Raw genomic sequence first — 72,089 nt, 5'->3', positions numbered from 1 at the left:
GTTGTTACAAAATTCCAAGTCTACCAGAAAAAACTCTCGCACACTGTGGTCGTTGCTGTGCACAAAGTTCTCCTGGTTCTGCTCCTTTCACTCAGCATCAGGTCATATAAGTCCTTCCAGGCCTCTCTGAAGTCTTCTTGTTCATCATTTTTTATGGCACAATAGTACTCCATTACATTCATATACCATAATTTATTCAGCCATTCCCCAATTGATGGACATCCCCTTGACTTCCAGTTTTTGGCAAATACAAAGAGTGCTGCTATAAATATTTTTGTACATGTGGGACCCTTTCCCATTTTTATGATCTCTTGGGGATACAGTCCTAGTAGCGATATTGCTGGGTCAAAGGATATGCACATTTTTGTAGCCCTTTGGGCATAGTTCCAAATTGCTCTCCAGAATGGTTGGATGCGCTCGCAGCTCCACCAACAATGAATTAGTGTTCCAACTCTCCCACATCCTCTCCAGCATTTATCATTTTCTTGTTCTGTCATGTTTGCCAATCTTATAGGTGTGATGTGGTACCTCAGAGTTGTTTTGATTTGCATCTCTCTAATCAAAAGTGATTTAGAGCATTTTTTCATATGACTATAGATATCTTTAATTTCTTCTTCCAAAAATTGCCTGTTCATATCCTTTGACCATTTATCAATTGGGGAATGACTTGTATGATTATACATTTGAGTCAGTTCTCTATATATTCTAGAAATGAGGCCTTTATCCCCGAGCTTAGCTGTAAAAATTCTTTCCCAATTTACTACATCCCTTCGGATTTTGGTTGCATTGGGTTTGGTTGTGCAAAAACTTCTCAGTTTAATGTAATCAAAATTATCCATTTTGTATTTCATAATGCTTTCTATCTCTTCTTTAGTAAAAAATTCTTCCCTTCTCCATAAATCTGATAAATACACTATTCCTTGCTTCTCCAGTTTATTCATGGTATCAATCTTTATACCTAAATCATGTACCCATTTGGACTTTATTCTTGTGTATGGTGTCAGGTATGGGTCTATGCCTAATTTCCGCCACACTGTTATCCAGTTTTCCCAGCTATTTTTGTCAAACAGTGAATTCTTATCCCAGAAGCTGGGGTCCTTGGGTTTATCAAACAGAAGGTTGCTATATTCCTTGCCTACTGCATCTTGAGTGCCAAGTCTATTCCACTTGTCTACCTCTCTGTTTCTTAGCCAATACCAAGTGGTTTTGATAATTGCTGCTTTATAGTACAATTTGAGGTCTGGTAGTGCTAGGCCACCTTCCCAAGCATTTCTTTTCATTAGTCCCTTTGATATTCTGGACCTTTTGTTTTTCCAGATGAATTTTGATATTATTTTATCCAGCTCTGGAAAATAATTGTCTGATAGTTTAATTGGTATGGCACTAAATAAGTAAATTAATTTAGGTAGAATTGTCATTTTTATTATATTAGCACGGCCTACCCATGAGCAACTAATGTTTTTCCACTTACTTAAATCTGACTTTATTTGTGCCAAAAGTGTCTTGTAATTGTGTTCATATAATCCCTGGGTTTCTTTTGGCAGGTAAACTCCTAAGTATTTTATACTGTCTGCCCTAGCTTTAAATGGGATTTTTCTCTTTCTATCTCTTGCTGTTGGGCTTTGTTGCTAATATATAGGAATGCAGAAGAGTTGTGTGGGTTTATTTTGTAACCTGCAACTTTGCCATAGTTGTTTATTATTTCAAGTAATTTTTTACTTGAATCTCTGGGATTCTCTAAGTAAATCATCATATCATCTGCAAAGAGTGATAACTTAGTTTCTTCTTTGGCTATTCTTATTCCTTCAATATCTTTATCTTGTCTAATTGCTACAGCTAACATTTCTAGTACCATATTGAATAATAGTGGTGATAATGGACATCCTTGTTTCACCCCTGATCTTATTGGGAATGCATCTAGCTTATCCCCATTGCATATAATGCTTGCTGAAGGTTTTAAATACATACTGCTTATTATTTTATGGAAAGTTCCCTTTATTCCTACATTCTCCAGTGTTTTTAGTAGGAATGGGTGTTGTATTTTGTCAAAAGCTTTTTCTGCATCTATTGAGATAATCATGTGGTTTTTGTTAGCTTTGTTGTTGATGTGATCGATAATGCTAATAGTTTTCCTAATATTGAACCAGCCCTGTAATCCTGGTATGAATCCTACCTGATCATAATGTATTAATCTCGTGATAAGATGCTGTATTCGTTTTGCTAAAATCTTATTTAAAATTTTTGCATCTATATTCATTAGGGAAATTGGTCTATAATTTTCTTTCTCTGTTTTGTCTCTTCCTGGTTTGGGTTTCAAAACCATATTTGTATCATAGAAAGAATTTGGGAGGACTCCTTCTTCCCCAATTTTCAAAAATAGTCTATATAGTACTGAAATTAACTGTTCTTTAAATGTTTGATAGAATTCACTTGTGAATCCATCTGGCCCTGAAGATTTTTTCCTAGGGAGTTCATTGATGGCTTGTTCAATTTCTTTTTCTGAGATGGGGTTGTTTAAGTATTCAACTTCCTCTTCTGTTAATCTGGGCAATTTGTATTTTTTAAAATATTCATCCATCTCGTTTAGATTATCGAATTTGTGGGCATAAAGTTGGGCAAAGTAGTTTCTAATTATTGTTTTAATTTCCTCCTCATTGGAGGTGAGTTCACCCCTTTCATTTTTAATATTACTAATTTGATTTTCTTCTTTCTTTTTTTAATCAGATTGACCAAAGGTTTATCAATTTTATTAGTTTTTTCATAAAACCAACTATTGGTTTTATTTATCAATTCAATAGTTTTCTTAATTTCAATTTTATTAATCTCTCCTTTGGTTTTCAGTATTTCTAATTTGGTATTTACTTGGGGATTTTCAATTTGTTCTTTTTCTAGCTTTTTCAACTGCAAGCCCAAGTCATTGATCTCCTCTTTCTCTATTTTATTAATGTAAGCATTCAAAGATATAAAACTTCCCCTAAGAACTGCTTTTGCAGTATCCCATAAGATTTGGTATGTTGTCTCACTATTGTCATTCTCTTGAATGAAATTGTTGATTGTTTCTATGATTTCTTCTTTAACCCAACCCTTCTTTAGGATTAGATTATTTAGTTTCCAATTGATTTTTGGTTTATCTTTCCATGGCCTTTTATTACATGTAATTTTTAATGCATTATGATCTGAGAAGGATGCATTGATTATCTCTACCTTTCTGCACTGGATTGTGAGATTTTTATGTCCTAGTACATGGTCAATTTTTGTAAATGTTCCATGTACCGCTGAGAAAAAGGTATATTCCTTTCTATTCCCATTCAATTTTCTCCAAAGATCTATCATATCTACCTTATCCAGAGTTTTATTTACCCCCTTAACCTCTTTCTTGTTTATTTTGAGGTTAGATTTATCAAGTTCAGAGAGGGGGAGGTTAAGGTCCCCCACTAGTATAGTTTTGCTGTCAATTTCTTCCTTCAACTCCCCCAACCTCTCTGCTAAGAATCTGGATGCTATCCCACATGGAGCATACATGTTTAGTAATGATATTGCTTCATTGTCTATGGTGCCTTTTAGCAGGATATAGTTTCCATCCTTATCCCTTTTGATTAGATCTATTTCTGCTTTTGCTTTGTCTGAGATTAGTATTGCTACTCCTGCCTTTCTTACATGAGCTGAAGCACAATATATTCTGCTCCATCCTTTGACCTTTATCCTATGTGTATCCCCCTATTTCAAATGTGTTTCTTGTAAGCAGCATATTGTTGGATTATGGCTTTTAATCCATTCTGCTATCCATCTCCATTTTATGGGAGAATTCATTCCATTCATATTCACAGTTATGATTACAATCTGTGTATTTCCCTCCATCCTCTTTCCCACCATTTGTGCTTTTAGCTCTCCAGTCTCCCTTCACCTCCTCAATAGTATTCACTTTTCACCCCCTCCTCCTGCAGCCTTCCCCTCCTTCTTTTAGCCCCCCTCCCTTTTACTCCCCTTTACTCTTATTGCTTCTTCCCTCCCTGTTAGCCTCCCTCCCCTTTCTTCCCCCTTGCCCTCCTACTACCTATAGAGCTAGTTAGGATTATCTACTTAAGATTATTGTTCCCTCCTTCAAACAAATCAGATGAGAGTACCTCTCAAACAATGCTCATCTCCCTCCCCTCCTTCCCTCTACTATAGTTTTGTATTTCTTCCTGTGCTGTAATTTGCCATTTTCTGCTTCCTCCTTTTCACACCTCCTATTACAATCCCTTCTCATACTTAAATCATATTTTTGACATGACATCATTTACTTTATACCCGTTCCCTCTATGTATATCCCTTTTATCATAATAGCTGCACAGTTCTCAAGATTAACAGGTATCATCTTTCCTTATAGGGAGGTAAACAGTTTGCCCTAATTGAGTAACATGTTTTTGGTTTTGTTTTTTCCCCCCTGTTTACCTTTTTATGATTCTCTTGAGACCTGCATTTGAAGATCGAATTGTCTATTGAGTTCTGGTGTTTTGGTCAGGAAGCTCTGGAAATCCCTTATTTCGTTTAATGACTTTCTCCTTGCCTGAAATGTTATGCTGAACTTTGCTGGGTAGTTGATCCTTGGTCGAAGTCCCAACTCCTTTGCCTTATGGAATATTGGGTTCCAATTCTTTCGATCTTTTAATGTAGAAGCTGCAAGGTCCTGTGTGATCCTGACTATATGTCCTTGATATTTGAATTGTTTCTTTCTGGCTGCTTGTAGTATTTTCTCCTTCACTTGATAGCTCTGGAATTTGGCAACTATATTTCTTGGGGTTTTGAGTTTGGGATCCCTTTCGGGAGGGGAACGGTGGATTCTTTCGATGACTATTTTGCCCTCTGAGTCTAGTACTTCTGGGCAGTTTTCCTTGATGATTTCCTGGAAGATATTGTCCAGACTCTTTTCTTCATCATGGGTTTCTGGCAGGCCAATAATTCTTAAATTTTCTCTCCTGGATCTATTTTCCAGGTCAGTTGTTTTTCCAATTAAATATTTTACATTTTCTCCTATCTTTTCATTCTTTAGATTTTGTTTGACTGATTCTTGCTGCCTCATTGAGTCATCAGTTTCTACTTGCCCAATTCTAATCTTCTTCGTATTGTTTTCTTCAGTTAACTTTTGCATCTCCTTTTCCATCTGACCAATTTTTCCCTTTAAGGAGCTCTTTTCTCCATTTAATTTTTGTGCTTCCTTTTCCATTCGACCAATTTTCCCCGTTAGGTTTTGTGTTTCCTTTTCCATTTGATCAATTTTCCCAATTAGGTTTTGGGTTTCCTTTTCCATTTGATTAACTCTTCCTTTTAGGGAATTATTTTCTCCAGTTAACTTTTGAACTTCCTTTTCCATTTGTTCAATTTTCCTTTTCAAAGTGATGTTCTCATCAGTGAATTCTTTTTTTATAATTTTAAAATCATTGGCCAGTTTTTCTTCTATTTCCTTCTTCACCTGTTCCAGGAAATCTAGTTGTGCTTGCAAGAGGTTCGTAGTCCCTTCTGAAGTTTCAGATGGAAGTACAGTCTCAGCTCTGACCTCTTTGGTGTTTGTGTTTTGGTCCTTATCCCTATAGAAAGATTCTATGGTTTTTTCTCCCTTCTGCTTTTTCCTATTCATGATGTTGGCTGAGTGTTGTAGCTTCTGGTTCTTTCAGTCAGAAGGTACAGAACTTTGTGTTGAGCTGATGTGTGAAAAAGCTAAAAGCAGGTTTTTGTTTTTTGTTTCCCAGATCAACCCTGGGGTTAGCTTGTTAAGTGTGTGGGAGGGGTGGTCTGGTCACAGGAGATCTCCTCAGCTGAACTGAGGCAAAGGCAAGCTCTGGGGATGGTGATCCCAGCTTCCCTATTGTCTTCCCTTTTCCCCTGGAGGGCAGAGGCACGCCTAGATGCTAATGCGTGTTCCCGCCCCTCCTGGGGCTCCTCTCCCGGCGCTGAGGATTGCCTGGGTCTCAGTGCGAATTTTCTCTGCCCTGGGTCCTCTGTCCTTCCGGATTGCCTCCGCCACAGTAGGAAGAATCCCCCTTTGCTATTTTCCTAGCCTCAGGTGTTATGAGACTATTTGCCCCGTTCTGCTGTTCCCGCTGATCCAGGATTTTTCTGGGGAAATATTTTATGGTTCTTTCACGGTCATCAGGGGGGAGGAGAGAGCATTTACTGATCACTCCGCCATCCTGGCTCCCGGAAGTTCAAGTAGGTGACTTACCGAAGTTTAGTCTTCAGGCTGATGGTTTCAAGGGCTGTTGCGCTGATATCTGGCGCTCAGCGGCTCTCACCGGCTCGGTTTGGCTGGTCTCCTGCTCCACTGGTTCCGCCCGCCGCTCTCGGGCCTCTCAGGTCCCTTCCGCCCCGCTGCGCTGACCACGCTGCGCTGTGCGCTGGGGGCTCACCCCCGCGGAACAGATCCTTCCTGTGGACCTTCCAGTCTAACCTGGCCTCCAAATCTGTCAAAGTCTGTCACCCACTGGATTCCACACCTCCAAAGTTTGGTCAGATTCTCCTTTCAGAGGTATCCAGAGGAGTTTGTCCAGGAGCTTAGGTGAATCGTTGCTTTCACTCCGCCATCTTGGCTCCGCCCCTAACATGCAGTTTTTATGTCCTTGATATTGGAAGTTATTACTCCCTGCCCTCCATCACCCCCCTTCTCAGGACAACTATAGAAACCATAGAACAGATTTGGCTACTTATTCCTCCCATACGCAAGAAATTTTCCAGTTGAATTTCACGTGTTTGAATGATAAAATGATAAAAAAAAATTATGCTTATGTTTTAAAAACAATGGTGGAGGAAGCAGAAGCCCTTTTAAGAAGTACATTAACATGCCATAAAAAATAAGTAATGATATAGAGAGAATCAGTAACACTAGTTCTTTATTTCTATACTCTGTCCTTTCTAAAAATACCTCTTCACTGTACCACTCAGAAACAGAACTATCAGGATCAAATAATATTACAAAAGTGATTTTAAAAAGGCACAGTTTTACCATTCTTGATATTTGGCTTATTATATTTAGTCTTTGTATAATGAAAAAATCATTTTTCCTTAAAAAAAGTTAAATTTAAACTTTAAAAGAATTTTCATACAATGAATAGATTTGGTAATTTCTTATTCAGCAACCAAACAATTTTTACTAAATAAAAAAGATTTTGCATGCTGGTCAAATGTGTTTATCATAATTACATTTTCACTGAAGTCTTCCAATGATAACAGTATAAATCTTAAAAAGCCAAACATAACTAAAATACTCTTATTAGCTTTAGATGATTCAAGCAGCAACTAAAAGTTTTATTTTACAAAGGTTTTATTTTTAATAAAAAAAGTGATCTAGTTCACATTATTGTTAGCTAAATTGTATATAAAAAACTAAGTCTTTTCGTTACAGTAGTAGAGATTATAAGAAATTAAGATGCTTTTGTAAAAACCAAAATTGACATACACAATGGATTTAAATAAAAATGGACACCCTCAAAGGATCTCTGAAATTCTGCCAACTTCCAGCCCAGTGAAAAGTAAAACCAGCAAGTTATCATACATAAATAATTCAGAATTAGAGTTTATAATGGAAATGTCAACAAGTTACAACTATTACACCAGTGTTGATTGTTTCCACTATACTTTCTACTGGGCACAGCAAATATTCAAACCTGCCAGGCCTAGAGGCCTGAGGGCTACCCGAGTCTTCCCTAACCTCTATCGGAGGTCTTCGGTTGGCCAAACCGGATGCTCGTATGAGAGAAAGGACGTTCCAGAGTCGAACAAGGGCTGAGCTTTATTTCAGGGTCTAGTTACAAGTGCAGGGGAATTCTTCCTTAGGAGGGAGCGAAGAATCTCCCAAGGAGGCAAAGATCTTACAATAAGAGATTGGAAGTAGAAGTATAAGCGGGGAGAGAGGGGGAGGGGAGAGAAGAGAGAGGAAAAGCAGAGCCTTGTATCCTGTCCGCTCCGCGCCCCTCCGCCCAAGAGAGCTTTCAGGCTTTCCTGATCCTACTTAAACTCTCCAGCAGCATAGTTTGCATCTGAATACCGTGCTGTTAGATAACAATAGTGTACCCAGATCCGGGACAATCTCGAGGGCGGGGAGAGCTCTCTCCCATCACGTTTCTCACGGGAAGAGGCGGAAATACACGAGATAGCTCGGTTCACCTCGATTCCCAGTCGTTTCCTGGGGGGGGCCTCGTGAGAACTCTAAGATTTAGAAGTTCCCACCTTTACCCGCCCGAGACTGTCCACCTGGAATTGAGCTTCCATCCCCAGCATCTCCCCCTTTTTGTTTTGCGCTGCACGCACATGGCTCTAGAGCAAACAGTGGCTGGAGGCTGAGTGGATTAGGAAGGCCTTTAGCATATGAGTACCCCACAACAAGACTTCATTTACACAGAAATCTGCAGCTAGCACAACTGACAAAGAGAGGCATCAGACAAAACAAAGATGAAGCTAAATGGCTGAGTTACAACAAGAGAAAGGGCAATCACTAATTCCAAAGCATATTCTAAGAGAAGCAGCTAGTGCTGGCGCCTTACACATCACCACCTCCTCAGTCATGCAAATGGATCTCAACGGCCAAGCCTGAATGGCCAAGCCTGTGGTATTCAGGCGAAAAGCTGGTCATCTCCCGAAAAGTTTGTCACCTCTTCCCCCCCCAATGTCCTGGGTTTGTGATATCAAAGTCCTCCTTCAGCCGCTGGAAAGAGATGCCTAGATGGAGTGGTCAGCAATGTTGGGATGAGTGTTGCTTCCTCTCTGGGCAGCAGGGTTAAGGCTGTCATCAGCAGACTCAGGTGGTGCATGATCCTTCTCCGGGGTCTCCGCCTCCTGTGTCTCCGCCGTCTCCGACATCGGTTTCCACCGACGGATCCTTCTAATGGGAATCCACGCATCCCCTTTTCCTGTGGAGACACAAACATACCCTGGACCCCATATTAGTATCTTATACGGACCTTGCCATTTCCCTGAGGCCATATCCTTTACCATGGCCCATGTGTCCTTATTTCCAGCCTGGGTATTACTTTCCTTGCGGGGTTGTCTTGGAATAGTCACAAAATGTCTCATAGCTGGAGTAGTATGTGAGTTTTTTGAGATATGCAAAAAATTGTGTGTATACACAGCTGTATCAAGCTCTGATTGTGTTAGGCGACCTCTTAATCTCCCCCTTTTTTGTTTAGCGAGAATCGCCTTTAAGGTGAGATTGGCCCTTTCCACTATGGCCTGGCGTTGTGGATTGTAGGGGATTCCTGTAACATGTCGAATCCCTAGATCGCGGAGGAAGTGTGTAAGGGTTTGAGAAGTATAGGCAGGACCGTTATCTGTCTTTATTTCTAAGGGTAAACCTGAAACAGAAAAACAGTGTCAAAGATGTTGAATTACTTTAACACTTGATTCACCTGGCTGTAAAGTCACCATAAGGAATCCAGACCATGTGTCAACTGTCACATGTATGCACTGGCCCTTAAGATGGGTGACATCCATTTGCCAAATTTCATTGGGTGCCAAGCCACGAGGATTGACACCCTGGTCTAGAGATGGGTGGAATGGGATACATTGGTGACAGCTCTTAACAATTTTTCTGGCCTGTTCTTGAGTTATCCCATATAATTTGCAGAGGGCTTCTGTGGCTAGGTGGAACCTATCATGAGCCTTTTGGGCCCTTTCCTGTGGTTCCACAGTGTGCCCTACAAGGTATAGTGAATTGTCTGCTATTTGATTTCCTTCAAAAATTGGTCCTGTGCCATTAGTATGTGAGCGCACATGTAAAACATAAAAAGGGTGTATTCTGTTATTAATGGTGGTCAATAGCCGCTCACACTGTGAAAAAATATTGGACCAATAATCTACAATAGAGTCCTCAATCCGTGAAATTAATAAAGATGCATACTGACTATCAGTAATAATGTTAATGGGTATGTCATTATATATTTGGAGAGCTTGGATTATAGCTTCCAACTCGTTCTGTTGAGTAGAGGTGTAGGGTGTGTTAACTATATATATCTCTTGGGAGGCCGAATTATAAATAGATGCCTTGTGATGTTTTGTGGCATCTGTAAAAATGTTAGGCCCTTCTACTGGGTTTGGTGAGTACCTTTTCACTGGTGCTGGGGCCCACTGTAATAACTCTTTGAATAGGAAAGTCGAATTTGGTTTCACCTGGGCCCACTGGAGTATAGTGGCCCAAGAAACGTGATTCTGAGCTAACTCTTCTACATCCTTAGTGGTGAGTGTAGCATAAAGAATTGGCTGTCTTTGGTACATGTGGGTAGCTCTTTTTACTGCCTCTAGTGCTAACCGTCCTAGAAATTCCCACTTGTTTAGTAAACTGCTTCCTGTTTTACTTAAATATACCCATTCTAGGGGCTTCTCTTTTTGGTGTATGACGGCATAGGGAGGTGTGGTGGAGATAATAGATACCTCCACATCTCTTCCTGGATCCCACCGGAATGTGGTGGACTCTAAAAATTGTTTTTTTATTGCCTCTATGGCCTTGGCTGCTTCAGAAGTCAATGTTCGTGGGGAATTTAAAGCAGAGTCTCCTGTCAATAGTGAATATAAAGGTTGCATGAGAGGTAGAGGTATAGGCACCTTTGATCTTATCCATTAGATAGCTCCTACTAGTTTCTGAGCATCATTGAGTGTTTGGATCTTTATATCCCATTTTGGGGGTTCCGGCCGAATGATGGTGCCCTGTATCTGATATCCCAAATATTTGTAACTGGGTCCTCTCTGTATCTTTTCAGGAGCAATAACTAATCCTAGTCCTAGAAGGTTCCTTTCTACTGCTTGGAAACACTTCTCCAGATCCTTGAGCTGAGGTGCAGCTATAAGGATGTCATCCATATAATGGATGATTTTGCATTGGTATTGCTGTCTGGGGCTTTCTAATGCTTGATTAACATACCACTGGCAGATGGTGGGGCTGCAACTCATACCTTGGGGCAATACCTTCCACTGATACCTCTTTGCAGGTCCTTCGTTATTGGGGTGAGGTATTGTAAAAGCAAACCGAGGACAATCTACTTTGTTTAAAGGAATGGAAAAAAACCAATCCTGAATGTCAATGATTATAAGTGACCAACCATCCGGGATGGCATTAGGAGAAGGGAGACCTGGTTGCAGGGCTCCCATAGGCATGAGAGACTGATTTACCTTCCTTAGATCTGTAAGGAACCTGAATTTCCCGGATTTTTTCTTTATAACAAACACAGGAGCATTCCAGGGTGACTGTGATGGCTCTATATTTCCTTTTTCTAATTGCTCCTTAACCAATAGTTGTAGTGCCTGGAGTTTTTCTGGAGTCAGGGGCCATTGCTCCACCCAAATTGCGGTGTCTGACTTCCAATTCAAGGGTGGGGACTCCAGTGCAACAGCAATGGCCCTTACTAAAAATTTGATAGCTTCATCCCCAGGCGGCTCATGATGTCTCTGCCCCAGATGTTAAAACTAAGTCCTGGAATCACCAACGGCCATATGGTCCCTTGGCGATCCTCTGCCTCCCACTTTACTGGGTGCATTGTCTCTAAGGTATTTTGGCACCCTCCTATTCCCCACACTGGTCTCTGGCTTTCTTTAAGGTTCCAGTGCCGGGGTACTGAGCGACCTCTAAGGCAGGTCCTATCCGCTCCAGTATCAAGGAGGCCAGTCATGGGAATTCCATTGAGCCAGATTGTACACTCAGGTCTATTCTGTCCTATTTCCTTTAGTAACTGGATTTGAACTGAGTGCTTTAAGGGAAGGGCAATAGCTATGGGAAGCTGATTGTCTATATGAGCTGGCTCGGCTACCACATTGGAGCATGGAAGTGCTGTGGTGCCGGTGGGATAAACTCCTGTATATATAACTACGGGTGCATGAGAGGGGTTCTGTAATATCAGGGATTCCTCCTGTATGGGGTCTCTCAGGGGAAACATAGTAAACTGATGAGCTGCAAGCTGGCACTTATCTAAGCTGTAAAGGTGTTGCATTCCTTCCTCTGGCCCCATAATCTCCTGTATTCTCCCTCCAAGGGGCCGTCCCGATTCTCTGCCAAAGGGTACACTTTCGGGGCCCTCGAGGGGCCCCTCACCCCGTTTCCCGACTTCCTACATTGTCTAGCTAGGTGACCTGGCTTTCCACATGAAAAACAAGCGTCCTGGCCCCTCCCTGTACTTATTTCTTTCTGCCCAGGGGTAAGGCAGGCTCTGGCTAAGCTCTTCCAGTCATTAGGAGTCAGAACGAACTGACCACTGAGAGTCTCAAGCATGGCTATGACAAAGGGTGAATTGGGGCCGTGCTTGGTACAAGCCTCTTTGAGAGTCGCTACTCTCTTCCACTCTATAGGTATGTGGCTCCTCCGAACCCCACCGGGGACACTGGGGTCCGCTATTTCTAGCACAGGAAATGTCCCTACGTCTTCTCCATTCTCTATAGCCTTTCGTATTCCCTTTTCCAAACTGGACTGTGGCCCTGGACTGTCTGACCAATGGAGCATGCTATAAGGAGGCGCAGAGGGAAGACACGGCGTATGCTCCCCTGCTTCGCCTTTCCCATCAGCTAGATGGTGCTCCGAATCTATTTTTTCTCTACACTCCTTAACTTTCTGCTCACCAGGGTTCTCCCCTCCCCTCTCTACGCTTCCACTCTCATTCCAATCCTGCCCTGGCCTCTCCGGCCCTTCCAAAAGGCTCTTAATTACACTGAATATCAGGAAATCTAAATCCTCCAGCTCCCCGGGGCATAGTTGCTCATAAGCGGTCATTTGTTCTCCGACCACTCCCCATCTTTCTCTTGATATTCCTGTCTGCTTGAGCCAAGGAGAAACTTTCCAAATCCTTTTACAAAATTCTTGGAGGTCATTTAACTCTATAGTGACCCCCGCCTCCCTGCATTCCCTGTAAAGTATCTCAGCCCAGACCTCCTGTTCCTCTGGCTTTATTACTGGCAATTGATTCCCCATCCCTGCCCTTTTCCCATGGGTGTGGGAAGCTACTCTCACTCTTTCTCTCCTTCCGAATCTAGGATTCGGGACTCGCGTCTTTCACAGCCCCTTCCGGGTGTTCCCAAAGCACCCAGGATATCTGCGCTCCCAGTCCCTGTTTGGGGCACCAACTGCCAGGCCTAGAGGCCTGAGGGCTACCCGAGTCTTCCCTTACCTCTATCGGAGGTCTTCGGTTGGCCAAACCGGATGCTCGTATGAGAGAAAGGACGTTCCAGAGTCGAACAAGGGTTGAGCTTTATTTCAGGGTCTAGTTACAAGTGCAGGGGAATTCTTCCTTAGGAGGGAGCGAAGAATCTCCCAAGGAGGCAAAGATCTTACAATAAGAGATTGGAAGTAGAAGTGTAAGCGGGGAGAGAGGGGGAGGGGAGAGAAGAGAGAGGAAAAGCAGAGCCTTGTATCCTGTCCGCTCCGCGCCCCTCCGCCCAAGAGAGCTTTCAGGCTTTCCTGATCCTACTTAAACTCTCCAGCAGCATAGTTTGCATCTGAATACCGTGCTGTTAGATAACAATAGTGTGCCCAGATCCGGGACAATCTCGAGGGCGGGGAGAGCTCTCTCCCATCACGTTTCTCACGGGAAGAGGCGGAAATACACGAGATAGCTCGGTTCACCTCGATTCCCAGTCGTTTCCTGGGGGGGCCTCGTGAGAACTCTAAGATTTAGAAGTTCCCACCTTTACCCGCCCGAGACTGTCCACCTGGAATTGAGCTTCCATCCCCAGCACAAACCAATATCTGAAAGACTTTATAAAATTAAAGCTTTCAAAGCTATACATAAAGAATACGTAAGTGAAGCGTTTTATTTGTAAACCATTAGGACTGTTAAAAAATAAAGACTGAACTAAACACTTATCCAATAATATTTCAATAAGCTACTTCCTGCTATGTATAAAGCTATGGTTTGTTCATTTCATATTGCTGTAAAAAGTCATTTCATTCCAGTATGTGATCTTCAAATCTTCCAGATCTTGATGCTCATCTCATCAAGAGATCCCTCCATGAAGTTAGTTTGTCATATGTTCAGCAGCACGAATAGAGAGTGTTTCCATATCCAAGCCAGTATTCAATATCTTGAAATCTCAACCTCACCGTGTTCAGGTTGGCTGTGGCGGCGGCCATAGAGGCAACACCACTATTACTCCCTGTCGTGGTGACTGCCGCTCATTTTATAGATGAGGAAACTGTGGCTCACAGATTAAGCGACTTGCCTAGAGTCACTCAGCTAGTAAACTTCAGAAGTCAGATTTGAACTCAGGAAGGTGAGTCTTCCTGACTCCAGGCTCAGTGCTCTACCTATTGTATCACCTCGCTGCCCTTGAGAAATCATTATTAGATGTATAGATAAGTTAGTCATCTGCATATAAATGATCACTGAACACATGAGGTCACCACATGAGAGTGCAGAGAAAGGAAAGAACATGGCTTTTGACAGCATTGGAATATCCCACAGTTAAGGGGCATGACGTGGATGATGAGCCAGTAAGAGACATAGAGGAAATGTGGTCAGGTAGATAGAAGAACCAGGAGAAAGTCATATGAAAATCCAGAGAAGAGAAAATATCCAGGAAGAGAAGTTGATCAACAGTGTCAACTTTTTGTTCTCAGTAGAGTGTGTGGAACATAGTAAGTGCTTAATAAATGTTGATGAACTCTAACTCTATAATAGGAAGGTCAGGAAGGATGAGAACTAAGAGAAAATGTCTGGTTTGGCAATAAGTCACTGATCACTTTGGAGAAAGCAGTTTCACATGAGGGGTGAGGTCAGAAGTTAATCTGCAAAGGGCTGAAGTGTACATAAGAGGAGGGGAAGTGGAGGCTACAAGTACAAGCAGCTTTTTTTCTAGGAGTTAGGCTGAGAAAGGGAGAAGCGAGGTAGGACAACAGCTTGAAGATATGGCAGGATCTAATTAGAGAATTTTGTTTTTGTAAAAATGGGGAGACTTGGGGCACTAGGAAAGGAACCAATAGTAAAGGGAGAGCTTGAAGATTGGAGGGGAGGGAAGTGAAGAATGGGGGTGGTATTCTTCTGGAGAAAGTGGAAGGATTGGGATCAAGGGCATACATAGAGCACTTGGCCTTAAAAAAGGGCAACCTCTTTTTCAAAGACTGCGGGAAAGATAGAATGGGGGCTCGATTTATTTTTACTCATAGCAACTTTGTCTCCCCTTGATGATATTGTATCCCTGGATATCTTCTCTAGCACTGCCTGCACCTTTCTCATATCTCCTGTCTCATTGGTCTTGGAGGGCTCCCCATACTACATTCAGACTCTCTGCTTCTATCACTCAGCAATTTTGCCTCCTTTGAGGTTGACTCAATTAAAAAATTATTGCCTAAGGGAGGTGGAGCCAAGATGGCAGAGAAAAGGCAGGGACTCAACTGAGTTCTCCCTGAAACCCCTCCAAATGCTTTTAAATAATGACTCAAAACAAATTCTAGAGTGGCAGACCCCACAAAAAGATGGAGTGAAACAATTTTCCAACCCAAGACAATTTACAAGGTTGGCAGGAAAGGTCTGTTGCACCAAAGTGAGAGTGGAGTGCTGTTTAGTTCCAGCCAGGCCTCAGCAAACCAGGAGCAGGTCTTGGGGTGACCAAATCAGTGGTGGTAGTGAGCATTTCTGGATCTCTCAGCCCACAGACAAGGGGGTCAGACAGCTGGTCAGAAGAAGATTACAGGGGTCCCTTTTCTGGCAGTGAGGGGCAGGACTCTATTGCATTGCCCATACTTTAATCTGGGCCACAGTCCTTGGTGGCAGCCCCAGGGCAAGAAGGAGCACTAACATACCAGTGCTTGTAGCCATAGGGGAGAGGGGACCCTGATCACAGGGTGGAAAAGAGTGCTTGTGGTCACTCATGGACCAGTGTACAGTACAAGAGAGGAGTAAACACACCTCTCCATAAATCATATCAACTTGGAAGAACTGAAAACTTTTTTTAAATTTATTTTTAGTTTTTTAACATTTCCACAAGATTTTGAGTTCCAAATTTTCTTCCTATCGCTCCCTTCCACCCACCCCAATGCACTCTGATTACCCCTTCCCCCAATCTGCCCTCCCTTCTGTCACACTCCTCCCTTCTCTTATCCCCATCTCCTCTATTTTCTTGTAGGGCAAGATAGATTTCTATATCCCATTACCTGAATATCTTATTTCCAAGTTGCATGTAAAAACAATTTTTAACATTCATTTAAAAAACTTTTTGTGTTCCAACTTCTGTCCCTTTCTCCTTCCCCACCCAAACCTACTGATAAGGGAAGCAATTCAATATATGTTATACATGTGTAGTTATGCAAAACACTTCCATAAAAGTCATGTTGTGAAAGACTGTTGTGAAAGACTGGCTATATTTCTCTCCATCCTGTCCTGCCCCCCATTCTATTCTCTCTTTTGACCTTGTCCCTCCCCAAAAGTGTTTACTTCTAATTACCCCCTCCTCCCATTTGCCCTCCCTTCTATCATTCACCCACATCCCACTTATCCTCTTCTCCCCTACTTTGCTGAAGTGTAAGATTTTCATAGCAAATTGAGTGTGCATGTTATTCCCTCCTTAAGTCAAATGTGATGAGAGTATGATTCACTCTTTACCTCTCACCTTACCTCTCTTCTCCTCCATTGAAAAACTTTTTCTTACCTTTTTATGTGAGAGATAATTTGCCCCATTCTTTTTCTCCCTTTCTCCTCCCAATATATCCTTGTCCCCTTAATTTTATTTTTTTTAGGTATCATCCCTTCCTATTCAACTCACCCTGTGACCTCTGTCTATATGTATATAATCCCTCTAATTAACCTAATACTGAGAAAAGTCTCAAGAGTTACAAATAGTATTCAACTTTAGTAAGTCCCTTATGATTTTTCTTTCCTGTTTACCTTTTCATGCTTCTTTTGATTCTTGTGTTTGAAAGTCAAATTTTCTATTCAGCTCTGGTCTTTTCATCAAGAATGTTCGAAAGTCCTCTATTTCACTGAATGAGCATTTTTTTCCCCATTTTTGCCAGGTAGGTGATTCTTGGTTTTAATCCTAGTTCTTTTGACTTCTGGAATATCTTATTCCAAGCCCTGCGATCCCTTAATGTAGAAGCTCTTTGATCTTTTGTTATCCTGATTGTATTTCCACAATACTTAAATTGTTTCTTTCTGGTTGCTTATAATATTTTCTTCTTGACCTGGGAGATCTGGAATTTGGCTACAATATTCCTGGGAGTTTTCCTTTTGGGATCTCTTTCAGGAGGTGATTGGTGAATTCTTTCAATATTTATTTAACCCTCTGGTTCCAGAATGTCAGGGCAGGTTTCCTTGATAATTTCTCAAAAGATGGTATCTAGGCTCTTTTTTTGATCATGGTTTTCAGGTAGTCCCATGATTTTTAAATTGTCTCTCCTGGATCTATTTTCCAGGTCAGTTGTTTTTCCAGTGAGATATTTCACTCATTCCTTTCATTTGGTTTTATAATGTCTCGATTTTCATGAAGTCATTAGCTTCCATCTGCTCTGTTCTAATCTTTAAGGAATTATTTTCTTCAGTGAGCTTTTGAATCTCCTTTTCCATATGGCCACTTCTTCTTTTTAGGGCATTCTTCTCCTCATTGGCTTTTTGGATCTCTTTTGTCATTTGGGTTAGTCTATTTTTTAAAAGTTTTTTCTCCAGAATTTTTTGGGTCTCTTTTAGCAAGCAGTTGACTCTTTTTTCATGATTTTGTTGCATCACTCTCATTTCTCTTGCCAATTTTTGCTCTACTTCTCTTATGTGATTTTGAAAATCCTTTTTGAGCTCTTCCATGGCTTGAGACCAATCCACATTTTTCTTGGAGGCTTTGGATGGAGGAGTTTTGACTTTGTTGTCTTCTGTTTGCATGCTTTGGTCTTCCTTGTCACCAAAGTAAGAGTCTATAATCTGATTCTTTTTCTGATTTTTGCTCATTTCTCCAGCCATTTACTTGAGTTTTGAGCTTTTTGTCAAGATAGTTCTCTGCCTCCAGTGGGGGTGTGGAGTGTACTCTCAACTGCTTGACTCCCCCACAATCTGTGGCCCTAGAGCTCCAGAAACAATGGCTACTGCTGCCCCTGCTGCTGCTGTGGCTGCTGCGGGTTCTTCTGCCCCTCCCCTACTCTGCTGCCCTGGGACTGGGGCCAGACCACTCTACTCTGTCACACAGGTCCCACAGGTTTTTTTTCCCACTCACCTTCCAATTTGTCCTCAGTGTTTGGGGATTGTGAAGTCTGGAAACTGTCACAGATGTAACCCCCAAGGTCTGCTCATGTCCCCTCTGTGCTGGTGTGGCCCACACTGGACTGCACTCTGCTTCCAACATGGTTTGATAGACACCTCTTGGTGATCTTTCAGGCTGTCTTGGACTGAAGATTTGCTTCACTCCATCATCCTGTGGGTTCTGCAGCTCCAGAATTTGTTTAGAGTCATTTTTTTACAGGTATTTAGCTGGTCTTGGGGGAAGCTCTCTGGAAAGTCCATGCTATTTCTTCTACCATCTTGGCTCTGCCCCCAGATCTGAAGAACTGAAAACTTACAAGTCCTCAGACTTACCTCTGAAAACAGCTGTCCAGAAACCTGAAGCTTGTGATAGGGCCCCCTCCACTTAAGAAGCAGAGCCCCACTTTAGCATAGAGTTAAAAGTCAAGAAATAGACTGGAAAATTAGCAAACAACAGAAAAAGATCCTGTTTATGGAAAGTTACTATAGTGACAGAGAAGATCAAAACACAAACTCAGAAGAAGGCAACAAAATTAAAACTCCTACATTTAAAGCCTCAACAGAAATATGAACTGGCCTCAGGTCATGGAAGAACTAAAAAATGATTTTAAAAATCAAGTAAGGGAGGTAGAGGAAAAATTGAGAAGAGAAATTAGAGTGATGCAAGAAAATAAGAAAAAAGAGTCAACTGATAAAGGAAGCACAAAAAGATACTGAAAAAAAACAACACCCTAAAAAAAAAAAAAAAGAATAAGCCAAATGATAAAAGAGGTACAAAATCTAATGAAGTAAAGAATGCCTTGAAAAGCAGAATTGACCAAATGGAAAAAGATATACAAAAATTCACTGAAGAGAAGAACTCCTTGCAAAGCAAAACTGGCCATATGGAAAGGAGGTATAAAAGCTCAGTGAAGAAAATTATTCTTTAAAAATTAGAATTGTGCAAATGGAAGCTAATGACATTATAAGACATCAAGAAAAATCAAAATCAAAAGAATGAAAAAATAGGAGACAATGTGAAATATCTCATTAGAAAAATAATTGACCTGGAAAATAGATCCAGGAGAAATAATTTCGGATTACCTGAACACCATGATCAAAGCAAAAGCCTAGATATCATCTTTCAAGAAGTTATTGAGGAAAATTGCCCTGATGTTCTAGAACCAGAGGGTAAAATAAAAATGGAAAGAATTCACCAATTAACTCCTGAAAGAGGTCCCCAAATGAAAACTTTCAGTCATTTTATAGCAAAATTCCAGAGCTTCCAGGTCAAGGAGGAAATATTACAAGCAACCAAAAAGAATTCAAATACTCTAGAGCTACAATCAGGACAACAGAAGATTGAGCAATTCTATATTAAAGGATCAGAAGGCTTGGAATATGATGTTCTGGAGGGCAGAAGAGCTAGGATTATAGTCAAGAATCACCTACCAGCAAAACTGACAGTAATCCTTCGAGGGAACAAATGGACATTCAATGAAATGGAGTAATTTCAAGCATTCCTGATAAAAAGACCAGAGCTGAATAGAAAATTTGGCTTTCAAATACATGACTCAAAAGAAGCATAAAAAAAAGACAGGAAAGAGAAATCATAATACATTAATTAAAGTTAAACTCTTTACATTCCTAAGTGGGAAAAATCATATTTTTAGTTCCTAAAAATCTTTTTATTATTAGGGGAGTTACAAGGTTACAAAGGTTACAAAATTACAAGGGAGTTACACAGACAGAATGCACAGGTATGAATTGCATATGATGGGATGATTATCTAAAAAAAAACCCAAAACTAAACTAAGGAATGAGAAAAAAGAATATGCTAGGAGAAAGAGAAATAGGGTGGTAAATGGGGTTAATTTTCTGACATAAAAGAGAATGGAAAAAGATTTTACAGTGGAAGGGAAGTGGGGGAAGTAAATGAACCTTACTATCATTGGAATTGGCTCAAAGAGGGAATAACCTACACACTCATTTGGGTGTAGAAATCTTCCTTACCATACAGGAAAGTAGGAGGTGAAAGGTATAAGAGAAGGCAGGGGTGTGGAGCTGATAGAGGGGAGAGTAGATTGGGGGAGGTAAAAATCAGAGGCAAAACACTTTTGAACATGGACAGGGTGAAAGGAGAAAGAGAGTAGAATAAATGAGGAAGATAGGATGAAGGGAAATACATAGTAATCATTGCTGTGAAAAAAAATTTACAATAAATTTCTCTGATAAAGACCTGATTTCTCAAATATATAGAAAACTGAGTTAAATTTATAGAAATAAGAGCCATTCCTCAATTGTTAAATCATCAAAGGATGTGAACAAGCAGTTTTCAGGCAACGAAGTCAAAGCTGTTGATACTCATATAAAAAAAATGCTCTAAATTCTGTGGTTTGCCCTTCACTCTTGAAGAGTGCCATGATGTCAAGAAGATGATGCCATGAATTGCAAGTGAACTGGATTACAGTGAGGGAAGGCCGTGCAAAATCACCAACCTCACTTTCTCTTCCAGAGCCATCTGGGTCCAGTGGCCAGATATAGATCAGGACAACTAGAGATAGCCCAGGATGCAGTGGGAGACCTTGGCCTTTTTAAGCTAAGGTCTTTCAGAGTCCTTACTTTGAGTGAGGGAGGAAAAGAGCAGGAGAGAGAGGGAGAGAGAAAAATTTGGAACTCAAAATTTTGTAAAAATGAATGCTAAAATTGTCTATAATTGGGAAAAACAAAATATTAAAATAAAATAAAATTCTTCTTAAAAATTCTTATTCTTATTTTTGCAAGTGTCTGCAAATCCTGTAAGTTACATAATCAAAATAAATATTAATCAGTAGATCATAAGCATGAAAATCATGCCTTTGTTACAATTAACAGAATCACACAAAACTCCGAATTTAAAGGGACTTCAGAGACAAGTATGTTGTGGAGTGGATTCTTCTTGTTCTCGATTACTATTGATTAGAGAAATGCAAATTAAAACAACTCTCAGGCACCACATCACATCTATCAGATTGGCTAATATGACAGAAAAGGGAAATGACAAATGTTGGAGGGGATATGGGTAAATTAAAATACTAATGCACTGTTGTCAACATTATATACTGATTCAATCATTCTGAAGATCAGTATATAATGTAGAGAGTTATAAAACTATGCATACCCTTTGACCAAGCAATACCAATACTAAGTTTGTATCAAAAAGAGATAAAAAACAGAAAGAAAAAGGACCTTTATTATAAAAATATTGTACAAAAATATTTGTAGCAACTCTTTTTGTGGTTGCAAAGAATTGAAAATTGAGGGGATGTCTATCATTTGGGGAATGGCTGAACAAGTTGTTGTATATGATTGTGATGGGATACTATTGTGCTTCAAGAAATGATGAGTATTTGAGAAATGAGAGCATCAGAGGATGCTCTCAGAAAAACATGGAATGACTTACATGAACTGATTAAAAGTGAAATGAGCAGAACCAGAAGAACATTGTACACAGTAACAGCAACATTGTATGATGATCTACTGTGAATAACTTAGCTATTCTCAGCAATGCAATGATCCATGAAAATTCTGTAGAACTCATGATAAAAGATGCTGTCCATCTCCAGAGAAAGGACTGGCAGAGCCTGAATGCAGATTAAAGACACTTGTTCTATATTTTTCTTGGGGTTTTTGTCTATATTTTCTTTCACAAATGATTTCCATGAAATGTGTTTTGCATGACTATGCATATGTAATCTGTCAAATTGCTTTTCTTCTCAGTGATGGGTGGGAAGGGAGATAATATGGAACTCAAAATTTGAAAAAAAAAGATGTTAACATTATTTTTACATGTAATTGGGGAAAACAAAATATTAATTAAAATTTTATTTTACTTGAAATGTACCTTGGTTGATATTAATAAATATTTATGGGCTTAATTTGTCCACTGGCCTCCACATCATTCTCCCCTTTCTCAAGCAATTCAGTTCCTGGTTTACTAGCTTCCTCTCCACCTTAACTTCTGCCCTTATTGCAGTGGACTTTAGCTTTAATGTTGATGGTTCTTTGAACACTACTTCTCAGTTCTTCAATCTCAGGAGATTCCATGATCTGCTTCTCTGTTCTGCTTTAGTAAGATACAGGAATAGTCACACCTGGATTTCGCCATTACCTGCAACTGTTCTGTTTCCATGATAAAAAATTCTAACATGGCTAAACCTGAGGTTATGACCTACTAAATCATTCCACCCCCTTTCTATGCCTTGCCACTCAAATATAATCTTTTCCTGCATCATGGCCCGTAATTTCTTTACCCCTCAGCATTGTCAGGCCATTGTCCTTGCTCTGACCACTTTCATTCTCTCCCATTCTCAGCCCTGTAACTTAACCAGTTGTCCATACTTGAATCCCTTCCCCCTTGCCCCATCATTGCTCACCCTTTTCCACAGCCCAGCCCTGGATTACTATTACCATCAGCCTCTTCAACTCCTCATCTGTTACAGGATAGGCTTGGAGGAAGTACAAAACCAGGTAGACCAGCTAAACAATAAATTTATATTATCTAACCTCAACCAGGCCCTCACTGCAGAAGTGCAATCTTTTTATTCCTCCTGAATTGATCCCCATCATTTTCTTCTCTCTTCAAGCATTGCATGGCTCCCCCTTCCTCTACCCTCATAACCGAGGGCCTCACATTTACCTTACTGAGCAAACTAAGGCCATTTGCTGTTAGCTCCCTCTTTCTTTTTACTTCAACACCCTTAAATCATTCCAAACTCAGTCTTCCTTTCTTCTGTTTTCTGATAATTAGGCAACTCTTCCCCTTGCCAAAGCTGACCACTTGACTGTGCCCTTGACTGGGAAGTCAGTCAATTAATACTTATTTAGAACCTATGCTAAGTGCTGGAGATACAAAGAAGGGCAAAAGCTATTCCAGTTCTCAAGGAAGGGGAAGACAACATACAAATAATTATGTATACATCATACAATATTGCTATTACTGTGTACGATACTCCCCTGGTTCTGCTAATTTCACTTTTAATCAGTTCACATAAGTCTTTCCATGTTTTTCTGAGAGCATCCTGCTCATCATTTCTTAAAGCACAATAGTTTCCCTTCACAATCATATACAACTTTTCCAGCCATTCTCCAACTGAGGGGATATCCCCTCAGTTTCTAATTCTTTGCAACCACAAAAGAGCTGGTATAAATATTTTTGTACATATAGGTCCTTTTCCTTTTTGTTTTTTATCTTTTTGCAATACAGACCTAGTAGTGGTGTTGCTTGGTCAAAGGGTATGTGTGATTTCATAACCCTTGGAGGATAGTTCCAAATTGATCTCCAAAATGATTGAATCAGTATACAATGTTAACAACAGTGCATTAGTATTTTAATTTACCCATATCCCCTCCAATATAATTTATTAAAATACTTCCTCTGGAAGGTGCAATTTTAGTGGGGACTTGAAGAAAGACAAGGAAGCCAGGAAGTGCTGAAGAGGGAGAGCATGAGGGATAATTAATGAAAATGGCCAGAGTTGGGAGATAGAGTGTCTTGTGCAAGAAACAGCAGGGAAACAGGTGTCACTGGATTGCAGTGTATGTGGGGCAGGGAGGGCAGGAAGTGAGGAAAGTATAAGTATAAGGTATAAGAAGACTGGAACGTAGGAAGGGGTGAAGTTTTGAGGACTTTATATTTGATCCTGGAGGTGATAGGGAGCCAATGGAGTTTTGAATTGGGGGGGAGGTCATAGTCAAACTTTCCTTGTAGAAAGATCACTTTGACAGCTACAGTGGACTGGAGAGAAGAGAATATTGAGGAGAAGAGGGTGATCAACAATGTTAAAGGCTGCATGGAGGTAAGAAGGATTGAGAAAAGACCATCATATTGGGCAACTGAAAGATTGTTGTTAACTGGAGAAAGCAGTTTCCATTGAATGATGAGGTTGGAAGCCAAAATGTAGAGTGAAGAAATGAGTAGAGAAGAAGTAGAGGCACCAATTGTAGAAAGCAGGGATGGATGGATCAAGTGAGAGTTTGTTGTTGTTTGAGGATGAGGAGACATGAGAGTATTTATTTGTAGGCAGTATTGAAGGAGAGAGTGAAGAGCGGTGAACACATCCAGTCCTGTCTTCTCAGCAGATTGATCCCTTGGTCATCACTTGTCTCTCTAATCTTCAATTTCTTCTTGTCCATGAATTTTTTCACTGCTGCCTTCAAACATGCCAGTTTCCCCTCCCCTATCCTTTAAAAAAATTACTAGTTCTTACCATCATCTCCAGTAACCATCGTAAATTTTTTCCTTGCCTGCATGTATAAGCTTGACAAAGCTGTCTGCACTTGTTGTCTCCACTTTCTCTTTCTCCTCAACACTTTAAGTCTAGTTTCTTACCTCACCATTCAGCTGAAACTCTTCTTCAAAGTTACCAGTGATCTCTTAGCTGCCCAAGCTGATGGTCTGTCTTTTCTCAGTCCTCATTCTTCTTGACCTCTGCTCTGTTTGACACTATTGACCACCTGTTCTTCCTGAATATTCTCTACATTCTGGGTTTCTGTGACACTGTTCTTTCCTTAGATTCTTATCCATCTTACCACTCCATCTGTCTCCTTTGATGACTCAGCATCTCTATCATACTCCTAAATGTAGGTTTACGTGCTAGGTTCTACCCTAAGCCTATCTCTTCATTTTTGGAAAACTCTAGTTGTTAGGTTCTTCCTGATATCAAATCTAATTTTACCTCTTTGCAACTTGTAGCAGTAATTGGTTACTGTTTCTGCCCTCTGGAGTTAGAGTAAGTCTAGTTCCTCCTGCATGTGGCTATCCTTCAAACACCTGATATATTAATCCGTAGTCTTCTGGACTGTTCATTGTCACTAATGATTGAAGAGTCTCTGCCAGAGTTAGTGCTGAGACCACCCAAACCCCACCCCTATCCTTTCTGCCAATCTTCCTTCTTTCGTTCTCCCCTTCTGCTAGAAACTAACCCTTCATCGCTACTCTTCCCAGCGGGAATTCAGAATCCTGACTCTATCTAACATTTAGGTCCATTTCTCCCTTCTCAGTGGTTGGTGGATCAGTCCCCTTCAGGCTTCCTACACTTCAAGGCAGGTACCACTATGTACTCTAAGAACTCCTGGACCTTTCCATCCACTCTACAGCAGAATCTTCCTATATGTGTTGTATCCTTCAGGGACTGTCTTCTTTTTCTATTTGTTTTCCCAGCACTTAGATCCTTTTTCATTCATCCACATTCTCTTTTTAATCACTCAGCTGGAAGAAGCACTAATTAATACTCTTTTGACAATAGCAACATGCAATAGGATTTAAAGTTAGAAGAAACTTTAGAGTAAAACCCTAATGAGGGGGATGCTAGTGGGACTTTGCCTCAGGAGGCTAAAATGTAGGGGACACTGACAGCATTTGTATTCAGTAGGTAGTGTGAGCTGAAAACAAAGTCATAATTGGAATACTTTAGAAATAAGTTTATTAAGTCTCCCAGCAGAGGGGGAACCGCTGAAAAATTGGGGGGCCTATTTCTTTCAGGTGACTGTGAATGAAATGATATGTAGGATTTAAACAAAGGAACAAGGAAAACAACAGCTGATTGGCCAGCATGGAGGCAGTTTCCAGATGAGACATGTGGGTTTCTTGAGATATATAATGGGAGAAAATTCCTTACATTCCTTATATCAATCTTTGGATCTGATTAGGTTTCCGTTCAGCATAACCTGGCCATAGGACAGGTCCATAATCATTTAAGTATTAAATGAAGCTAGTCTCTAAGCAACATGTCTAGTTTCTCAGCCATGCAGGGCTAGGTTCAAACAATGCCATAAAATTTTCCCATAATTTCCCCCCTTTTAGGCTTTTAGTCCAACGTTTCTGCACTATTACAGAAGCAATAGCTAAAATAATCCTTAGTCAGAGGAAGCATCTCCTTCACTGCTCACCTCATCAAGAATTTGATAGAATTCCTTTAAGTAGCGATAGAGACCAGATGGTTAGCTACTCATAGTCAGAGGGATCAAATTGGATAAGCATTGGGAAACTCTAACAATGCCATCAATTTTTCCCACAATTGAAATACCTAAATTCAAGTTAACTATGACTGGTTAACAAGAATACTTAATTAAAATAGGCATCTTGAGGGCAGGGACCATGTTTTTGCCTTTAATTGTTTCCCCAGTATTTTAGTGCAGTATTTGGCCTATAGTAAAGTCTTATGAATGTTTGTTGACTGACTTAATGACTTCCATTCAGGACCCCAGAAGAGTGCAGGTTCTATACATTGATATCGTTTTTGCTGTCCTCCTTGCCATTATGACACATAAGCCACTTTGGGCAGCAATATTCAGAAGTTCTATGGCTTTCTAGAGAGTCATTCTAAGATTACTCTGATCCCTAGTACTCCTTCTAAGTTTAAGGGGCAAGAAGTTGCTTTAGAGGGACAGTGGAGGTCAGACCACCTCTAGGAGAATCCTTTGGTCCAGTTCACTGTGGGACCCCTTGGCTCTCACCTTACCTTATGGTTATTCCGTTGTTTTTGTCATTGCATGAATATCCTGGGCACTTATTCAACTAAAAGAGTCTTTCTCATCTTCTCTTCTCATGTAGTTATATATGCCAAGTAGAAAGAGAAGGGATGTTCTTGAAGAATTGTGGTGAGGACAGATAATAAATATGTTTAGGAGGAGTGAAGCACAAAAAAAAGTTGAAGAATGGGAGGTTATGTCCAGATAAGGAATTTCTGAGCTCTGAATTGTGGAGTAATGGGAAATGGTCGAGTGAAATTCTGAAAGTGCAAAAGACTGCTGTTGTGAAACAATTTCAAGAGAGGAACATTAGGATGGATGTATAGGGAACTACTCAGAACTTAGGCTTTAAAAAAATAAATATTCAGAAGATAAAAGCAAATTCAGGTAGAATTGAAAGATTGCCAAGACCCTATCTCTCTTCCTTCACTCTTGTTTCAGAGGAAGAAGTGTAAGGCAAAGGCAAAAGGAAGGCAAAGCGCTCTACGTGCACCAGTGAGCCCATTTCATGCCATCTTCTCTGGCAGATTGCCCCCTCTGTCATCCCAACTGTCTCACTAATCTTCAGTCTCTCTGCCTGCTGGCTTCTTCCTTGCTGCTTATAAATACTCCCTTGTCTTCCCCATCCTCAAAAAATGTCACATGATCTGTTCATCCCCTCTAGCTATTGTCCTGTATCTCTTCTCCCTTTCATGGCTAAACTCCTTGAAGACCATTGACAATCAGTGACTTCTTTTCCTCTCATTCTCTTTTTAACTCTTTGCAGGCTGGCTTCTGATCTCATCAGAGATAGTTAGAAGATGCAGTGGATAGAATTCTGGATCTGGAGTCAAGAAGACCTGGGTTCAAATTAGGCTTCAGACTTTTGCTAGCTGTGTGACCTTGGGTGAATCACTTAGTTTAGAACACTTAGAAACTAAGTCTCTCAGCCTCAGTTTCTTCAGCTGTGAAGCGGAGATACGATAGCACTTATCTTTCAGGGTTGCTACGAGGATGAAATGAAATAATATTGGTAAAGCAGTTTGGACAGTAGGCATTTAATAAATGCTTCTTCCCTTCCCCCTTCTTATCATCATTTAACTGAAACCGCTCTCCCTCAAATTACCAATGATTTATAATTACCAAATCTAATGTCTTTTCTCAGTTTTCATCCTTCTTGTCTCTTCTTCTTGATACTCTATTCTCAGTAGGTTTTCAAAACACTCCTTCCTCTTGGTTCTCTCCCTGACTGCCTAGCAGCTCTTTCTCAGTCTTCTCCACTCCAGATTCCTCCAAGTCATACCTACATACAATGGGTATCCTCCCAGCCTCTGAACTGAGCCCCTTTCTAATTTCCCTTTATCTTTTTTCACTTGATGATCTCAGGAGCTCTCAGAAGGGATATGCCTCACTTGGTATGGATGAAATGGTGACACCTGACAGCAAAAAGAAGCCAGAGCTAATCAGTTCTTGCTTTGATTCTGTCTTCTTTGCCAAGGAGAATAAACTTTTGCCCTGGAAACAGCAACTACTAAATATTATTAAGACTATGATAAGTAAGCACCTAATTGTCTTTGAATTTGGGTCACCTGGTCGAAATAAACTCTAGCAATTTTGAAAGTCTTGAAAGTATTGGCAGGTGTGATTGTTGAGCCACTGTGAGTTATATATGAACTATCATGGAAAATGAGATCGATACTATAAAATTGGAGAACAGCAACACAGAGAACAGAGTATGTAAACCATAGGCACGTGAACTTGACTTCAGTTCCTGGCAGAATCCTAGAGTGACTCATTAAAGAGATGACTGCAAACATACAGAAAGAAAAGTGGTCATTATTGGAAACTAGCTTGGTCCTTTTGTGACAGAACTGATTAAGCAAAGGAGGGGAATGCAGTGAATCTAACTTTCCTAGATTTTAGCAAAGCTTTTGATAAAGTATCACATATGACTCTTGTTGAAAAGATAGAGAGATGGAGACTGGAAGACAATACAGTTTGATGGATTAAAAACTGGTTGTATAGCTGGACTCAAAAAATAGTAGTCATCAATGTGGCAGGTCTCTAGTGAAGTACAATGGGGATCTGTGTTACGCCTTGTGCTGTTGAACATTTTTATTAAAGCTTATTGTGAAGATTTTGTTTTTGTTGTTCTACTAAAAGTGAGTCCGTGGGAGAGAGGAATATTTATTTAACATAATATTTTCCCCCAATTACATGTAAAACAATTTTTAACATTTGTTGTTTTTTCTGGTTTTCAGATACAAATTCTATCCCTTACTCCCTTCTCCCCTCCCTGAGATGATAAGGAATCTGATACAGCTTATACATTAGCAATAATATAAAACATTTCCTTATTAGTCATTTTGTGGAAGAAAATTGGAAGGAAGGAAGCAAAGAAGGAAGGAAGGAAGGAGAAAACAGTATGCTTTGGTGGTATTTAGATTCCATCAGTTCTTTCTTTGGAGGATGATAGCATTTTTCATCATGTGTTCTTTGGGACTGTTTTGAATCATTGTATTGCTGAGAGTGAGCTAAAGTCATTGAAAGTTGTTCATTGTACAATAGTGCTATGTACAATGTTCTCCTGGTTTTGCTCACTTCACTTTGTATCAGTTCATGTAAGTCTTTCCAGATTTTTCTGAAATAATTCTGCTCATCATTCTTATAGCACAGTAATATTCCATTATAATCATATACCACAATTTGTTCATCCATTCCCCAATTAATGGGCTTTGCCTCAATTTTTTAGCCACCACAAAAAGAACTGCTGTAAATATTTTTTGTAAAAATAATTTCTGCCCCCCACCCTTTTTGTATCTCTTTGGGATACAGACCTAGTTGTGATATTGATGGGGATGCACAGTTTTATAGCCCTTTGAGCATGGTTCCAAATTTTACAGAATGGTTAGATCAGTTCACAACTCCTCTAACAGTGCATTAGTGTCCCAGTTTTCCATATCACCACCAACATTTATCTCTTTTATCTGTTTTATGTATTTCCCACTTCTATCATATTAGCCAATTTGATAGGTGTGAGGTGGTACTTCAGAGTTGTTTTAATTTGCATTTCCCTAATCAATAGAGATTTAGAGGGTGTTTTTTCATATGACTAGAGACAGCTTTGATTTCTTTGTCTAAAAACTGCCTGTTCATATCCTTCAAAAATTTTATCAATTGGGGAATGGCTTGTGCTCATATAAATTTGATTCAGTTCTCCATATATTTCAGAAATGAGGTTTTTATCAAAGATACTTATAAATTCTCCCTCCCCTAATTTCCTACTTTCCTTCTAATTTTGGTTGCATTGGTTTTGTTTGTGCAAAACCCTTTAAATTTCATGTAATCAAAATTATCCACATTACATTTTATAATACCCTCTATATCTTCCTTGGTCATAAATTCTTCCCTTATCTATAGATCTGACAGGTAAACTATTCCATGCTCTCCTAATTTACTTATAGTATCACGCTTTATGGCTAAATCATGTATCCATTTTGACCTTATCTTGGGGTATGATGTGTGTGTGTGTATGTATGGGTAATCTATATCTACACACACATACATACATACATACCTACATATATTTGTCAAATAATGAGTTTTTATACCCAAAACTTGGATCTTTGGATTTATCAAATACTAAATTACTCAGTCTCTCTCCAAGCACCACTTAATAGTTACTCTTTGGGCTCTCCTGGCTTAGAGTGAATGTAAATAGCAATTGTTTGTCTTTTAACCAGCCACCCTGAGGGTGTTCCCCTCCCAGTTTGATTTTTTTTTTTTTTGGATTGAAGGGGCCATCCCTTGGTTCACTTCTTAAACAGGCCTATTCACTGAATGGGTGTTGCCTCACTCAAAGTGAGACCTCAGAAAGACCTCAGTTTAAAAAAGCAAAAGTCTCCCACTGCGTCCTGGGCCATATCTAGTCATTTTGATCTACACTGGACCCAGATGGCTCTAGAGAAGAAAGTGAGGCTAGTGTCTTTGCACAGCCCTCCCTCACTATAATTCAATTCACTTGCAAGTCATGACATCATCTTCCTGATATCATAGTCCTTTTCAAAAACAAAAGACAAACCACACACACACAACCACAAAAGCACACACACATGTAAGTACACAATTACCCAGAAATTATGTCTCTCAAACTTTTGTAAACATCCCAGTGCCTGGCATAGAATGGAATAAGCACCTAATAACTATTTATTGAGTGACTCACAACAAAATCTCTGGATCAAAGAATATGGATATTTGAGTTACTTTCCACACAATTCCTGATTGTTTTCAGCATAATTAGGTCAATCTGCAGTTCTCCTAATAGCGTATTTATGTGCCTGTCTTTCCACAACCTCTCCAATACTATTACTATCTTCTGTTATTCTTTCCTGTTTGCTGGTTGTGATGGGATGCATCAAAGTTATTTTGATTTGCATTCCCTTTATCATTAGTAATTTAGAGCAGTCTTTCATATGGTAATTAATAGTTTATAATTATTCCACTGGAAATTGTTATTCTCCTTTGACTACTTAACCCATTGAGAAATGACTTTTGGTATTATGTATTTCTTTTAGCATCCTATGTTTCTTAAACATCTGACAAAAGTCACATTTTAACAATGAATGAGAAAGTAATTGATTTTTGAGTAAATGTATGGATTTTTTAATGCTTTTTTGGGGATATTTTGCTTTTTCCCAATTGCTTATAAAAATAATTTCAATTTTTTTTTTTATTTTGAGTTCCAGTTTCTCTTCCTCCCTTCTCTGTCCCTGAGACAGTAAGCAATTTGATATAGGTTATATGTGTACAGTCATGCAAAACATATTTCCATATTAGTAAGAACATGGTTATTTGTAACTATTTTTCTCACTGTGTGATTTCCTTGCTGAAAATCCTATGTCACCTATTAAAAATGTGCACAATTTTAAAAATTGGGGAAAACTTTTTTCTAACCCATTTAAAAATATTCCAGATAATGATTTTTAGTGGGTTTTGAACCCAGTTGTTGAAAATAGAATCTTCTGGCTAGTGTGAAAATATGAACAATCAACATCAAGGAAAATGAAAACTTACTAACTGGATTTCAACAAAACTTTTGCATAATTGTGTATGGAATTGAAACATGAGTATTATGAGTTAGAGCAGCCAGGAAAGCATTTCTTTTATTTGAAGCTACATATCTTTGTGTGATACCTTTTCTGACTGTGATAGGCATCAAAATATCTAAATAAACTTACCCTAGAACCATGTACTTGTGTATATCAATTTATCTATCTGTACATATGTCTATGTTCATGTGTGTATATATACATGTATACATGTCTGTGTATGTATAGAGATAAGGATTGCACTGAGAATTTTACTAGTGTCAAGAGCTCCCTGTGAGAATTTCCTCTACCAATCTAAGTCCTAGACTTAGAAAGTTGCCTAGAGTAGGGCAGCTAGGTAGCAGAGTAGATAGAGCACTAGCCCTGGAGTCAGGAAGACCTGAATTCAAACATGGCCTCAGATACTTACTAGCTGTGTGACCCTGGGCAAGTCACTTAACCATAATTGTCTCCAAAAGAAAAGAAAAAAAAAACTTACCCAGAGCACTGATAAGTTCAATGATTTGCCCAGGGTTGTTGGGGTCTTGGGAACCCAGAAACTCAAGGGCAAAGAATGCAGATCTCCTTAGAAAGAATTTGTCCACTCAAGCCATCTTTCAGTCAAAGTAGTTTATTAAAACATCAGTTGGGGTGTTCCAGATTCTGAGTGAGTCTGTACACTTAGTAGAGACAAGACTGACTCTTTTTGTAGGGAAAGATTGTGGGAAGATTTAAATGAGATCATATAATGGCAAATAGCTTGGGGTGATCTGAAGGTAGCAGAGAAGTGGTCCAGATGGGACTAAGGGGTGGGAAGTACCCTGGGGTAATCCAGAGGTAACAGACAAAGAAGGACTGGACTGAGTCAGAAACTAGTTGGTTATTGTCCTTTGTTCTCAAAGAGGAGCAAAATAACATTACCATGATAAAGTGAAATTTCATTGTGTCCCACTGTGGCTGATCAGACCAATACAAGCTTGGAATGCTCTACCACAGGTTGGGGACAGATAGTCCATGTGAATATTTGGGGTGGATACTCCAAATTTGTGCATCTTATGTTTACTTTGTGCTGTCTCAATTCTACTTTGCTTATAGAGCATAGCACTCTTTCTGATGTGGGCACACCATGCTGAGCAGTCCTATGCCAGTGTCTCCCATGTTGCACAATCAAATCCAAATTTCTTGAGAGAGACTTTGAGAGTGCCCTTATATCTTTTTTCTGACCACCATGTGATCACCTGCCCCATGTAAGTTTTCCATTAAATAGTTGTTTTGGCAAGCGTTCCTTTTGCATTCGAACAATGTGGCCAGTCCATCAGAGTTGCGCTCTCTGAAGCATAGTTTGAATGCTTGGCAGTTCAGTTTGAGCAAGAACCTCAGTGTCTGGTACTTTATCCTGCCAGGTGATCTTCAGAATCTTCCTAAGATAGTTCAAATGGAAGTGATTCAGTTTCCTGGCATGGTGCTGGTAGACTGTCCATGTTTTGCAGGAATACAACTATAAGGTCAGCACAACAGTTCCGTAGACCTTCAGTTTGGTAGTCAGTCTAATACCTCTTCTCTCCCAAACTTTCTTTGTGAGCCTCCCAAATACTGAGCTAGCTCTGGCAATGTGTGCATCAGCCTCATTGTCAGTGTGTACCTCCCTGGAAAGTACTCTACCAAAGTAAGTGAACTTATCCACAGCATTCAAAACTTCTTCATTTATTGTAACTGATGGTTCCATGTATGGATGATGTGGTGGTGGCTGATGGAGCACCTGTGTTTTCTTGGTGTTGATTATTAGGCCAAAATTAGCACAGGCAGCAGAGAATTGATCCATACTTTGTTGCATCTCACTTTCAGAGGATGCATTGAGTGCACGATCATCTACAAACAGAAAATCTTGCGACAATACTCATTCCACTTTGGTCTTGGCTTGTAGCCTTTTCAAATTGAAGAACTTACAGTAGTACAGTAGCTAACTGTACAGAAGTACAGTAGCTAACCTTGATGCCATGTTCATCCCCATTAAAAACATTTGTCAGCATGGCTGAAAACTTCATGCTAAAAAGGATGGGAGCAAGCATACAGCCCTGTTTCACTCCATTGGTGACTGGGAAGGCACAAGAGCATCATCTACTATCCAGAACCTGGGCAAATATGCCATCATGAAATTGATGTACAATACTGATGAACTTCTTCAGGTAACCAAATTTTATTTAATTTTCCATAAATCTTCATGACTAACAGTGTCAAAGGCCTTGGTCAGATGTACAAACATTATGAACAGACATCTGTTCTGCTCCTGGCATTTCTCCTGGAGGGTCAGAAGTAATGGAGAATGGAGGGTTGGACTGGGTAGGGACCACAATGAAAGGACAGTTGAAAGGATTATTGAGTATCCAGATGAGGATGTGTGGGAAGTTTCAGGAGCTGGGTTGCATTTTGGGGGTCCAGGTCCCATACCCATCATGGTCATATAGGAAATATATGTAAGGGGAAGGACTTGAACCCAGGCCTCGCTGATACATAGGCCAGTTCTCTGCCCACTACACCATAAGTCTTCTCTAGATCCTGGGGATTCACATGCAAAGAATAAAACAAGGATTGACTTACTGACAAGGAGCTTCATCGTTCTAGCTCCCAATTTGAGCACAAAGAATCCATTAAAATCACATCAGGTATCCTGTAAGATATTCCTAGGCCTAGCTACCAGATGTACACAGAGGCTTGTGTTCTGGTCAGACTGGGGCTTTATCACTCTGGGACCATCTGTGTCTTTATTTGGGCACTTATATTAGGGTGCATGCTAGTATAGACTTGGAAAAGATAACATGAGGTTTAGCAGCCTAACATTCCTACAACAAGCAGTACTTCAAATATGTTTCTTCACTATTCATCCATCAGAAACTACTTTGGTCCTCTTAAATCTAAGACAGGACTATGCTCCCAGTCTCTTCCCCTCAGCTCCAGAACTCACCCTCTCTCCTAAACTGGTAAATTGAAACTCAACAGGGAACCTAATTTTGGATGGAATCCTTTATTTCCTGAAAGTCTTAGAAGTAAGGTTTACAGGTTCTTTATAAAATGGACAATGATATCCAGAATTTTTAAGGAGCAGGGGAAATGAAAACACTTCTTGTCAAAGGTGATGAGCACTCCATGAAAACCATCTTCAATGTGGTGCCAGCTCACTGGTACCCCCTGGTCTTCCAACCTCTTCTTGTACAACAGTGCATCATCCCGTAAGATATCAAACTCACAGCTCACAAGCAGGGTCTCTGGGAGTTGGGCAATGATGTCATCATCAGCAATTAGAGGTGAATTCATTGTCCATAAGATCTGTTTATTTTCGTGGTAGGCATCCTCATTAAAAGGGCCAGGTGACATGTGTTGGTAGCCTTTCTCTTTGAACCTCTTAGGTATGTTGTGGACATTCATCCTTTCCTCAGATTTTGCCCTCATCTCAGGGGGCACATGGGCACCATTGAGAATAGCAGTTTTCCAAGAAGGGTTGATATCAAAGTATTGAAATATACAGGAAATGACTAAGTTCTGGTTGAGGAATGGGACATTTTTGTTCTGTTGATAGGAAGGCAGCTGGAAATTAAATCCCTGGAGATAGGGATAGATCAGAATCTGAGCTCGTATCTTGGGAAGATCTTGTTGGGTCATGAGGCTTTGGCAAACAGAAGTCACTAATGTCCCTCCATAACTGTCTCCACAGAGGATGACATGAAAAGGATCTACACCATATGTTTCCAGGTTTCTCAGAAAGTGGATAGAAGCAGCCATGCAGTCATTACTTGCAGAAGGGCTCCTGTGCTCAGGAGCCAAGCGGTAACTAAAGAAGAGTGAAAGAAAATGCCTTATAACTGAGACAAAGGATTGCATGAGTGAGGAACCTGCGGCATCAAGTTCACATGTGACCCACTAGATCCTTGAGAGAGATCCTTTGACTGAGTCCAAACTTTACAGAACAAATCCCCTGAAGTTTGGATTCTGTACAAAGCCTGCACTTGAGCACCTAGAGGGCCACACATGGCCAGGAGGCTGCAGATTCCCTACCCCTGGATTAGGGGTTCAAGAAATCAGTTTGATACTCTGATGCCACTTTTAAATGCTCTTGTCTGGATTAGAATTACAGGATATGAAAGCTGAATGTACCTCAGAGACCATCTAATCCAGGGGATCTTAATTTTGGTTCCACGGAGCAATGTGGATAGATTTTAGGGAGTTTCTAAACTTGAATGGGGAAAATTATATCTTTATTTTTACTAACCTCTAGCTGAAATTTGGTATTTCCTCGAATTATTTCAAAAACATTATTTAGAGAAAGGAACCATAGACTTCAACAGACTGCCAAAGGAGTTCATGATGCAAAAAGGATAGGAATTCCCAATCTAGTCCAACCACCTCATTTTACTGAACCCAATAGAGTTGGCATTAGAGTTTGTGTTTGAATCTTGTCTTTGCTACTTGCTACATTATGGGACCTTGGGCAAGTCACTTAGTTTCTATATCTGTAAAATGAGGGTAATTGGATTGGATGACTCTGAGATCCCTCCCAGTTTGAAAATCTACAGTATGTTTATTGAATGTCTATTATGTTCTAGGCACTGTGCTTGTCATTAGTGATACAATGATAAAAATCAAACACTTCTTGACCTCAAGAATCTCATCATCTAGACAGTGGAATGGGAGATGTTTGTGGGCAGAAAAGTGAGTAGGAGACTCAGAAAATGAAGTGACTTGTCTGTGGCCCAAGAGCCAACAGATGGAAGCGCTTAGACTGAGCTTGATTCACTTCTCTGAAGTCCAGTGCTCTTTCCACTATACCACACTGCCCAGTCTCTTTAACTGAAACCTTGAAGCAAGACAGTAGCTGATTAAGAAACTAGGTATACAAAGAAACTCCTAGACCCTTGGTAAAAAAAAATCAGTAGCTGATATGAAAATGGGGAAATGAAAAAGAACAAAATGAAAAATAACTTCCTTCTGCCTAGAAAGAATCTGCCTCACAACTGGCGAGGATTTTATTATCATAAGAGCCACCATGCAGCTGTTTTCCTTTTTTTTTTTTTTTTTTGAAGTTATGAGGGCAAGGATGATGGATGTCTGGTGCATAGTATGTACCTAATGCTTATTGACTGACTGAATTCAGCCCTTTTGACCAAGGGCACATTCAGATATGTGTTACCATGACTTGTGACAACATAAAGTTAAAGATGTTTGGTAAATATCATATCTGTCCTTTCAGTGACAGTTTCCCTCAACCCAGACTACCAATAGCTATTTTGAACCTGGAGAAACGAGACTTATTACTGCCTTTTCCACTAAAAAAAAATGCTAGTGTCTTCCCTTCACATAGACCTCATTTAATGCAGAGAACTCAAACTTACTCCTCTGTATGATCTCATCATTAAATCGAGAGCAGAGTAAACAAGTTTCCAACTTCAACTTCCTACTTCTTCTCCTGGCAAGAAATAAAGTCTCTTTTGGAGAAGGATGGGCGGAAAAGATGCTAGAATCATCTACTCTACCTCCCTTTCACCGTACAACAACTCCCCATAGCACCTCTCAGTGCCAGTCCTCACCACACACTAGTTATTTGAGGAAGATTGAGCAACAGTAACAACCCAGTAGGGACAGCTATAGTATTAGGCAAAATTGTTAGATAAGCAAGCTGAACTTCTCTTTGAACACTACTTAACAAATTGTTTGTGGCCTTCAGGTGAGAAAATGAGCTTAGATTACTTTGTGCTAAATATGTCAATTATTATTCCTTTTATAAAATCTTTCTCAATTCTTCTTCCCTCTGGCATCAAAATTAAACAATAAATGAATTTAAAGCAATTAATGAGAGTTTAAGTTAAATAGCATAGCTCAATTTAGTTTTCTGTCTGCCTTAGAGGTATTTGCTTGTAGTAATAAGAGCTATCATTTATATACCACTTTAATGTTCACAAAGTGCTTTACATTTGTTATATCCCTTAATTCTTACTACAACTTTGTGAGATTGGTGCTACTATAATCCCCCTTTTATATTTGAAGAAACTGAGGCTGGAAATATGGAGGAGTTCAGTCTGTGGGAATGTTCACAGACATCTGTAGAACCAAGATTGTGACTTATGCTCCAAAGCCCACACACAGCATGCACAGGAATTGGAGAATCAAGTGTGAAACAGTTTTATGTTCTAGATGTAGCCCAGTGCCACCAATCTGAACAGGACTGCAGAGAACAAAATGTGGCCTATAGAAGTGATGCACTACTATCAGAAAGATGACTATGAAGTTAAAGAAACATAGTGAAGATTTCTCTGAACTGACGTAGAGCAAAGAAAGCAGGACCCAAAGGATACTGACTAAAAAGTTACATGTATACATAATCGCAATTGCTATATTAGAGACCATTTTGCTTATTTTTTTTAAATATGAAGGCAGTCTGAGGGGGAGTATTTATTAGGAAGTGACTGATTTTGTCAAAATGACATATCAAATAAGTAAAGTGCAAGGACTCAAAAATATAATAAATTATAGGAGCTAAAAATATTCCCAGTTTTCCAATTGTAGAAGATGTTGCCCTTTAGATATCATATTTGGCAGCTATGAGGTATCTCTCCATTTTCTTAGGTCTCTCCTGGTTATTTTTATTTACTTATTATGAGGGGCTCTTAATCACTTTTTTTTGTCATAGATCCCTTTAACAGACTGATGAAACTTATGATGCTTATCTTAGAATATTTTAATAGTATTTCATTTTTCCCTCAGTTACATGTCAAAAAAATTTTAGCCTTAATTTTTACAAAATTTTGAGGTCTGCATTTTTCTCCCTCCCTGCTGTCCCCACTTCTGAAAATGGTAGGCAGTTTGATAAAGTTTATACATATGCTATCCTGTGAAACATTTCCATATTAGTCACAGGTGTGAAAGAAAAAACAGATTTAAAGGAAAAAATACACAAGAAACAATAAAATAAGATAAAAAATATTTATAGTCTGTCAGGATTATAGTCTATCTGGATGCAGATGGCATTTTCCTTTGTGAGTTCTTTATATTTATCTTTGATCATTGTGTTGCTGAGAAGAACTGAGTCATTCATAGTTGATCATCATGCAATATTGCTTATACTGTGTACAGTTTTCCTGGTTCTGCTCATTTCACTTTGCATTGGTTCTTTCAAATCTTTTCAGGATTTTCTGAAATCTGCCTGTTCATCACTTCTTATTGCACAATCAAATATTCCATTATATTTATATACCACAGCTTGTTGAGTGATTCCCCAATTGATGGGCATTTCCCCAGTTTCCACTATTTTGCCACCACGAAAAGGGCTGTTATAAATATTTTTGCAGGTCCTTTCCCCTTTTTTATGATCTCTTTGGAATACAGACCTAGTAGTAGTATTGTTGGATCAAAGGGTATGCACAGTTCAGTTGCCCTTTGGTCATAGTTTCAAATTGCTCTCTAGAATGGTTGGATAAGTTCACAATTCTGCCAATGGTGCATTAGTGCTCACATCTTCTCCAACATTTATCATTTTCCTTTTTTGTCATATTAGCCAATCTGATAGGTGTGAGGTTGTATCTCAGTTTTAATTTGCATATCTCTCATCAAAAGTGATTAAGAGAAGTTCTTCATATGACTATGGATAGGTTTGATGTCTTCATCTGAAAACTGCCTCTTTATATCGTTTGACCATTTATCAATTGGGGAATGGCTTGTCGTCTTATACATTTGATTCAATTCTCTCTATATTTGAGAAATGAGGCCTTTATCAGAGATATTTGTAAAGATCATTTCCTAGCTTTCTGCTTTCCTTCTAATCTTGGTTGCATTGTTTTTGTTTGTACAAAAGCTTTTTAATTTAATATAATCAAAATTATATACTCTACGTTTTGTAATGCTATCTCATTTGGTAATGAATTCTTCCCCTTCCCATAGATCTCACAAGCAGACTATTCCTTGTTCTTCTACTTTGCTTATGGGTTACTCTTTATGTCTAAATAATGACAAAGGTCTGTCATACCTAACTTTTCTAATAGTCTATTTACCTCTTTAGTTTCTTTCTTATTTATTTTTTGGTTGGATTTTTCAGCTTCTGAGAGGGGACACTTGTGGTTTCCCACCAGTATAGTTTTGCTGTCTATTTTTTCTTATATCTCAATTAACTTCTTTAAGAATTTGGATGCTATAACAATTGGTGCGTATATATTTAGTATTGATATTGCTTCATTGTATATGGTACCTTTTAGCAAGATGTAATTTCCTTCATCATCTCTTTTAATTAGTTCTGGTTTTGCTTTTGCTTTCTCTGAGATCAGGATTGCTATCTCTGCTTTTTTTTATTCACCTGAAGAATAGTAGATTCTGCTATAACCCCTTCCCTTTACTCTGTGTGTGTCTCTCTCCTTCACTTGTGTTTCTTGTAAACAAAATATTGTAGGCTTCTGGTTTTTGATCCACTCTCCTATCTGTTTTATGGGAGAGTTTAGTCCATTTGCATTCACAGTTCTGATTGCTACCTGTATATTTCCCTCCATTCCATTCTTTCTCCTGTTTGTCCTCTCTCTCCTTTCACCCTTTCCCATCTCACCATGGTTTTGCTACTGTCTACCACCTCTTCTAATCTGGCCTACCTTATGTAAATTGTTCCTTTCCCCACCTTTACTTAATTTCCTCCCCCACACTTCCCTGTGGTGTAAGATAGATTTCTATATTCAATTGATTGTATATATGATTCCCTCTTTGAGCCAATACTGATGAGAGTAAGGTTCAAGCAATGCCCATCATCCAGTTTCCACTGTAAAAGGTCCTTCTCACCAGTTCATGTGAGATAATTTGCCCCATTCCATTTCTCCCTTTCTCCTCCCAATATATTTCTCTCTCACCACTTAACTTCATTTTTTTTTAAAGATATGATCCCATCCTATTCAATTCACCCTGTGGTGTGTGTGTGTGTGTGTGTGTGTGTGTGTATGTGTGTGTGTGTGTGTGTGTGTGTGTGTGTGTGTGTGTGTGTAATCCCACCAACTACTCAGATACTGAAAAAAGTTTCAAGAGTTACAAATATTGTCTTTCCACGTAGGAATGTAAATAGTTCAACTTTAGTAAGTCCCTTATGATTACTCTTTGCTGTTTACCTTTTCATGCTTCTCTTGATTCTTGTGTTTGAAAGTCAAATTTTCTTTTCATCTCTGGTCTTTTCATCAGGAATGCTTGAAAGTCCTCTATTTCATTGAAAGACCATTTTTCCCCCTGAAGTACTATACTCAGTTTTTCTGGGTAGGTGATTCTTGGTTTTAGTCCTAGTTCCTTTGACTTCTGGAATATCCTGTTCCAAGCCCTTTGATCCCTTAACGTAGAAGCTGCTAGATCCTGTGTTATCCTGATTGTATTTCCACAATACTTGATTTGTTTCTTTCTAGCTGCTTGCAATATTTTCTCCTTGACCTGGGGACTCTGGAATTTGGCCACAATTTTCCTAGGAGTTTCTCTTTTTGGATCTCTTTCAGGAGGTGATCTGTGGGATACTTTCAATATTTATTTTGCCCCCTGGTTCTAGAATATCAGGACAGTTTTCCTTGATAATTTCATGAAAGATGCTGCCTAGGCTCTTTTTTTGATCATGGCTTTCAGGTAGTCCCATAATTTTTAAATTGTCTCTCCTGGATCTATTTTCCAGGTCAGTTCTTTTTCCAATGAGATATTTCACATTATCTTCCATTTTTTCATTCTTTTGGTTTTGTCTTGTGATTTCTTGGTTTCTCATAAAGTCATTAGCCTCCATTTGTCCCATTCTAATTTTGAAAGAACTATTTTCTTCAGTGAGCTTTTGAACCTCCTTTTCCATTTGGCTAATTCTGCTTTTTAAATCCTTCTTCTCCTCATTGGCCTTTTGAACCTCTTTTTCCAATTGAGTTAGCCTATTTTTCAAGGTGTTATTTTCTTCAGCATTTTTTTGGGTCTCTTTTAGTAAGATGTTGACCTGCTTTTCATGCTTTTCTTGCATCTCTCTCATTTCTCTTCCCAGTTTTTCCTCCACCTCTCTAATTTGATTTTCAAAATCCTTTTTGAGCTGTTCCATGGCCTGAGACCATTGAATATTTATTTTGGATGTTTGAAATACAGAAGCCTTGACTTTTATGTTTTTCCCTAATAGTAAGCATTGTTCTTCCTCATCTGAAAGGATGGGAGAAGATATCTGTTCACCAAGAAAGTAACCTTCTATCGTCTTATTTTTTTTTCCCTTTTTTGGGCATTTCCCCAACCAGTTACTTGACTTTTGGGTCCTTTGTCAAGAGTAGGGTATACTCTGTGAATCTGTAAGATCTCAGTTCCTCCAAGGTGGCACAATCAAGCATATACACTGGTCTGGGAGAAGAAAGAGATTTTTGTGCCCAGAATCTTAGCAGTTTCCTCTCCACAGCCACCTGGTGTCCAGTTCTGCCAAGTCAGAACTGGGGGCTGATTTTCAGATAAGCTGAGGGGGCAGGGCCGCTATTCAGTGTGAGATTAAGATCAGTTCCCTTAGGGCCTCTACACAGGGCTGAGGTAATATTCAGCTCCTCAGTGCCCCCAGAGGTTTTTACAATCCAACAATAGATGCAGGTGGCTATATGGGCTGCTGTGGGAACTGGTGCCACCTGCCCAATGTGGCCTCTGTGGCCGCTGCCTGAGGCTGGAGCTATAGGAAGGCCCTCTCCCTTCCCAGCCAGCTGAAAAAGCCTGGTTACTGACCTTTGGCACCTGTGGGTTGAGGGATCTGCTAACCCACTGCTGCTGGAACTGGAGATTCCGCGACTGGAGAGTCCACCACTGAGGGCTGTTTGCCAAGGCTGGGCTGGGCTCCGCTCCATATCTGGTGCAACTGACATTTCCCCTAGGCCTTTCAGGTCACCCTGGGCTGGAAATCTCCTCCGTTCTGTTGTTCTCCACTTCTGCTGCTCCAGAATTTGTTGAGAGTCCCTTTCTACAGGTATTTTATGGGCTGTGTGGGGAGAGCCTGCGTATGTGTATCTTTCTACTCCTCCATCTTGGCTCCACCTCCCTTGACTCTTTTTTCATAATTCTCTTGCATCACTTTCCTTTCTTTTCCCATTTTTTCTTCTACCTATCTCACATGATTTTTAAGCTCTTTTTGAGCTCTTCCATGGGTTCTTTCTGGGCTTGAGACCATTTCCCATTTTTCTTTGTGGTTTTCCCATAGGTGTTTTGATATTGTTGTCCTCTTTTGAGTTTGTGTCTTGGGTCTTCCCTGTCACCATAATAACTTTCTATGGTCAGATTCTTTTTTTTCTTATTTTTTTGCTCATTTGGGGGGTCTTTTTCCTTTCTTTTAAATTTTAGTTGTGTACCTGTGATGACTTTTTGTGCCAGTGATTGTAGCCCAGTCTGTTTAACTGGTACTGTGCTGTTGTTGTCCGGAGGCTCCCAGGAGACCCTCATGTCTGTTGCTCTGCTGAGGGGGTGGGACCAGAGATGGATAGAGCTACTGGAGGCAGTAGGGGTCTGGCAGCTTACCTGGTGCTAATCTAGGGTTCTGTTCGTGGTGTCTGGCATGTTCTGAGGCCTAATGAGGTATTTCTGTGTTTCCCTGAGGCTAGCTTGAAGCATGTGGCAGTGTGGTCACTGAAAGATGTCTGTTTGCCCAGGGTTGTGATGAAGCATGTGGAAGGCTGGCCACTAGAGGATATCTGTTTGTCCAGAGCTTTGCTGAAGCACATGAAGATCTGGCCATTTGAAGATGCCTTTTTGTGTGGCTGCTATGGTGAAGCAGGTGGTGGATCTCAGAGCTGGAGTCTGCCAGTTCCCCTGGCTATGCTAAGGCACCCTCTTAGAATATTTTTAAATTCATAAAGTAAAATATATTGAATCGCAAAGGAAACTAATTATTTTGAAACATAGTTATCAAAAAAGTTTATGGACCCTAGGTCAAGAATCCTTAATGTAGAGGGATTCTCTCTCTTTGATTACTCTCAGACCCTCCTTTCTTCTCCCTCTATTTCCCAAACAATCTACCTACCTAACCACTTCCTTTCCTCTTCACTTTTTTTCTTACTCACCCAACTGACAGAACCACTGCGTCAGTGTCCCTGGACAAGTAGCAGCACACGCTATTGTAGTCATCTGAAAGATAAAGAGTTTCCATTAATAATCTGAAGCTAGCTTATCTCTCCCCTACCCACTGCCATTTCTCCCACATTTCTCATCCTGCAACCCCAGGTATAGAACAAGTAATAAGTGATGTATAGAACATTTGTAATATACATATTTAATTCAACTATATGTTTTTGTTTCATTTTGTTGAGTAATCTCTCTGTTGATAATTCTGTCCTTTTGTATAACTCACTTCATCTTTCACATTTTTAAAAAATGATATTTCCTGGTTGGCTATGCCTACATGATCCCAGAACATCCAGATAAAATATAGACAGTTTTAAGCAACTAATTTTTTTTAAGTTTAACTGGTTGTGTGGCCTTTGTGGAAAAAAGAAAATCCATTCATTGATTTAACTAAGTTTTTCCTTTTTTCATTAACTGATGTAGAGACTTTAGGTTGTAAGGCCTTAAAGGGAAGATTATGATTTCTTCATCATACTCAGAAGATCGCTCACCCCAACACATGACTAAAGTGACTGCCTAATTGACTCTGCACAACAATAAGGTGAGAAGGGGAACATGAAAGAACTTACTTGTAATTGCTATTAGTCTTTTGCTCTTAGATCTCAAAGCTAGGATATTTTTGCCCTTTTGGAAATGCTAGCCTCTCAGTCATTCACCCAAGGTAAGTAATAATTTCAGACTGCTAATCCTATCTAGTTTCCATGTAGGAGAGTGGGCTTAGGGAAATGTAAAGGGCATTATTCAAAGTTACAAATTTATATGAAGGGACTTACACAAGCCCCATTCTATAAATATGAAAATAAATTAGATTATCTCCAAGGGCCTTTTAACTCTAAATCTTATTATAATGCTGTAATTTTTAAACTGGGAAGATTAGTGCAGATGATTCATAAGGTCTTTTCTGACCCCATGAATCTCAGGTAGGGGAAAGAAAGATAGACAGATAGGCAGACGGCAGACAGAAGATAAACATTAAGTAGAAGAGTGACATGGTCAGACCTGTACTTTATTCAGATCACTTTGACAGCTATATGATGGATGGAAGGTTGGAGATATATGGAGAGGGGAGCAGCTTGAGGCAGGGAAACCAACTACAATGCAATAGTTCAATCAAGATATGATGAGAATCTGAAATAGAGTAGTGTCTGTGTGAGCAGAGAGAAGGACTAAGAGATGTGAAGGTAGAATCCAAGATTTGGCCACTTATTGGATTGAATATGGGGAGGGGATAGGGTGAGGGAAAATGAGAAGCCAAAGATGAAGTTGTGAAAACCTGGTGAATGGAAAGATGGTGGTGCCTTCCACAGTAAAAGGGGAAATTTGGAAGAGGGGTGTGTTTGGGGGGGGGAGGTGGGCAATAATGTAATATCTGTGAACAAGATCACAGACGATTCATGCCTACTTATCCTGTCCAAGTTCATGTTCATTGTTTCCGTGACACTATCTATTCATTTTATCCTCTGCCATCCCCTTTTCCTTTTGCCTTCAACCTTTCCCAACCTCAGGGTCTTTCCCAGTGAGTCCTTTCTTATTTTGTGTCATAGTATTTGTGGCTTCAGTATTCAGTCTTCCAGTGAACAGTTTGAATTAATTTTTTAAAGTATTGGTTGATTTGATCTCCTTGTACAAAGGATTCTCAAAAGTTTTCTCCAGGAGAGAAGGAGATTCTTTTAAATGAGCAATGCAAAGAACTAGAAGAAAACAATAGAATGAGAAAGTTAAATCTCTTCAAGAAAATGAGAGATATCAAGGGAACATTTCATGCAGAAATGGGCATGGTAAAAGACAAAAAATGGTGGAGACTTAACAGAAGCAGAAAAGAATTAGAAGAAGTGGCAGGAATATACAGAAAGACTACACAAGAAAGATCTTAGCATCACTGATAACCACAAAGGTGTGGCTAGTGATCTAGAACCAGACATCCTAGAGAATGAAGTCAAGTGGGCCTTAGGAAGCAAGCTAAAAATAAGACCAGTAGAAGTGATGTCATTCCAGCTATTTAAAATCCTAAAAGATGATGCTGCACTTAATATGCTAGCAAATTTGGAAAATGCAACTGTGGCTGCTGGATTGGAAAAGACTGCCTTATATCTTAATCCTAAAGAAGGGTGATGCCAAAGAATGTTCAGATTACCAGACAGTTGTGCTTATTTCATATGCCAGCAAGGTTATGCTTAAGATTGTCTAATGTGGGCTTCAGCAACATGTGAATCCAGAATTACCAGTAGAGTATGCTGGTTTTTAAAGAGGCAGAGGAACCAGACACCAAATTGCCAACATTCATGGATTATGGAAAATTCAGGGGAGTTCCAGAAAAATATCTACTTCTGCTTCATTGACTACATTACAAGCCTTTGTGTTGATCACAACAAAATGTGGCAAGTCCTCAAAGACATAGGAGTACCAGATCATTTTACTTGTCTCCTGAGGAACCTGTGTGTGGGCCAATAACCCAACTTTGAACAACTGCTTGGTTTAAAATCTGAAAAGGAGTATGAGAAGACTGTATGTTGTTACCTTATTTATTTTAACTTATGTGCAGGGTACTTCATTTGAAATGCCAGTTGGATGAATAAAAGACTTGAATTAAGGTTGTCAGGAGAAATATCAACAATGTCAGATATGCAGAGAATAACAATTTGATGGGAAAAATTGAAGAAGAATTAAGAAGCCTATTGATGAAAGTAGAAAAGGAGAGTATAAAAGCTGACTTCAAGTTTAACATAAAAAAAAAAAAACTAAGCTATTGGCAAGTGGTCCCATCACTTCCTGGCAAGTAAAGGGAGAAGAAAAGAAGCAGTGTCAGATTTTGTTTTCTTAAGCTTAAAGTTCACTTCAGATGGCAACTGTAGTTGCCATCTATGAAATTAAGACACTTGTTCCCTAAAAAGGAGAGCTATGGCAAATCTGGACAGCATACTAAAAAGTAGAGGCATCACCTTGTTGACAAAATTTCATATAGTGTAAGTTATGGTTTTTCCAACAGCAATGTATGACTGTGTTTTGAATTGTGTTCTGGAGAAGACTTGTGAGAGGAGATTAAATCAGTCAGTACTTAAAGAAATTAACGCAGACTATTCACTGGAAGATCAAATACTGAAGCTGAAGCTTAACTGCTTTGGCCACAGAATGAGAAGACAGGACTCATTGGAAAAGCCCCTGATGTTGGGAATGACTGAAGGCAAAAGGATGAGATAGTTAGATAGTGTCATGGAAGCAACGAACATGAGCTTGGACAGAATTCAGAAGATAATAGAGGAGAAAGTCCTGATGTCCATGAGATTATGAAGAGTCAGATATAACTGATTGACTACACAAGAGCAACAAATCTCAAATCACATTGGGAGTGTGGGGATAGAGGGCAGAATCAAGAAAAGAATCCTGCAGATGGCAGGATTTTAAGTGAGTCTTGAAGAAAGTTGGGGAAACTAAGAAGTAGAGGTTAGAAGTGAGAGCATTCTGGGTATGAGGAGTCAGACATTAAAGTTAGGTTCAAGAGTGGGGAACCTGTGGCTTCATAGCTATATGTGGCCTCCAGGTCCTCAAGTTCAGCCCTTTGACGGAATCTAAACTTCGTAAAACAAATCCTCTTAATAAAAACTTGAAGTTAGTTTAAAGTCTGGATACATGTGGCCTCAAAGCTACAGATTCCCCACCCCTGGAGATCAGTCAGTATATCAAGTCTACTGTTTTTTAGGGGTTCTTTTTGGTATTAAATAGCAATTGCCTTAATCAGCCACCCTTGTGGCTAAAGAAAGTTCCAATTTAACACTTCTCATAGCATCAGGATACTCATAGTATGACCAGAATAAAGCAGCAATGCCTAGGTAGATCTGATCCTTTAAAAGGCCAAGGGAAACTGGATCTTACCCAGGCTCCCAAATACCATACCACCTCCATGGCAGAAGATGATTCCTTTCCGCAGGCTTACAGATGTTGTCTTTGGCTGATACAACCTCACAGGTACTGTCCCAAAGCATAGGTTCTTTACCATGAGCTTTGGGTCCTTCTTGATTGGAAGGCTTTGCAGTAAAAAACGGACAAATTTTGGCATTGAGCAGATTCCCAGCTTCTCACAAATCTTCCCCTATTAGAAGGAATAGGTAATCAGTTAAGAGTCTAGTTTCAGGCATTGTTGGATCATTGTGGGCAGCTGTAATCGCAGTCAGTCTTGCTAATTCTGCTTCTCTGATGTCATCTTTGTAGATCTTTGAAGCTATTTTTTCTGTGACTACTTTTCACAGATCCATCCACACTCCCTCATTCTATTCCGTACCTAACAAATGTCACACATTTACCCAATGGTTAGCCAGGGTGAAGTTGGGAAAAGGGGGGAATGCTTGTATTTCTCCTCTTCTTTCATTGAAATTCCATGATAAAAACTAATTATTTTAATTGTTCAAATAAAACTGCAGTGCTAAGTACTTGAAGTTATCATTGGTGAAAATACACTGGATTAGGACTTTAGCTGAAAGAATTAGAATCACTCCAGACCTCTTAGGAGTATGCCCAGAACCCTGATGGGCAGATGTGGACTTGCCCTGGGGGACCTGACTCATTCATATGAGCAAGGGTTGAGATAAGGATTCCCAGGGTTAATACAGGTTACATGTGGGGCCTCATTTAGGATAAAATTCTTCCCTTCAAATTTGTGGTGATCCCCTGGAGAAATTCTTCATCTTAGACTTTCATTATCAGATAACTTAGCTGTGAAGATCCACTAAAGAGAACTTGGCAAATTGGGTTTGTTTTTTTCCCTCACCCTATCTTTATCCTGTAATTGTAAAAAAAAATCTCTCTCTATCTCTCTCTCTCTCTCTCTCTCTTTCAGATATGTGTGTCCTTTGCACATCACAACAGTTTCTTTTGAGGTAACTTTTGCATTTTTTCAGTGTTTAAATATTGATAGCTGCTATATTACAGAATCTTTGAAAGTTATGATTCCATGGCCTTAGAATGCTGATTCCAGCTGACAAATGTTTCTGTATTCCTCCTGCTTTTAAATAGACCTAGAATGTTTGCTGTATTGTGAGATTCTTAAGGATTGCCAGTCTATAAGGTATGATTGGATTGTTGCCCTAGAAATCCTGAATAATCAGACCTAAATGCTTAATCCCTTTTCCTGGACTAGGAGACAGCTAGGTGGCTATGGACAGTGCTGGACCTGGAAGCAGGAAGTCCTGAGGTTTGATTTGAGTACTTAGCATGATGCCTGCCCTGTTAGATCATAGGCTTATATAGAGCTGAAAGGAAGGACCTTATCGAGATCATCCAGTTGAGCCCCCTCATTTTCAAAATGAGGAAACTGAGACTGAGTAGGTGAAGTGGTTTGCTTAATGATGCAGATGGTGACTCCTTTTCTCTGACTCCCTATCTAGAACTCTTTCCACTATAGCACCTTTCCCCTTATTCACATGGTAAAATGTGTTCATCTGTGTCCATTGGCAAGATATCGGACTACTTAGGAGATGGCCCCAATGCAGTGGGTGACCCTGGTCTTTCTGAGCTAATATCTTCCCTCTGGGCAGAGATTAATCCAAGTGGCCTCTGAGGAGAGAATGAGGCTGGTGACTGCACTGCCCTCCCTCACTTAAATCCACTTCATTTGCAAGTCATGACATCTCCTGACTGATATCATGGTCCTTTTTGAGAACTAAGGACAAAAAACAAAGATATAATATGTTAATATATTTAACATTCAACATATATTAACATGTTTATAGACTAAAACCTTTTCAAAAGGCTTGTAGCGGGGGGGGGGGGGGGGGGGCGGGGTTGAGCACTGTCCTAGGCACATTGGACTTAGACTTTAATCTGGAAAATTAGAGTATTAGAGTGATAAGTATCATCCCACCTCTTATTCCCACCCATTTTGTTTCATTGTCTACAGAGTAAATTGGACTTCATGATCCTTTTCATTATGACCTTTCAAGGGGCATTTGGAAGTAATGTAGATTTCACAGTGGTTGAAATTGCAGAGAGGTTTTTCCTTGGACATGAAAAGAGCAGCCCAAGAAGCTGATTTTCAAAGTGAGGATAACATTCTTTCCCTTGAAAGGATCAACTTCCCCACACTAGAAAAGGACATAGAGCTTAGACCAGAGTTGAAATGGACTTTAGACATCCCATCTGTGATACTGAGGTTAATGCTTAGGGATTACCATGATGAAAAAGACAAATTATTCTCCCAAAAACTGTATATAAATGCATGGGGAAAGAAACTGGGGGCAGAAACAGGAAAAAATGGTCAAGTAAGGCTTCCTAATGTAGACCTTTAACTACTACCTATAGATCTTATAAGAAGGAAGAGAAAGGAGGCAGCATATACTGGGCAAGTCAAACTACCACCATCATCTCCCTTCATATCTCTGCAGGAAATAGCCCACAGCCCCAAACCAAAGAGAACTGAGAATAGCAATGCCCCAGACCACCAGGCCAGCTTCTAGGCCATCCCCACAGCCGTTATCTGGGGAGGTAACTCCTGTGCAGAGGGGACCAGCTGTCCCCACCAACTGCCAGCTATGAGGCAGAAAGGCATCCAAAGATAGGGACAGCAGGTAGCATCAGCAGGTATGTCACCAGACTCTGAAGGAGATAGCTTAGGACCCTGAATCCAGGAGTCTTAGGAATAGCAGTGCTTCCCAGATTCCTGGCCCTGCTTCCAGCCTGGGCCCTTGCAACCAGTATTGGGGAGAGAAATCACTGTGGAGAAGGGGCCTCCCTTCATCACAGCTACCAATGCCAGCTGCCAAATTGCCCTGGAAATGGCAGTACCTCCAGAGAGTGGTTCTCTGCCTAAGATCTCTGGGAGTGGTGATACTTCCTAGACCACAGGAACTCCACCTGCAGGTATAGCTCCCAAAGCCTCAGAAAAGAAAATTCTTTCATCAGAGCCCTTGGTCCTGTCAAGTGGTTCAACATCAGAAGGTGATATGACTTAAATAGGAAATTACATGTTACTATGTGCTTGGCCACTCTACCCCAGGGCATATGGGACCTTTCCATCTGATCTGCTGCTGAAACTTTCCTTATGTGGATGTCCCCCTGATCAGAATATGAGCCCCTTGAGAATCGAGGCTGTCTTTTCTACTTGTACCCTGAGTGTTCAGCACTGTGCTTTGTACATAGTAAGTGTTTGATAAATGCTTTTTCAGTCTTCCATTTACCATTGGACCCTGCCTTGCCCTTATTTATTAATAAAAGTCAAGTGCAACTGTTAATCTCCCTTTCAATTCCAGTGGTTATGCATTCCACCCAACAGGAGGGGGCCCTCTGAGGTAACCCCAAACCTCTCCTCTAGCTCTACCCCTTTCGTTTATGCTTGAAGAGTGTATGTGGATTTACTTTCTCAATTTCTTGGCTCTTGATGCCCTCACCCACTGGAAAAACAACTTCACTTTCCATAACTAATGCTTTTTGAAGCAGTTTACTTATGAAAATATGTTATAACTGCATACAATTTTTTAATATAGCAATAGAAGAAAATAGAATGAAACCAAATATGTTAAATTCTCAATAAAGACTGAATATCTGCAAGACCAAGCAGCCCAAGACAAAACAAAAGAGTTACCTTGATCTGTAGACAAACCCCAAACCCAGAAGGTAAGAGACAATCAGTTAAGATATGGACCTCATCTTTGTCCACAGGAGATCCAGAGCCAGACTTACTCCTTCCCCTGGTGACTCTTACAGTTCATGTCAGTGAGATCACAGAAGTATTTGAGTGGCAAATATTATCTCTTTTGACCCTCACAACAAATGTCTAAGATTGGCACCATGTTATTCTCATTTTACAGTCGCTGATTTTCAAAGAGGTTAAGAGACTTGTCCAGGGACATAGACCTGGAAACTATCTGAGATAAGATTTGAACCCTGATTTCAACACCAGTGTTCTAGATGATGTGTAATGCTCCTTCTCCAGATGAGAAGGGTATGGGCAGGTTATTCTTGGCAATACCACAGCCAATGATTGGGCTTTTACTTTATTCAGAAAAATTTCACCCCCAAGTCCTTCATCCCCAGATTCTACTATCAGGCATATAACCCAAGGTGGTCATTGACAAGAAGAGTCCCCTTGCACACAAAAATAAACAATATAGCTAATTTCCTGTAACCCCTCTTCATCAGGCAATGCAAAGCATTCCAAACACAGCAGCCTGAAGACTGTGTTACCCAAGGCCTCAGCCTCCTTGAGGAAGGCCCTTTGCTAACTTAGGGTCTGCTATATCACTTAGTTTTTGCTTTCTCTGCCTCCCTCCTGTTCAACCCACCCCCCCTTACCAAGGCCTGAGAGGCAAAGGGGTAACACTCACGCAATTTATCGCCAGTAGAAAGGTACAGTGTAGTATGTGGAGCTTCATTGTGTGGCCAATAGCAGCAGGGATATCTGTAGTAAAGAAATGTTCGTAGATCACCCATAGTCCAATTCCCAGGCTAAAGATGCATCCTGCCAGGAGAAGGAAGAACCAGATCATCATCCTGCTTTTCCTGAGAGTGAGGCTGAGAGGGAGCTTCTCTTTGGAAATTCTTTGACAAATGTTCTGGTGCTTTTATAAGTTCCCTCCCCCTTCCTTCTCTACCCTTGTCCAGTTTCCCTATAGGCAATAGCTTTGCCAAGTTCTCAAGATTTATTTCCCTTGAATGAATTAGACCGGAATAACCTGATTGATTCAGTCAAATATTTATTAAGCATTAATTACTTACTCAATACTAACCTCTGAGGATATAAAGAAAGTCAAAAGACAATCCCTGCACTCCAAGAACTCCCACAAGTAAACAAGTACAAACAAGAAGGAGACAGGATAAACCAGAGATAATCGATAGAGGGAGGGCACTAGAATTAAGGGAGATTAGGAAAGGATTCTTGATGTTGAGATTTTATCTGGGATTTGATGGAAGTCAGGAGGCAGAGATGAGGAGGAATGGAATTCCAAAAATGAGGGACAACCAAGTGAAATCAGAATCCTAAGTGAAGACCAGCCTCTGTCATGGAACTTCAACCCCAAAGGGAAGAGTCCACCACGTCACCATTTGCATGCTGGAAGAAAATCTATTCTTCCTCTAGATCTTGGACCAGTCATGAGATCTAGAATTACAGACCTAGAACCCACAGGAAGTATCAAGTCCAGTCTCTCACTCTATGTAGTAATCTCTATTTTTTTTAAAATGTCTTTATTGATGTTTTGTTTTTATATCACCACAATATCCCATTGTATTCCTCCCTCCCTTCTTGAGAGTCATCCCATGTGATAAATAGGTGGGGTTTTTTTCTTTTTGGAGAGAAAAAATAAAGTTAGCGCAGCTAATCAATATATTGAGAAAGTTTGAAAACATGCAATGTGGAAGACCTGTGGACTTCCTAACTCCATGAAGGGTTAGGTTGGGGCTGTCTTCTCATATCTCTTTGAGTCTTGCTTGATCTCTATAATTTTGTTATATGTGCTTTTAGTTTTTTGATGTGTCATTGTTCTTTGCTTTCACATTGTTGTAGTTACTGTCTGTATCATTTTCTTGCCTCTTCTTCACACTGAACCAGTTTGTACAGATCTTTTCCTACTTCTCTATATTCATATGCATCATTTCTTACAGCACAGTCATATTCCATTACATTCATGTGCCACAATTTGTTAACCATTCCCCAATTGATGGGCAACTATCTTGTTTCCAATTCTTAGTATCACAAAAAGTGTTGTTATAACTATTTTGGAATATATAAGGACTTTCTTATCAATGGTTTCCTTGAGGTATGAGCCCAATAATGGAGGCTCTGGGTCAAAAGGCATGGACATTTTTGTCATTCTATTTAATTATTCCAAATTGCTTTTCAAATTGTTTGTACCATCTCACAGCTCTACCAACAATGTGTTTATGAGCCTGTCTTCTCACAACCCCTCCAACATTCACTGTTGCCATTTTTGCCAGTTTGGAAGGTGTGAGGTAAAGCATCAGAGTTGTTTTGTTTTATATTTCTCTACTATTGTTGATTTGGAGCATTTTTTTCCTGTGCTTATGAATAGTTTTGTAGTTCTTCTTTTGAGAAATGTTTGTTTATATCCTTTGACCATTTTTCTATGTTAGTGACATACATTTACATATAGGTGTTTATATGTAGACACATATGTGTGCATATATACACATATATAACTTTGATATCTTAGATATTAAACCCTTATCAGAAAAGTTTGATACAAAGATTTTTTTTTCCCGTTGGACTATTCGCCTTCTTATTCTAGGTGCATTTAATTTGTCTGTGCAAAATCTTTTAGTTTCAAGAGAAAAAAAATACATATTTTGCCCATAGCTGTTAGAAGCACACAATCTGTTTCTCTTCCACTTTCTTTATAGCTTCATCAGTAAAGACACTAAAATTAAGGCAATATATCCATTTAAAACGTGTTGTGGAGTATGGCATAAGGTGTTGTTCTAGCATAATTTCTGCTACACTGCTGTCCAGTTTTCTCTTCAGTTTTTCTGTAAGTAACTTATGTTTTCTACTTTACCAAACACTAGTTTTTAAGTTATGTTTTTTCAGAATCACCCTTGTTTAATCTGTTCTTGGCTCTTGATGCCCTCACCCACTGGAGGGTGATCTCTGTTTTTTTAACCAATGTCAGATGATTTTTGAGTACTATTGCTGTATAATATCGCTGGAGATCTGGAAGTATTATTTCCCCTCTGTCCTTACTACTTTTCAGCATTTCCCTCACTATTCTTTATCTTTAGTTTCTCCAAATTAATTTTGTTATCATTATATCAAGTTGTATAAGGTATCCTCTCGGTTGTAGTTTGTCCTTTGTTCTTCAAAGAGGACTATGACATCAAGAAGATGATGCCATGAATTACAAGTGAGTTGGATTACAGTGAGGTAGGGCTATGCGAAGTCACTAGTCTCACTTTCTCCTCCAGAGCCATCTGGGAACCCAGTGAACAGATATAGATCAGGATGATGGCCCAGGATGCAGTGGAAGACCGTGGCCTTTGAAGGCTAAGGTCTTTCTGAGTTCTCACTTTGACTTGAGGCAATGCCCATTCAGTGATCCTCTTGGTATTTTCACTGGAATATCACTAAAAATGTAAATTAATTTTGGTAATATTTTCATTTTTACTACATTGGCACAGCCTAGCCATCAGCACTGAATATTCCTCCAGTTATTTAGGTTGTTTTATATTTCTTTAAGGAATGCTTGGTAATTGAATCTATACAAGTCTTTTGTGTGCTTTTAGAAGTTGATGGCCAGATATTTTATGCATTTTGTAGTTATTTTAAATGGTGTTTCTCTTTTGTTATTATTATCTAGAAATGCTGTTGATTTCTGAGTATTTTGTAGCCTACAACTTGCTGAAGCTATTGTCTCCTAGTATCTTTGATGATTCCCCGGGGTTTTCCAAGTGGACCATTACATCATCAGTAAGCAGGGATAGTTTTATTTCTTCTCTAGAGATGAAAAAACTGAGATCTAAAAAGGAAAATGTTTTGCCAAAGGTCAAAGAGATAATTAGTTACAGATCTCATCCTAAACCCAGGTCTCCTGGCTCTTTGTTCGGTGCTCTTTGCTGTGTAACATTCTCTAGTCGATACCTTGAAGGGGCAAAGGTTATACCATTTTTGTCAGAGCTCCAAGGTTTTGCAATGTTTTCCTGATACATTCTGGCTCTATTTTTGGATTAAGGATTCCTTGATTACAGTGAGGATTTCTTCTGCAGATTTTCTAAAGTTGAGCTTAAGAAAGTTCAGATTCATCTTTTGTGACTCTTCCTCCTCCCCACCTTTGAATGCCTAGTTATATTATGTTTTTCCCCCATTGTAACACAGCTTTTCTGTTTTCCAATGCCAAATCCAGCATAGCTTGTATAGATACCCAAGACACTGACTTAGTATGTTTTGAGAAACTATAACTGGGAAAACAGAGAAACATAGAAAGACTTACTTGAACTACTGCAAAGCCAAGGAAAACTATGAACCAGTGACTACAGCAGAGTAAATGGAAAGAGCATCAACCACCAAAAAAAATGAAAGTAAATGTTGCAGAACTTTACAGAATAAACATGACACCAAGGAAGAGATAGGAGACATACGAGTTCAAAACATCATATGGGACTCTCAGTTATTATCCTTCAGATTTATGATTTTAGATAAGAAACTGTGCATTAAAAGATGTAACTATAACTAGCTGACTTCCCCAAAATAATTGAAAGCATAGAAACTCAGTGCTGGTAAGACTGAGAAATGCTGGCAGGTAGAGAAACAGATAAGTCATTTGAATTTTTGAGCCCAAGTAAAAGATTTTATGTTTGTCTATGTTAAATTCCATCTTATTATATTCAGTCCAGTATCCTAGCCTGTCAGGTTCTTTAGGGATCTCAATTCTCTCATGTTGTGTTAGCTCTATTTTCAAGCTTTGTGGAATCAATCAATAAATTAAATATCAGGTATTTTTATCGTAAACTATTTTAAAAAGTTTTATTAATATGTTTGTTTTTATATTACAAACATTTGCAGATTATTCTCACTTAATGAAAGGGCTTTTGTAACAAAAAAAATGTTAAGGAAAATTAAATAAAAATACAGTGACCTCATCTGAAAGTACGTGCAACATGTCACATATAGCACCCCTTCCCTACCTCTCATTTTTTCTTTTCTTTTCTTTTCTCAATAGTCATTTATTTTTTCCCAATTATATGTAAAGAAAATTTTCAGCATTTGTTTTTACGAGATTTGGAGTTCCAAATATTTCTCTTTGTCTACTTTGGTTTTTTTTTTTTTTTTTTTGCATTTATTTGTTTATTTTTAATTCACAACATTCAGTTTCACAAGCTTTTGAGTTTTAAATTTTCTCTTCCTCCCTCCACAAGATGGTGTACAATCTGACATAGACTCTACATATACATTCATATTGAACATATTTTCACATTAGTCATGTTGTAAAGAAGAATTATAACCAATGGAAATATGAGAAAGAAAAAACAAAACAAAAGAGAGAGTATGCTTTGATCTGCATTTAGACTCCATAATTCTTTCGGTGGATGTGAATAGCATTTTTCTTGAAACCAGCTCCTAGTTTTATTTATTAGCTCAATAGTCTTCTTTCAGTTTTATTCATCTTACTTTTGGTTTTCAGGATTTCCAATTTAGTGCTCTATTGGGGATTTTTAATTTGTTCTTTTTTAAGTTTTTTTAGTTGCATGTCCAATTCATTGATATGTTCTTTCTCTTGCACTTGACTTTGTTTTGAGTGAGGGAGGGTCACTGGTCACTGGATTCAGATGGCTCTGGAGGAGAAGTGAGGCTGGTGACCTACACAGCCCTCCTTCACTCAAAACAAAGTAAAGTGCAAGTCAAGTCATCATTTCTCTGATGGCATGGTGTTCTTTGGCAACAAAGGACAAACACACACACACACACACACACATACACACACGTTCTTTCTCTAATTTGTTGACATAAGAATTTAGAGAAATAAAATTTCCCTTAAGTATTCCTTTGAGTGTGTCCCATAAGGTTTGGTATGTTGTCTCATCGTTGTCATTATTTTTAATGAAATTGATGGTTTCTATGATTTGTACTTTTTCTCACTTATTATTTAGGATTAGATTATTAATTTCCAATTAATTCCACTGCCCTTTCTTGAATGTAATTTTATTGCATTATGATCTGAAAAGGATATGTTAAATATTTCTGCATTTATACATTTGTTTTTGAAATGTTTGTGCCCTAATGCATGGTCATTTTTACATAGGTGCCATGTGCTCCTGAGAAAAAGCTATATCCTTTTCTGTTCCCAGGAAATCTTCTCCAAAGGTCTGTCATATCTAACTTTTCTAAGATTCTATTCACCTGCTTAGCTTCTTTCTTGCTCATGTTTTGGTTGGATTTATCAAGTTCTGAGAGGGGACAATTCAATTCCCCCACTGGTATATTTTCTATTTCTTTCCGTAACTCACCTAACTTTTTCTTTAAGAATTTGAATGCTATACCATTTGGTGCATCTATGTTTAGTATTGACATTACTTCCTTGTCTATGGTACTTGTTAGCAAGATGTAGTTTCCTTCCTTATCTCGTTTAATTACATCTATTTTTGCTTCTGCTTTGTCTGAGATTAGGACTGCTACCTCTGCTTTTCTTTTCTTTTTTTTACTTCACCTGAAGCATAATAGATTCTGCTCCTGCTCACTACCTTTACTCTGTGTGTGTCTCTCTGCTTGGAGTGTGTTTCTTGTAAACAGCACATAACAGGATTCTAATTTCTGATCTACTTCCATTTTATGGAAATATTCATTACATTGGCATTCACAGTTGTGATTACTAACGTCTGTTTCCCTACATTCTGTTTTTCCACCTGTTTGTCCTCTCTCCTTTCACCCTTTCCCTCCTCACCAGTGTTTTGCTTCTGTCTACAACCTCCCCCGTTCTGCCCTCCCCTCCTCCCCCTTACCTAATCTCTTCCCCTCCTTCTTCCCTATTGGGTAAGATAGACTTCTATCCCCAACTGAGTGTGTATGTTATTCACTCTTTGAGCCAATTCTGATGAGATGAAGATTCAAGACATGCCTACCACCCTCCCTCCCATCTTATCCTCCACTGTAACAGGTCTTTCACACCTCTTCCTGTAAAATAATTTACCCCATTCTTCTTCTCTCTTCCTTCTGCACCCAGCATATTCCTCTTCTTTATCCCTTAATTTTTTTTATGTCATTCCCTTAAATTCAGTATACTCCTTCTGGTTACAGTGTTAGTTGTACAATTCTTAAGAATTACAAATGTCATCTTTCCATGTAGGGATATAAATAGTTTAGTTCTCTTAAATCCCTTCTTTTCTTTTTCCTTTTTACCATTTTTAATGCTTTTCTTGAGTTTCATATTAGAGATCAAATTTTTTATTTAATTCTGGTCTTCTCTTTATGAAAGCTTTAAATCCTTCTATTTCATCGAATGATGATTTTTTTCCCCTTGAAGTATTTTGCTTAGTTTCACCAAATAGGTGATTCTTGGTTGTAGTCTCAGTTTCTTTGCCTTCTGGAACATCATGTTTCATGACTTCTGATCCTTTAATGTTGTAGCAATCACCATCTCGATTGTGACTCCCCAGTATTTGAATTATTTCTTTTTGGCCACTTGTAGTATTTTTTCCTTGACCTGATAGTTCTGAAATTTTGCTATACTATTCCTTGGAGTTTTTATTTTGGGCTCTCTTTTCTGAGGTGATCAGTGGATTCTTTGTAGATCTATTTTTCTCTCTGATCCTAGGATATCAGGGCAGTTTTCCTAATAATTTCTTGAAAGATGCTGTCCAGGTTCTCCTTTTGATTATGGGTTTCAGGTAGTCCAACAATTCTGACATTATCTCTCTTGGATTTCTTTTTTGGGTCAGTTGTTTTTTCCAGTGAGGTATTTTACATTTTCTTCTGTTTTTTCATTCTCTTGTGTTTGTTTGATTCTTGATGTCTCATCAAGTTATTATCTTCTACTTGCCCAATTCTAATTTTAAAGAATTGTTTTCATCAGTTAGCTTTTGTGTATCCTTTTCCATTTGGCTAATTCTACTTTTTAAGGAATTGTTTTCTTTTTCCAAGCAGTTGACTTTTTTCATGGTTCTCTTGCATCAATATTATTTCTTTTCCCAATTTATGTCTCTTATTTGATTTTAAGTTCCTTTTTGAGTCTTCCACAAGTTCTTTCTGGGCTTGCGACCAATTCCTAGGTTTTCTTGGGATTTTGCCCCATTGTTGTCCTCTTCTGAGTTTGTGTCTTGATCCTCTCTGTCACCATAATGACTTTCTATGGTCAGATTCTTCTTTCTTTCTTTCTTTTTTTTTTTTTTGTCTTTTCTAACCTCTTTCCTTACTTTAAAAATTTTGGTCTGCTCCTGGGGTAGAATGGGTACTGTCCTAAACTTCTTATTCCAGGGACTACAGTCCCTAGCTGTTTACTTGATGGGGCAGTGATGTTGTCCTGAGGTTCATGGGGGACCTTCCTGTCCAGTACTGCACTGAGGGGTGAGGTAGCTTGTGTTTCTAGAGATTATAGAGATCTGACAGTTTACCTGGTGCTGAGCTGGCATCCCAGTGCTACTGACTGGTGTGTGCTGTCTGTGGGAGGCCTCTGAATTGGCATCTTCCTGTTTGTCCATGGCTATGTTGAAGCCATGGTAATCCTGGTTTTGGTGGCTGCCTGTTTGCCTGGCTATGCAAGATTATGGGGGTATCCTGGCACTGTTTTCCCCCCATTTGCTTAGGCACTTGTGGGTTTCCTCATTGGTAGCTGCCTGTCTGCCTGGGTCTATGTTGAATCACATGGCTGCTCCAAGAGTGGGCATCTGCTGGTTCCCCTGGCTAAGCTGCAGCACGTGGGGGTTCCTCTTGCTGGCTTTTGCCCACTGGTTTGCTGACATAGAACTTGTGACTGGCTTTCTGAGATGCTTCCTGTCCTGGACTGTGCTCCCCATTTACTTGAGTTAGACAGACTTTTCCTACCAACCTTAAAAGCTTCCTGCACTAAAATATTGTTTCACCCATCTTTTTGTTTGTTCTGCTGTTTCAGGATTCATTTTGGGGTGCTGTTATATGGTTGTTTGGAGAAGAATATGGGAGAGTTAAGGCAATTTCCTCATTCACTCTGCCATCTTGGCTCCCAAATGTCTTTAGGTATTTATTAAGTGTCTACTATACACCAGAAATTATGGTTGGAGCTAGAAATACAGCCAAAAATGAAATAGCCCCTACCCTCAAGGAACTTAGGTTCTGTTGGGGAAAACAGTATGTATACAGGTAAGTATAAATGAAGTATTCTTAAACTTTTTGTGCTATGGATGCCTTTATTAATTATGTGAAGTCTATGTATTCCTCAGAATAATGTTTTTAAACATATAGTGTTACAAAGGAAAATAATTATATCAAAATACTGTTATCAAAATATTTTTTAAAACACATTCTGGGAAGATGATGGAGTAGATCAGAAAATCCCAGTCTCTCCATATTTTCCCCCAAAATAAGACAGCCTCACTTCAAAGTGAACATACAATATCAGAAATAAATAAAAGTGGAGGTAAAACCATTGTCCTTCTCAGACAACTTGAGAGGACTTTGCAAAAACTTGACAACTTGAGAGGACTGTGCAAAAACTTGACCTCCAGGGGCAGAGGTTTGGTGGGAGCAAAGTGCAAATACTTTTAGGCAGACTCCACAGAATCAGCAAATAAGCCCTTGGGGCAGGTGGCAGCCTGATTTCAGGAACTCTCGCCTAGGAACTCTCACCTTGTGGATAGTTTCAGGGTTTGACAGCTGAGAAGTGGAAGATTGAAGGACCCCCTACTGTGCTGTTGAGTGCAGCCAAGACCAGTTGTGATGACCAAACTTAGGTTGTAACTGTGGGCAAGGGGGAGTGAGTGCACACTCAGTGAATGTGGAACTTTTGTGAGAATAGAGTCCCTACTTTTGATTCCAGGGCAGAGAAGAGAGCAGAAGTTTGCAGCTGCTGAAGGGACCATAAAGAGCAAGAGAGAGAGCATGGCCAGGGGCCCTAGCTGTGGCTTAAGGGTGAAGAGGAGTTTCTGAGGTTGGGTCCCCAAACAAAGCTCAGAAAATAATAGTAAGAAAGACCTGAGGTCTGGGACATCATTCCCCACATACCTCAGGACTAGAACCTGATTACAGTAATAAGCTACTGAAAAACAAATAAAGCAAAATCAAAATGAGTAAGCAAAGGAGAAAGATTATAGACAGCCACTGTGGAAACAGAGAAGATCTGCCACCTGGTCTCCATTTCCACCAAACCAGCGCTGGGGGCAGAGATTCAGATAAGCTTCTGGGGCAGGGCTGCCTTTCAGTGTGAGATAAAGACCAGCTGCTCAAATCCCCCAGGAGTATTAGGTGGAGGCAAGGCTGCTACACAGGGCTGAGATAAAAATCAGCTGCTCAGTGTCCCCAGGGGTTTTACCATCCAACAATGGATGAGGGCTGCTGTGGGAGCTGCTGCCCCCTGTCCAATGTGGCTTCTGCCGCCATTGCCTGAGGCTGGAGCTATGGGAAGACCCTGCTCCCTTCTCAGCCAGCTGAGAAAACCCTCTCACTGACCTTTGGTCCATGTGGGTTGAGGGATCTGCAAACCATCACTGCTACTGCCTCTGGGGATTCTGCCTCCAAGGCCTGCTTGTGTCCTCCTCCCAGCACCATGACACCCGGCTAAGGCTGGGCTGGGCTCTGCTGCACAACCAGTGTGACAGACCTTTCCCGTGGGCCTTTCAGGTCACCCTGGGCTGGAAATCTCCTGAACTCTGTTGTTCTGTGGCTTCTACTGCTCTACAGGTCTTTCTTTTCAGGTATTTTATGGGCTGTGGGGGAAGAGCTAGTGTATATGCGTCTTTCTACTTTGCCATCTTGGCTCCACCCCCTGCTACGAATGTTTTGAGGAAAATAGTGACTTACTTTCCATCTGCCTCCTTGAGATATATGTTTAGCAATAGGATCTCCGAGTCAAAAGGTAAGGGCCTTTTTTTCATTTTTAGTGTGGAATAAAGGGCAAGTAGATGATATTTTTTAAAATAAATGTTTCTTATTATCCTTTGGGGTTTTTTTTTTGCTTTCTAGTATTTGTAGTAGTATTTGATTTTTCCGCAATTATATGTAAAGACAATTTTTAGCATTCATTTTTTACAAGATTTTAAGTTCCAAATTTTTCTACCTCCTTCCCTTCCCCTCTTCCTAAAATGGCAAGCAATTTGATATAAGTTGTATATATGCAATCAGGTGAAACATATTTCCATATCAGTAACACTTGTGAAAGAAAAAACAGACTAAAAGGAGAAAACCACACACACCAAAAAAAATAAGATAAAATGAAATAAGTATTCTTCTATCTGCATTCAGAGTCCATCAGTTCTTTATCTGGATGTGGATAGCATTTTCCATTATGAGTCCTTTGTAATTGTCTTAGACTATTGTATTGCTGAGAAGAGCTAGATCATTCATAGTTGATCATCACATAATGTTACTGATAACTGTGTACAATGTTTTCCTGGTTCTGTTCATTTCACTTTACATCAGTTTGTACAAGTTTATCCAGGTTTTTCTGAAATATACCTGCTCATAATTTCTTATTGCACAATAATATTCCATTAATTAATGTTACAATTTCATCAGCCATTCTCCAATTGACAGGTAAGCCCTCAATTTCCAATATTTTACCACCATGAAAAGAGATGCTATAAATATTTTTACACATGTAGGTCTTCTTTCCCATTTTTATGATCTCTTTGGGATATAGACCTATTAATTGTTTTGCTGGATCAAAAGGTATGCACAGTTTGGTTGCCCTTTGGGCAAAGTTCCAAATTGCTCTCCAGAATGGTTATATCAATTCACATCTACACCAATAGTTCATTAGGGTCCCAATTTTGCCACATCCTCTCCAATAATTATCATTTTCTTTTTTGTCATATTAACCAATCTAATAGGTATGAAGTACTACCTGAATTGTTTGAATTTGCATTTCTCTAATCAGTAGCGATTTAGAGCACTTTTTCATATGGCTGTAGAGTTTTGATTTCTTCATCTGAAAACTGCCTGTTTCTATCTATTGATCATTTATCACTTGGGTAATGGCTTGTATTCTTATAAATTTGACTCATTTCTCTCTGTATTTGGGAAGTGAGTCCTTTATCAGAGATTCTTGCCATAAAAATTATTTTCCAGGTTTCTGCTTTCCTTCTAATCTTGATTGCATTGATTTTGTTTGTGCAAAAGGTTTTTTTTAATTTAATGTAATCAAAATTATCTATTTTACATTCCATAATGCTATCTCTTGTTTGGTCATGAAGTCTTCCCTTCTCCATAGATCTGACAGGAAGACTATTCCTTGCTTTTCTAATTTACTTATGGAGCCACCTTTATGTTTGAATAATGTACTTAATGTCAGCTGGACTCACCAGCCTCTAACTTGTGTGTGACCAGAGCCAGACAGAGCAGGCTAGAGACAGAAGAGTCACAAATCAAATGGAAGTTTAATTTCAAATTGAGGGAAATGACCTGCAAGTAAGGGGGCAGATTAGACACATGTGCCCTTAGTAGGGCCATCTGCTTTACCTGGCTGAACCTTGGTTTATCTACTTGTGGCTAGACAAAGAGTCAAACAGTGTAGTGTAGCAACAGTACTGAGGCACAACAGCAACAGTGAAACAAAGTTGTTTAATGATAAAAAGTCTGTTCATATCAGGGCTTCATATCTGGGCCTGTTGGTGATTTCCTGAGCTTAGAAACCATCAATTCTGGAAGGTGAGCACAAAGGACTGCTGTTATGTCAAGCTCAGGACACAATTTGCTTGCTGAACCTTAGCTCTGAAAAGCAGGGTGTCTGCTAATATCTTAGCATTTCCCACTTTTGACCAAAGGATGGGGGTATGAAAGAACTCCTACCCTTCTGGCCAATAAGGAGAGGCCAGTTTAAGCCAAGATGTCCCAAGAGTCCAGTTGGGCGAAGATAAGATGTTGAGTTGAATAAGTCTTGTCTAGCAATTGTTTGCCTACAAGTAGAAAAGAGAGGGAGGCCAAGAATGTAGAGGGACAAATGCCAACACATGTTTGAATCAGGGCCTTGTTGGTTGGGCACATAACAAAAGAGAAGAGGGAAGAAACTAGAATAATATTCTCAGCACTCATTTGGAATCTTGGGACAGCTGTCTCATCTGGATTTTGGCTGCTTCTGGGTCCATATTAGACAAACCTTAAGGTCCCCAGAGGGATCTGTCATCTACTTAGGAGCAGGGACTTTCTTCAAATGATTCAGGAGAGTACACCTATGCCAAATTTGGCAGCTGTGGGAGTAGTCAGAAAGAGCTGATAGGGGCCCTTAGCTTGAGATGTACAATTGTGAAAACTCCTTGCCTCCATCTTTGGATCTTAGTTTCTGGTCAGCATTCTTGCTTAATGGTCTCTAAACAGCACATAGAGGTGCTCCAGTTTCTCAGACACGTGGAGTTTCAAACAATGCAATAAGGCTTTCTCACAATTCCCATAATTGCATAATTACATTGTCAGGTCACATTAATGTCATATAACACATCAAACTACTTAGAGGGTTCAAAATGAACTAGATTTGAGAAGGGAGATTTACATGTCACCAAGGTAACCAAGAAAATAAACATAAACCATGCAAAGCAATATGATATTTATCACCAATGTTAACTAACATCAAAAGTTTTCTTGTATCCTAGTAACCCGTTCTCAATATCCATTTAATCAGCACATTTTGAGTCCCAGATGTCATATGTAGTTAAATAATCTCTGATATGTATTTTTTGGACAATAGGCTTTATTCTCAGGATAGCTCTAAAGGGAACTCTGCCTCTCTGGTTCCAAATGTAGAGGTTCCTAGATAATTTTGACTTAATATAATTTAGTTCAGTCACTTAAATTTGGTTCTTCAATCTTGAAACTTCAGAGAATTTAAGTTTATATACCATTGGCTGTTTCTGTCCTTAACTAAATCCTATACCTAATGTAAGAATCTTTTACAAAAAGTTTATGAGGGACCAACCATAAAATGAGCTCTTCTGACTTTTAAAATTATCAGACAGATACTTTAATAATGGAAAGATAATTTTACTTTCTTTACCATCATCCATACAATTTATGTGTAAAAATCATAATCTGATTTTGAGAACTTATTCCTAAAACATCCTCAAAACCTGAATTTTCATGATAGATAAATTTGGAAGTGAATCATATAACTCTTTTACTTTCTCAAAATTTACTACTCTGTTTATTTAGAAGACATTACATATTTGTTTTATTATTTCCCCCTTAGGAGAATATCATCCCTATAGTGTAATTAAGTAGGTTAAAATTGTAAGATGTTCATATTTGCAACCCATTATAGTATCTCAGAGATGTTCCAGTATTAATCTATTATTTAATAGATTTAGTATTGTCCTTATAAAACTTCTTGATTATAGAAATTTGCTATAAAAGGAGGAGAGACGTAGTTACAACAATATAATTGGGGGAACACCTCCCTTAGCTCTTTTTGATTCCAGGCATGAGTTATATCTGACAACCAGTCCTGTAGTCAGTGTATCAAAAGCAAGGCTCAGGAGTAACCAGGTAGGGAAATTTCTTTCTAGGAAAGGAAATGGCACAAATAGGAAAGTAGAGTGGGAAGGATTCTTCCTAGTCCATGCCAAGGTCATCCTCAAAACTATTCTCAGGCACAGACATCTACCTTTAGCAGTTCCCAGACTGCAGCACATGCCATTTTCTACTATTGGCTTCATGACAATTCAGACAACTATTCCTGTAATCAAAATCCAAAACGCTAGTCAATTACAGTCCCAAGAATTTTTACCTTAAATAGCAAAATTTCATTAATTATAGCTTTGGACTTGAATATCTTTCCTGATATTTCCCTAACAATTAAAATTTCATTTATCTTTTACTTATAAATTAAAACTACCTATATTCTTAGGCTTCAGACATACAACAATACCTGATAGATGACTCATCACTAATATATTGAAACTATATCTCTAAACCATCTTATACACTTTCATAATGCCAAGATTTTCAAATAAAAATTTGCTGTTCCGTGTTATTATTATCTGCTTTAAAACAAATATACATTATTAAATATTTAACAGTTTTCAGATCTCTATTTTCAGTCACATCCATTTAAAAGATCAGTTAATGTGTAACAGCATCTAGATTAAAAAGCTGTTTTGTCTAATAGCATTTGTTACAGTGGTCTTTCAAATTTCACAGTAAAAGATATTTTAGAAATATAATAATAACACAAACAATACCATATATATAAAACATGAAAAAAACTTCATATGACATTAATTGCATTTCCTAATTATCTCATATAAAAATCATTAATTTTATTATCTTTGGCATTTGAAAACCACTTTAGAGTTATCAGGCTTGGAACAATTACACTGAATTAAAGAAATGACAGTAGTGTAGTGCCTAGCATATGCCGATTGTTTAAACCAAAGTGAGGAACAGTTTTCAAGTAAGGGGGCAGATTAGACACATATGCTGGGACCTTGCCCTTATTGGGGCCACCAGCTTTACCATGGCTGAACCTTGATTTGTAGCTAGATAACGAACCAAACAATGTAGTATAGCAACAGTAGTGAGGCACAATGGCAACAGTGAAACAAGGTTATCTGGTGATGAAAAGTCTGTTCATAGCAGGACTTCATGTTCCAGACTGTTGGTGCTTGCTTGAGCTCAGGTACCATTGGTTCCAGAAGGTGAATACAAAGGATTATTCTTATTCCAAGATCAGGGCATAGTTTGCTTGCTGGGCCTTACCTCTGGAAAACGCATTGTCTCTTAATAGTATCTTGACAGCATTTTGCCTTATGTTGGTGTGAGATGTCATTCTAAACCTAGTTTCTGCCATACTATTTTTCAATTTTCCCAGCAGTTTTTTTCGAATAGTAAGTTCTTATCCCAAAGGCTGGAGTTTTTATATTTTTCACATACTAGGTTACTGTGATCATTTACGACCGTGTCTTGTGTACCTATCTATTCCACTGATCTACCATTCTATTTCGTAACCAGTACCAGAAAGTTTTGATGATTACTGTTTTATAATATATTTTTGCTAGACCAGCTTCATTTGCATTTTTTCATTAATTCCCTCAGTATCCTTGAACTTTTGCACTTCTAGATGAATTTTTTAATTTTTTTCTGGTTCTGTCAAATAAATTTTTATTGGTATGGTTTGATTGATATGCCACTGAATAAGTAACTTGGTTTAGGCAGAATTGTCATTTTTATTATATTGGCTTGTGCTACCCATGAGCGGTTGATATTTTTCCAGTTTTTTAGGTCTGACTTTATTTGTGTGAAAAGAGGAGAAAGTGAGGCTGGTGACCTTGCACAACTCTCTCTCATTCAGATCAAAATCAACTAGAAATCATGTCATTATCTCCCTGATGTCATGGTCCTCTTTGAGAAGGAAGGATGACTACAGCAACCTTATTATTTTTTTCTAGCTCTATAAAATAATTTTTGGTAGTTTGATTGGCATGGCAATCAATAAATAAATTAGTTTAGACAGAACTGACATATTTATTACATTGACTCAATCTACCAATGAGCAACTGATATTTTTCTAATTGTTTCCATTTAAATTTATTTGTGCAAAAAGTGTTTTGTAGTTGTATTCATATAGTTCCTGAGTTTGTCTTGGCAGGTAGGCTCTCAAATATTTTAAATTATCTACAGTTACTTTAAATGAAATTTCTCTTTCTATCTCTTGTTGCTGGGCTTTGTTCATGTTATATAGAAATGCCAGTGATTTATATGGGTTTATTTTATATCCTGCAACTTTACTAACATTGTTAATTATTTCAGGTAGTTTTTTAATTGATTCTCTAGGATTCCTTAAGTATACCATCATACCATGTGCAGAGAGTGATATTTTCATTTCCTCATTGCCTATGCTAATTCCTTCAATTTCTTTTTCTTCTCTTATTGCTATGGTATGGTTGTCCTACGTTCTTGTGGAGGACCAAAACGATATCACTATGATAAAGTGAAATTTCAGTGTGTACTGTGGCTGATCAGACCAATACGAGGTCGGAATGTTTTATCTCAGATTGGGCACAGGATAGTCTGTGTGAACATTTGGGGTGGTTACTCCAAATTTGCACATCCTATGTTTCCTTTGTACTGTTTCAATTCTGCTTGGCTCATAGAACACAGCACCCTTTCTGATGTGGGCACACCATGCTGAGTGGTCCTGTGCTACTGTCTCCCATGTTGCACAATCAAATCCAAATTTCTTGAAAGAGACCTTGAGATTGTCCTTGTATTGCTTCTTCTGACCACACTGATCACCTGCCCCATGTAAATTCTCCATTAAATAGTCGTTTTGGCAAGCGTTCATTTTGCATTCGAACAACGTGGCCAGTCCATCAGAGTTGCGCTCTCTGAAGCATAGTTTGAATGCTTTTTCCTGCCAAGTGATCTTCAGAATCTTCCTAAGACAGTTGAAATGGAAGTGATTCAGTTTCCTGACATGGCACTGGTAGACTGTCCATGTTTCACAGTTATACAACAATGAGGTCAGCACAGAGACAGACAAGATATGAGAGTGACAAAGGCAACGTGTGGTACGGAGTGCTGGACTGATCACAGACATCGTTTCCAAGATAAATATTCACATTCATCAAAAGTGCTGCCCCCAAGGCAAAATGACTACCAGAAGAATTAATGTTAACAAATTAGAGCTCCTCTCTGAATGTGAACAGTTTGTTGCTAACTTGGAGGGAAAGTTGAGCCAACACACACTTGGTAACAGTGAAGCAGAAAAGGAGTGGGCAGCTTTCAGAGACTTGGTGGACAGCACTGCATTTGCTCATCTGAGTCAGAACACTTGCAAACACCAAGACTCGTTTGATGAAAATGATGGAGAAATTCAAAAGCTGCTAAATGAAAAACAAGAACTCCACAGGATTTACCAGCAGAATAGTTCATCCATCTCTAAGAAGGCAGCAAAGTACATCAAAAGCAAAGTACAAGCAAAGCTTAGAGAGATACAGGATTCCTGGCTCAGTAAGAAGGCAGATGAAATTCAGTTTTATGCTGATAGTAACAATCCAAAGCACTTTTATGATTCCCTGAAAGCTATTTATGGACCAAAAACCTATGGTGCATCACAACTACTCAATGCGAATGGAGCCACATTGATTAGTGATAAGGACATGATCCTAGAGAGATGGGCTGAACACTTCCACAGTGTTCTCAACAGACCATCGTCCATCAATGCTGAGGTCATTGATAGTTTATCTCTGGTTGAGGTCAGTCCCTCCTTAGCTAAAATCCCACCTGAAGAAGAGGTTTTGAGAGTCATTGGGTTCCTTTCATGTGGCAAAGCACCTCATGCTAATTCTATTCCAGCTGAGATTTACAAGGTAGGGGGACCATTGCTCATACAGAAGCTGACTGACATATTCCAGGCTATATGGAAAGAGGAGGTTTTATCCCCCAGGAGTTCAAGGATACCTCCATTGTCCATCTCTATGTGTGTGTTTGTCCTTCGCTGCCCAAGAAGATCACGCCTGGCATCAGAGAAATAATGACATGACTTGCACTTGACTTTGTTTTGAGTGAGGGAGGGCTACGCAGGTCACCAGCCTCACTTCTCCTCCAGGGCCATCTGAATCCAGTGACCAGATATTCATATCTGGATGACTGGAGATGACCCAGGATGAGGCAATTGGGGTTAAGTGACTTGCCCAAGGTCACACAGCTAGTGAGTGTCAAGTGTCTGAGGTAAGATTTGAACTCAGGTGGTCCTGACTCCTGCACTGGTGTTCTATCCACTGCACCACCTAGCTGCCCATCCATCTCTATAAAGGTAAAGGGAATAGGTTGTCCTATGACAATCACTGGATGGGGGGCAGAGTCTCTCTCTCTCTCTCTCTTAGTCATTGCTGGCAAGATTCTTGCTAGAGTCCTCCTTAAGAGGCTGATTGCTATAGCTCACATTTGTAGTACTATGTTGAATAGTAGTGGTAATTTTGGGACTCTTTGTTTCACTCTTGATCTTATTGGTAAAGGTTCTGACTTATCTCCATTACAGGTTATACTTGTTGATGGTTTTAGATAGATGCCACCTATCATTTTAAGGAAAACTCCATTTATTCCTATACTCTCTAGTGTATTTAATAGGAAAATGTGCTGTCCTTTGTCAAATGCTTTTTTTTGCATCTATTGATATAATCATATGATTTCTCCTAGTTTTGTTATTGATCATGGTCAATTATGCTAATAAATTTCCTAATATTGAACCAGCTCAACATTCCTTGTATAAATTCTACCTGATCATAGTATATTGTTCTGATGCAAAATTGTTATAATCCCTTTGCTAATATTTTATTTAAAAATTTTCCATCCATATTCATTAGGGTAATTGGTCCATAATTTTCTTTCTCTACTTTGGCTCTTCCTGGTTTAGGTATCAGCATCATATTTGTGTCAAAAAAGAATTTGACAGAACTCTTTCTGTGCCTATTTTTCCAAATATTTTATATAGTATTAGAATTAATTGTTCTTTAAATGCTTGGTTGAATTCACTTATAACTTCATCTGGCCCTGGAGATTTTTTTCTGTCATTGATGGTTTGTTCAATTTCTTTTTCTGACATGGAGTTAAGCATTTTATTTTCTCTTCTGTTAATGTGGATAATTTATGCATTTATAAATATTTATCCATTTCACTTAGATTGTTAGATTTATTGGCATGCCGTTGGGCAAAATAGCTCCTAATTATTGCTTTAATTTCCTCTTCATTATTGGTGAATTCATTCTTTTGATTTTTGATGGTGGTAATTTGGCTTTCTTCTTCCTTTTTAAAAACCAGATTAATCAAAGGTTATCTGTTTTATTGGAGGTTTTTTTCTCCCATAAAACCAGCTCTCTGTTCAATAATTTTCTTAATTTCAATTTTATTAATCTCTCCTTTGATTTTCATAATTTCAAATCTGGTATTAATTAGGGATTTTTAATTTGTTCTTTTTCTAGCTTTTTTAGTTGTATACCAAATTCATCGATCTCTTCCTTCTCTGTTTTATTCATGTAAACATTTAGAGATATAAAATTTCCCCTAAGAATTGCTTTGGCTACATTCCATAAGTTTTGGTACATTGTCTCATTATTGTCATTCTTTTGGATGAAGTTATTGATTGTTTCTATGATTTGCTGTTTGACTCATTCTTTAGGATTAGATTATTTAGCTTCCAAATAATTTTTAGTCTATCTTTCCCTAGCCCTTTATTACATGTAATTTTTATTGCATCATGATCTGAAAATGATGCATTTAATATTTCTGCCTTTTTGCATTGGATTGTGAGGTTTTTGTGCCCTAACATATGGGCATAATATATGTAGATTCCATGTGTTGCTGAGAAAACAGTATATTCTCTTCTATTCTCATTTGGTTTTCTCCAAAGGTCTGTCATATCTAACTTTTCTACAATTCCATTTACCTCCTTAGTTTCTTTCTTATTTAATTTTTTGGTTAGATTTATCAAGTTCTGAGAGGAGACAGTTGAAGTCCCTCACTAGTATAGTTTTGCTTTCCATTTCTTCTTATAATTAATTCATTTAACTTCTATGTTAAGAATTTGGATGTTATAATATTTGGCATATATATGTTTAGTATTGATATTACTTCATTGTCAAGTTGTACTTTTAGCAAGTATGTACTTTTAGCAAGATGTACTTTCCTCTTTATCTCTTTTAATTAGATGTGTTT

The 72,089-nt window shown here is 39.1% G+C and overlaps 1 protein-coding gene across 1 annotated transcript; it reads right to left on the bottom strand.

Annotated features, from left to right (window-relative positions):
• Nucleotides 1-34,010: 34,010 nt before the first annotated feature.
• On the bottom strand, nucleotides 34,011-52,305 carry LOC140504231 (arylacetamide deacetylase-like 4). The gene is made up of 4 exons (XM_072608921.1): nucleotides 52,141-52,305; nucleotides 47,699-47,915; nucleotides 43,768-43,831; nucleotides 34,011-35,546 (listed from the first exon to the last, which is right to left on the bottom strand). The coding sequence occupies exons 1-4, from the start codon at nucleotides 52,303-52,305 to the stop codon at nucleotides 34,772-34,774; spliced, it is 1,221 nt and encodes a 406-aa protein (XP_072465022.1). The 3' UTR covers nucleotides 34,011-34,771.
• Between the last annotated feature and the right edge of the window lie 19,784 nt (nucleotides 52,306-72,089).

The sequence above is a fragment of the Notamacropus eugenii genome, chromosome 5 (assembly GCF_028372415.1).
Source record: "Notamacropus eugenii isolate mMacEug1 chromosome 5, mMacEug1.pri_v2, whole genome shotgun sequence".
NCBI lineage: Eukaryota > Metazoa > Chordata > Mammalia > Diprotodontia > Macropodidae > Notamacropus > Notamacropus eugenii.
This window is presented reverse-complemented; position numbering and strand designations above follow the sequence as displayed.

Coding starts and splice junctions, on each gene's coding strand:
- LOC140504231 (XM_072608921.1), bottom strand. CDS start 52,305: ATGATGATCTGGTTCTTCCTTCTCCTGGCAGGATGCATCTTTAGCCTG. Junction 43,832..47,698: donor TATGGTATTTGGGAGCCTGG/GTAAGATCCAGT, acceptor TTTATCTTTCAG/ATGACTACAATAGCGTGTGC. Junction 35,547..43,767: donor GCAGTGGTTCTGTCAGTTGG/GTGAGTAAGAAA, acceptor ACTCTTCTTTAG/TTACCGCTTGGCTCCTGAGC.